Source organism: Miscanthus floridulus, chromosome 7 (genome assembly GCF_019320115.1).
Source record: "Miscanthus floridulus cultivar M001 chromosome 7, ASM1932011v1, whole genome shotgun sequence".
NCBI classification, from domain to species: domain Eukaryota; kingdom Viridiplantae; phylum Streptophyta; class Magnoliopsida; order Poales; family Poaceae; genus Miscanthus; species Miscanthus floridulus.
Window position 1 is genome coordinate 31,499,146 of NC_089586.1, and position 72,089 is coordinate 31,571,234.

The following is a 72,089-nucleotide window of genomic DNA, read 5'->3' on the forward strand; positions in this document are numbered from 1 at the left end:
GATCTCCGCATTCGCACAGAGGAGATTCCTCGAGTCGTCTAACTGCGGCTAGGTGCTTCTCCTTAGCCATGATTGATGGGGGTTAGGGGGTGGAACCCACCACTGGAAGTGCTCACGTGGATGTCTCCCTCTACACCAATCGTCGAAAAGGAGGTACCTAGGGTCAAACTTGTCTGCGCCGTTGATCCACTGAAAGAAAAAGCACCTCTCATGGGCCTACACAACAAGATTCCAACAAAATATTAGTAGCCTACTTACACAAATGAAGAAAAAAAGATAGTGGAAATAATCACTTACATTAAAACTACAGCATGTGTAGAAGCAACGCGCCGCTGTGTCTAGATGTCTCGATTGAAACACGTCGGCCGGAAAACCACAGTCACAGTTAGGGACAGAGAGGTCAAGAAGGACGGGGGCATCTTTGCTAGACGCGTCGGGTATAATTCTCGAGGACGATCCCGTTTTCGCCAAAACTCCTCCCGATACATTTCTTGCATCTAACAAAACGGTTGTAATTTAACAAACAAAAATCAAAACATCACAAATTAATGTCAATGAGAACCATTTGCATTACAACAAATAAAATATAACCTACACTAACTAACTTCACTAACTATACCTATCTAGCTAACTTTACTAATTTCATTGACTAATTTTGAATCCTAACCCTAGCTAACAACAATTCTATGGAAGCAACAAATGCATAAGAGGATTACCTCGACAAACCACAGCGAGAATGGGGAGAGAGGAAGAGGATGGGGAGAGACGGAGGCGACGGCTGCACCGACAACTGGGAGGGGCGGCGGCACAGTGGGGACAGGGAGGGACTGAAAGAGGGAGACAAGGGAGAGAGGGAGCCGGCGAGGGCTGGGCGGCGCGGAGACAGCTGTTGTGCAGCGCGGAGTGAAACAGAGAGGGAGGAAAGGGACTGGGCCACAGGCCTCTATTTCGCTCTGTCATGCCCTGACGGGTGGCGCGTCACAGTCGCGTCCTGATCGATGGCGCGACAAGGCCTGCCACGTCAGCGGCTAGTGGACCGGGACGTTGCCACATACACACCCCTGTCACGTCGTCATACATGACGCGGTAGAGTTGTTTTGCCACGCCCTAGAAATAGATGCGGCCAAAAGTGTTACTTTTGAAGAAAAAAAGTGTTAGAATTATAAATAGTTTTAAAAAAAAGTGTTAAAACTAAAAAAAATCAACGAGGACGAGGGCTCCGGCGATGGCGACAACGGCCCCGTTCGCGTGTCCTTCAAGCCGACTTGATTCGTTTTTTTTTTTCATCTGAAACCGTGTTTTTCTCTCATAAATTCCTCAATATTTTTTCAAATCATCCAAATTTCTTCCGGCGAACAGGTCCAAATTCCTCCCGACGAACAGGTGCAAAGGTTGAGCTCGGTGCAGCCGGCTCCGGGATGCTAGCACAGATACCGCGCTCTGGCGCGTCGCGGCGAGGGAGCACAGGGAGGCAGAGAGGAGCGTGCTTGTGGTGGCGGACAGAGGGAGGTGGCGAGGGCACTCGCTGGCTGGGGTTCTTATAGGCCGGCTGCTAGGGTTCCTGGAGAGGTGCACCGGCGTGCGGGCCGTTTGATGGGACGGCCGGCGTGACGTGGCGGCCATCCAAAGTACGGAGCAGGTCCGAGAAGCTTCGCGAAGGGCTAGGGCTGGCGCTTGGGTGTCGTGGGTCCAGGGCATCCCGCGAAACGGGGCGCGGGTCGCGGGTCGCGGCTCGGCGCTGCGGTTCAGTCCGTGGCTGAGGTCACGCGAGGCATCCGAGGCCGAGCGACGTGGCTTCGGACGGAAGGCAGGGGAAACGCGGACGGAAGGCAGAGGAGCGTCAGTACGGAGAAAGACGAAGACGGAGGCGTTACATTCGAGTGACGGGAGAAAAAACGGAAGGAGTGGTCTCTGCGGCTGACGGCTGGGTCCGGGCCTACGGTGGTTTCCACATCTGGCGCGTGGCAGCGGCTTCGTTTCCTCGCGCGTGCGAGCGGGGAGGGCAGTGACGGTGTTTCCCAGCGCCCGTGGTGTGCACGCGAGGCAGAGAGGAAGAACGGCGGCGGCTCCTTGCGCGTGCAACACACGTGAGGGCAAGGAGGCGTGGTGTCCAGCTGCTCTTGGTGGGCCGATGTCCGGGCTGGCCAGCTGGTGCGTGAGGGTCCATGTGCTAGCGCTAGCTGCTTGTGGTCTCTATTTCCTACACAAGGATTTTTGAAGAAGGGCTACCTCCAAGCACACACAAGATAAGATCCAAATCACTCATGCATCTATACTATATGGTGTACAAGATCATTGTAAATTCAGTTTGAATAAGGGGAAGAGGGATTAGGTTTTCATTTGAAATCAGGGTTAGAAGAGGAAACAATTGACTTAAGTTTGACCTAATATTACATGCAATACAATGACAAGCAATGTTTTAAGAAAAAATTTAAAAAGTTGGGTTTTTCGTTACATGCAAACCATGGATTGTTACAGGAGCGCCCCCCCCCCCCCCCCCCGGTGGGCGTGGGTGGCGGCCTAGGCGAGTGGTGCCCCTCCGGCGGGCGCAGGCGACGGCCTGGGTGAGCGGCGCCCCTCCAGCGGCGCAGGGCGCTCTCCAGCAGTGGCTCTACTCTCCCTCCCTCACCGGCGGCGCGAGGACGAGGCTAGGCCGCACCCAGATCTGCAGCCGATGACGACGAGCAAGCGGATCCGCCGCCGGACCACATCCACCACCGCCGCCGACGACGACTGATCGGATTCGCGCCCGTGGTGGCCGAATCCGCGGCTGGAGGCCGGATCTGCGCCCGTGGTGGCCGGATCTGGCGAGCAACGGGCGGCCTCCTCCAACAAGCGAACGCGACGGCGGTGTGGATCCAGCGAGCAGCGGTGCGGCGCGTGGATGGGCTCCGCAGGCCCGTGGGTGGGCTCACCAGGCTTATCCACGGGTATCCCTTTTTTGTTTTTTTTATTTTATTTACCAAGGCGGACCTCGGAAACGATCCCATTTGCCATGACCTTTTGACCAAGGCGGTTGTGATGTCTGCCTCGATTAATCGTTTATGTCTGCCTTGGTAAAGTTTAGTGTAGCAGTGAACTAGGAATATTTCGTATGCAATACGAGTGGCGTAGAAACGTTCGGGTCCAGCGCTACCACTATGCCTGGAAGGCCAGAGACCCGTCTCCGTTCGGTGATAACGACAGCAAATGAAATAACAGCTTTAGGATATTTAATGAAAAAACGCGCTATCGCATCCCTTTTTGTTTGAACTTATCAGCCATGGTACAGTGTTTTTTTTCACAAAAAAAAACAATAAACAGTACTTTTCAGTCTAGCTTTTCAGCGAAACAAACAGAGCAGCTGGGAAACGGAACCAGCTAAGATCAGCTAACTAGCTGGCAAACGGAACCAGCAAGATCAGCTGTAAACAATTGTTCAGACAGTGCCAAAACGGAACCAGCAAGAATTTCCCTCTAACCTTGCATATTCAAGCGGCTGATTACTCCATTTCTGACTGGTGAGAATTTGTTGTAAAGACAGTGCCAAAACAGGAAAATCAAAAATTCAATGAGATATGCATCTACAGTGTAAAACTTGTGGAAAGAGAGAAACCAACGGATTTTTTTTAATGGATGCTCCACACCTTTAGCCATTGCGATACGAGCAAAAGAAGACGTTCAACAGCGACATTATTCTGTGTTGGGCATCATTCATTGCACTTCGTTGAGTGAGTTCTGTAGGCCGCTACGGCATCCCTGCCATGGCGGCTACAGGCTAGACTATGCCTCATTCTTTTTTCCAATCCTACTTGCAGTCTGCAAGGCAGAGCTCTTACCATCTCTTTAAAAAAACAATTGTTCAGACAGTTTACTCGTTACAGTAGTAGAAAATAGAGACGAATAGTTTCTCATTGTAACCTCCTAACAGAAACATGTAAAAACTACTGGCCACTAATCAGCGTGGCTGATACATTGGTACAGCGCATCCTTGTGGCGGTGTGGGTTGCCCTTGTAAGGCCAAGCCCGTGAAAAAAAAATTGTCACCTATATCTACTTACAGGACCGCATTGCTTTCGCTGACCGGCACATTGGAACGCTCATTGCCCTTGGCAAAGGCGACTGGACTATGGAATATGGATCCCACAATTCAGTGAATGGCTCAAAATTGTGACTTGACTCCAAGCTGTCTGCACTAGTCCCCTCCCAAGTCATCTTGGGCATCCAAAACACTGAAGGGCAAACTAAAAGAACCTCTAGTCAAGGATTATTCCTCATCTCCATTCTCAAAAACTCCAATGCTCTGCTTTGTCTTGTCAAAAACTGCCCTGAAGGATTCACCTTCAACACGAAGTTGTTCACTGAACCGTCTTTTGGTCTCGTTGTTTGTCTTCCCTTTTGTCCCTGTGGAATCATCTTCAGCCAAAGGGTTGGAGACCTGCAAGATACAGTTCTATGCTTACAAGTTTGCTAGAGGTGCTGCTCACTGGACTACACTGTAACAGTGAGAACAATCATAGCTTGTAACATTGGATCATGGCACACAAACGAAGAATATAAATCATTGGTTGAGACCAGAGCACCAAGTCCCAACAGAATCAAACATAGAATATAGTAAGCAAAGTAAAACATAAAGTCATTCCTTAGACTAGACTACACTGCTCCTTTATAATGTCCTATTTCACCATTCCATATTCCCATGATGGCAGAATTCACCTTTTCAAGATGAAATAAAATAGGATGGACAACATAGAAGTGGCTTTTGCAATAACAGATGGTAGGCCAAATGATGTATAACAGCAGAAACTTGAGGTGTTACTGACTAAATGTCAAAAAGTTGGCAGAGTCGATACTTACCAAATTGTACCCAGATCCAGGCCCTATGACTAGTGACGAAGTAAGTTTTCTTTTAGTTGCAGAAATGGAAAACCCACCCTTTTCAAACTGCAAAAGTATATAAGATGAAGGATGAGCACTTGTCAACAGAAACAGTGTAGTTATGACATAAGCTTGGCCATTGAGTTCTATCTCTGAAGTGCCATATTATGCGAGAAATAACTGAACAAATATGTCCAACTAGTAAACTATATATATGTTTTAGCTCAGCAGTTAGAAGCACATTTCAATAAAGATGATAACTACACAACTATTTTGAGAAAATAGCACAAACAAAGTACAAGAGCGCCAACATATAAAGTTCACACTGAAACATAAGCATACCCGATCACCCCAACTGACACTTTTGCGTCCAGTGCTATATGTCTGGGCCAGGCCAGAAAGAGCATGTGTGTTTTCCTCTGTATTTTTAGACTTTTCAGTGTCATCCTCAAAATCTGTTGACCATTTACTCTGTCCTAGCTCTTTTAAGCCATCCAGGTCATCTTCTACTTCTGAGTTCCACTTCTCCTCTGGCTTTGAGAAGCCTGCAGACAATTATTATTTAACTATTTGTAAAACCTCAATGTGATGACAATCTTAACTGAGCACATGGAATATATATATATACTAGCTGTACACAAGAATGCACTAGATGACACTACAAAAGAAGGCCTGTTTCCGTGCAGATTCAAATTCTTGACAGCACATCCACACCCCTTTTTCCAATTAAAATTCCCATAGTATATATAGCTAAATTGACAAAGTGAATATGAGCGTATCAAGAAGTACAAACTTGGTCGATCCCCTAAATCATTATCCTAGTACATCACAAACTCTGGCCTTGAAAAGGTGGTATACATCTAACCAATTAATAAAGTTTTGTGCATTACAGGCCTCCTCGTAATTGAGGTGAATATTAAGCAGACAAGCTACGTCCAGTGACATCCTAGGTCAAGAATGAAAGAAATGTATAAAGGCGTACCTTCATATGGTGGATCCTGTACAGCCTTCTGCGAGTTCTCAGCAATGATGCTAGTTGTGTCATTAGCATCATCAACATCCTCAGTGTCCATATCTACCTATTTGACAGAACAAAAATTGTTAACATGTCAATCTACCTAAAAGCAACTAAAGAATATCATTACCTCTTGTATAGAATGGCCACGAAGGTTATCATCATGGAACAATGACTGAGAAATAAGGATAGTCAATGATGAGAGACATGATAAGCATGCACATGATAGTTGTTCTTAACTGCAACTATAAATAATGGCAAGAAATATACATGTATATCTAGCTGCAGATACAGTGGTGGAGCCTCCTCCCAGTCTGCTGCCATCTTTTTTATCTCATCCAATGTAAATCCGTGCACATTCCTTGCAGCACAGCCCTGTTATTCATAAGGATATCAAACACCTGCTATGATATAGTTAACAATGAGGTAACTGCAATAACGAAAGCAATCTTAAGACTCTTAGTTAATCCAGTAAATAGAAAAGTAGAGATACAAAATAGAAGGAATGGCAATTCTGAAGATGCATGCATTAGCATTACTGTCATGTGAAGAATGATATACAAGATAATCCTTCATAACAGTATCCAATTAGTAAAAGGTTTCAAAACCCAATAGCAGAAAGCTTATTGTTGGTGCCTATATACAAACTTTTGTATGGTTGCTACTGTAAACCAGTAAAATATTCTATGGACTGCCCTAAGCAAAAGTATACAATTTACTGAAGTTGGAACACATAATCTACTTGATTTCACTGAAGAACAGTAACTGAAATTATGAAGATACAACATTCTGGCAAAATTTCTGCCCGCCTCCAATTAAATCTAATTTCCAGACTTGAATGTGCATGATTGATTAGGACCAGTACACACTAGAAGATTTGGTGGATAATATCATGTAGTTATGTCAAAAAAGGGAAATGAGACATGCTAGGTTCATCCAATGCTCCAAGCATGACAAAGTAGGTAGTTACCAAACATCTAAATACATATTTAACAGTGAGCGGACTTATGATTGGCAATACTGCAGCAATTACCGTTGGATCCTTGTATGGTGCCTCCAGCAAGTACACCTCATAGCCTGATTTCTGCAAAAGAGAAAATAGGAATCAGAACACTATCAGGATGATTTCACTATGAAATGAGATGAGACATTAATTAAAAAGAAATCAAATTCTAAATAGCATGCAAGAGTAGCTCCTGAAACGTCAATATCGTCTAACAAAAACAAGATTAATCCACTGAAATATACACTTTGAATAGCTTTCACAAAATAGCACTCAACAAGTTATACTCCAAAATGCAAAAATACACTTCAGACCAACAAAACCAGCAACATTGCTTTCTTCAGCAGTGCGGTAGTTGATTCTGGCCATGTAGAACTATGGTCTACTGCACCAATAAAAGAGAACACGAACGATAGCAAAAACAAGTACTACTCGGCACGTAAGAAAAATGCTAATGGAATGGAAAACAAGCCAGCTACCATACAAAATGATACAGTAAGGGTAACAACCAACAAGTACATGGAGGGAGAAGGATAAAATTACACAAGCATGAGGACACTTAAAAAGAAAAATAACAATTGAAGGGTTGTTCCTTGTAATGAGATAAAAGTATTCCACATGATATAATACCTTTTAGGAAAAGAAAAATATATCATCTCCTTGGAGGTGAATTTTTATTTTCAAGCAAGTGGCGCCTCTTTAATGGGTCAAACCCCAAAAAAGAAGAAATCCATAAGCAAAGTAATCTTGTAGTCAACACATCAGAGACTGAGGATTTACCTTCGCAGTTGCCCAAAATTGAGCAAAATCAGCTACCCGCAGATTGCGGTCATCCACTAAAACGGCCAGGAATACCAGCAGTAAACAAAGTCAGTTACCAGAAACACAGCATCAGCCGTTGGAATTGAAGGTATCTCTTGGTGCACAACCGCTGAATTTTGCTAGGGCAGCTAAAGTGTTACTAAAATTGAAGTTTTAAACAATACAAAATATCATGAAGTACCAACAAAAGTGGGCACTGTCCAAATTTCAAGTTATCCATCCTATCACTTTTGGAAACAAAGCAGCACATAACTGACGACCCAACCAAAAGAGAATAAAAAAATTTCTGATTGCTGAAAAGAAAAGGAATATCTTTCACTGGTACATGAAGGTGTTGACTGCTGATATGTAGCACTGATTGTGTGAAAGAGGGGAAAATAAGCCTGGTAAAGTTTTTCGTTAACCCATGAAATTTGAAGGCAACTATATGTGGCCTCCAGAATATTGGAGAGACAACCATGAGAAGAAAATACCACATATGGGAATTGGGAAGTATGATTGAGGTATAAGCTGCTCTAAATAACTTCATACCAATCACAAATGTAAAATTTCCTTCATCAAGGGTCTTTGAAAATGCCTTCAACATGCTTGACCTGTACGTCTATGAAATACACAGAAAAAATCAGCAATGACAATACGGGTTTAGATAATAGCTGATAAACAGGCAAAAAGAACAGAAACAAAAATTAAGTAGCAAGGACTGAGTTGAAACCAAAAAACAAGTTATTTGTAACTTTATATTCAAAGCCTGCCCAGAGAAGGCCTAAAAAATGGACCTAATTCTATATGTTGATGTTCTGGAGGGGCAGCATATGATTCATTTTTAATTTTTAAAATGTTATCATTAGGCATCGTATATTGAAAGATACCTTAAAATTCCTTTTCCTAGTATCAACAAAGAAGCGTCACCATGAAAAGTTGAATTACTAGGCAATTAGCTTTGCATATTTTTAAAAATGATAGCATTTGAGTGTAATAGCTTTGCTAATGTAGCGAGCTCGAGTTTGCAGGTGCATATGACAAGATAAAAAGAATTACAGAGTTGCTGAAAGTAATATCACCTCCTCCATTTCCGGCTCATAACAATACTCAATCACTTTCTTGGTCAACTGCCTCCTCCCTTTTGATGCACTAGAAGATTTAGAGCCTTCAGTGTCTTCCACTTTCTAAGAGAACATTGGCCAGATTACCCAGATTAAGACAATCATTACACAAACTAAATCAATATTGGAAAGAACAGTAGTCTCCAATCCCTGCTGACCTTCTCAACTTCAATCATGAAATAATCATCCATGGAGTGGATCCTAGGCGCATTTGCACCATTCTCAACTTCAAGATCGCGCAATGCCTTTGCCAGATAACTCTTTCCACTACCTACATGTTACAGTTTTGTACGAATTATAGTTCACAACCATAGTGAAAGACAACCTAACTGAGGCTTTGTGAAATAACTTTATTGAATACAAAAATTGATAATTTGGGACACTATAAAGCCAAAATCATTCAGTTATGCAAACCACATATGCAATATGAACTTTACAAATTGCCAGTTTAAAACAACAGAACAAAGTGTGCTGATTTCATCCTCATCCATAATGTAAAAGGGCTAATGTATGACACTGTTTGGCCTATCACTTCATTCCATGCTATGAAGTAGGAACCGCTATCATAATCATTTAGGAAGTTGAAATTGATAAATATTATTTAATTTGCATGCAATTATTTTTGTCAATAATAAAATGATAAGAAAGTCAACAGTATTTCAAGTAAACCTGGAAGCCCTCTGAGGATGATAACAATATGGTCAGGGCGTGAAACACGAAGGGGCGGCTTGAACAAATCACAAGCATTGATGATTGTGACTTTGGAATTTTCCAGAGAATAATGTGCACTGGTCGGCCTTCCATCTATCAAGCTCTGCTCTGACTGCGGTCGATAAATGAAACCTGGCCCCTGTTAGTGAATAAGCAAACAGTGGTCAACGCTTTTGATGTAAGAATAAGCCATCTGCCATCCTAAACTTCTACAATACATAGGTGCTGAAAGAATAGAGGCACCTGATCGTTGATGTGTCCATCATAACGGTTTGTGTTTGGCATCGGATGAGCTTGAGGCAAGGTACGAGTGGTCGATGGAATAATTTCCGTTGTTGGAGAACCAGAAAGGACAGGAAACAATGACGAATTTGCAGTTGGCCGTGGCAGTGCAGCACGGTAATCCTGGTTAGAGGGGAATGGAGGCTCTGCTGGTGGTGGTACAGCACCTGCCTCAAGATGCCAAGCATGTGAACCATGGGGATTGGCTGCCTCAGGATAGAGAGGCAGTGGAGGGTGCAGCGGCACACCAGGCAATGCCTCTGGGTGGAACTGATGGAAATGGTGATTGGCAACGTCAAAATACTTCCGGTAAGGGGCTTCTTCGATCACAAAACCTTGACCGAAGCCATTATGCCTATCATGAATCGGCATGGGAGGTGGCAACTTTTGGTCAAAATCCGTAAAATCATCTCCTTGCCGGGGATAGAATCTACCTCCTCCGTAACCAAAGCCGCCGTCAGGTGGGCAACCAGGAAGTGGATTGCGCCCATGGTCCCGGATCAGGCCGAGCAGCCGATTGCCCTCCACAGAAGCCCTTCCCGGCGGCGGTGGAGGCACAAAGTCGTACGGATCGAACGGTGGTGCCTCGCCCACGCGCATCCGCTTGTGAGGCCCCTCCCTGCCGGGGAGCTCGTAGGGACGCGGGTCGTGCGGCCCGGGAGGTGGAGGGCCCCACATCGGCGGCGGTGACGGCGGCGGGTGGAAGTCGTATGGGAAGGGGTTCGGCGGGGGAGGGGGCGGCGGCGGCTGGAGGTCGTAGGGGAAGGGACGCGGCGGGAGAGGCGGCGGCGGGCAGAAGGGGAAGTGGCGCGCGCAACAGACAGGGCAGAGGTCTGCGCCGGTGCCGGCGCCCGCGAGGAAGCGCCACGGATGGTCCATGCGGAGCGGTGCTGGTCTGGGGCTTCGGGATCTGGGGTTTGACCGAAGGAGGGGACGGAGCGATGTTTCGAGAAGCTTCTAGAACTTCTCTAGTACAAAAAGGGGCGCACGCCGCGCTTCGGCAGGGAAGGAAGAAAACGGGCAGCCTGGTTATTCTGCGTTTTGGGGAGCGTTATGTTGCGGTTCTAAGGCTGTCTGGAACACAAGATCAGGGAACTCAAATCTAAAATACTTCTCCAACACAGTACTCTTCGCTATATAAAAAACTTATTTTATGTGTAAAAAAAAAGACATAATCTAAATCCAAGCATCATCTCTTCTGAAGATCCATTTACAGAAAAGGGTTATCTTTCGAGTCTTATTGTTGAAAAAGACGAAAAATAAATATTAAACCCTTTGCACGTAGCGCTACCCAAAGGACGAATGGGTCTTGTATTATGGGTCGCGGTTGTTGGACACAGTCTAAGGCCATTTAAATCCAGGTGTAAATTTTTTGGTGTCACATCAGGTGTCACATGGGGTGTTCGGTACTAATAAAAAAACAAATTACAGAATTCATCAGTAATCCGCGAGACAAATTTATTAAGCCTAATTAATCCGTCATTAGCACATGTGTACTGTAGCACAACATGGTCAAATCATAGACTAATTAGGCTTAAAAGATTCATCTCGCAAATTAGTCGCAAACTGTGCAAACTGTCCAAACATTCGATGAAATTGGGAGTAAACTTTAGGGGAACTAAACAAGGCCTAAAACTCTCGTGAAAATAGTAGAGATAAGTTTGGAATATTTATATATTTACCATCATTACGCTTTGAGTGGTATAAAAAATACCATGTCTGTGTCAGTAACACAGTGCGATAAGTTTTATCTCTATGAAATTTTTATCCATTTTTTCATCATCTCAAACTTTAAGAAGTCAAATAAACTTAAGTTGACTAATCTATAAAAAAAATACTAAGATTTATAATATTAAATAATCATTATTAGATTAATCACATTATATATTTCTATACTAATTCTATTTAGAGATACAAATGTTAATACCATTTTCTATAAATCTGGTCAAATTGTTTTTTAGAAGAAGTGTTTTTTGCGAGATGTTTCTAACTGTAGGTGTTCTCGCGGACTATCCGGATGATCGGTCGGACTGTCCGTGAGAACACATTGTGTGTTTTTAGGCTTTCGTAAATGAAATCCTCACCTAGAATTTTTGCATGTTTGTGCTAGCTCGTGGCTGTGGATGTGTTCCTAAGGTGCTTAGGAGTCCATCTAACAAGGTACATGTGCTCATTGTTCAAAAGCGAAAGGTTTATAGTGTTAGGTTCACATGTGAGGTTTAGAAAAGGTGAAAGCTCTAGTTTAGTTTTGGTGAATTGATGAAACTCTAAGTGCTAATTAGTTTATCAAAGTGATTATAAAATAGGTAGCACTACTCTAAGTAGTGAAGCAAATGAAAATCATGACATGATAATGGTGATGCCATGGTGATGATTAAATGCTTAGACTTGAAAAAGGAGGAAGAAAAACAAAAGCTCAAGGCAAAGGTGAAATTAATAGGGACTTTTCGGTTTAGTGATCAAGACACTTAGAGAGTATGATCACATTTAGGATTGATAGCCGTACTATAGAGATGGGTGAAACTCGTATCGAAATATAGTTATCAAAGTGCCACTGGATGCTCTAACTCATTACATATGCATTTAGGATCTAGTGAAGTGCTAACACCCATGAAATTGTTTGTGAAAAATATGCTAACACGTATGCACAAAGGTGATATACATTGTGTTTAGCACTTGGGAGCAAGGGTTTGAAACTTCACCGACGGAGTGTCCGCCCGTAGAGTGCGGACAGTCCGATGGTGCCATCGGCGCCCTGTATAGAAAAGACAAGGTTTCACAGAGTGCACCGGACGCTAGTCACGCAGTGACCGAATGCTAGGGTCATGCGTCCCGGTCAATGGCGCGCAGTGAAGGCCACCATTGGTCTCTTGACCGGACGCAGGCGATCGGACGCAGGCAACTGGACTCTGGCTGAACATTGTTCAGCGTCTGGTCATGATGATGTGGCAGCGCACAGAGAAGTGGGCGAGTGATCGGACACTGGGCGAGTTCGGTCGGACATAACCGGACGCGTCCGGTCGTGAGTGGAACCTTACTGGAAACGACCGGACGCTGGTGTTGGTGCGTCTGGTCACTTCAAGGAGTGCGTCCGGTCACAACTTAAATGTACTGATGACCGTTGAGATTGGGCGATCAGTATTTGAAGCAGGGGACACGTGGCGTGCATCGCGCGACTGAACGCTGGGGTTCTGCGTCCGGTCGATCTGACCGGCGCGTCCAGTCGTCCTGTTTTTTCAATGAACAGAGGAGCCAACGGCTCTATTTGTGGAGGCTCTCTATTTAAGCCCCATGGCCAGCTCAAGCCCATTCTCTTAGTCATTTTGTATTGACATAGCAATCTTGTGAGCTTAGCCAAAGCCCTCCCACTCATCTCCATCATTGATTCATCATCTTTGTGAGATTAGGAGAGAATCCAAGTGCATTGCTTAAGTGATTGCATCTAGAGACACTTGATGTTTGTGTTTCGCTGCGGGATTCACTTGTTACTCTTGGTGGTTGCCGCCACCTAGACGGCTTGGAGCAGCAAGGATCGTCGAGCGGAGGTTGGTGATTGTCTCTTGCTCCGATCGCGTGATTGTGAGGGGTCTTGTGCCTTTCCTAGCGGAGCGCCGAAAGGTAACTCTAATGAATTGCTCCTATCATTGAGTTACCTCACTTGTGGGTAGATTCTTACGATGTCCAATTGTGTGGACGAGGTTCGTACAACACATCTTAACCGCCGAACCACCAAGTGTTGGTCGACACAATGGGGACTAGCATGTCGGCAAGCACGTGAACCTCGAAAGAAAAATTGGTTGTCTCTTGCCCTTTGGTATTCTCCCATTGGTTGAGTTAGTATTCATCTTATGATTGATTCACTCCTCTACGCGGCGGTATAATCACCTTACTTACTCATTTATATTCTCGCAAATTAGTTGTAGCAAGCTCTTTAGTGTAACTAGAATTGAGAGCTTTCTTTGTAGCTTAAGTTCATCTAGTGGAGCTCTTTAGTATAGCAAGTGTGAGAGTTTTTAGTGAGTACTGACTTAGTAAATTGTGTGTCTAGTAATCATAGTATCTAGAATTGTTGGATAGGTGACTTGCAACCCTTATAGAGCTAAAGTAAATTTGTTTTTCGCTAGTTGTTATACTAATTAAATTGCTTTAGTTGGTTTGTAGATTTTTAAATAGACTATTCACCCCCTCTAGCCATATTAGGACCTTTCAAAAGGTATGTCAAGTTCACACATAAATGAGATGATGCACAAAATATATTTTCTAGATAGCATCCTCAAAGAAAGCTAAAAATTTGGTCTCAAGATTTTTTAAGATTTAGAGAATGAGTTATTTATTTAATAAGAATAATGCATCCAAATTTTAGTCAAAATAAAAAAAATCTATTTTGGTTTTCAAACTCATGTTTAGATGATAGAGAATCTCATAAGGAAATCGGCAAAACTTACTTCATAATTTTTGAAATTAAAATAAATTTTCTATGAATTTTACACAAGATCATATATGCATATGGGGCTTCTACTATGTAGTGACCAACTGTTCAGGTGGGCGGACTGTCCCGGTGAGCACCGCATAGTTCAAGAGAACATGTGTTTTGGCGAACTGCTTGCAGAGCGCCGGACTGAAAAACACAGTTTAGCACATGTGAAAAACATGTCAGAGATGATTCCGGGTGCATTTAGATATCCATTTTAATGCGGTTTGTTTCCATAGTCTCCTAGTGATGTGGGAAACTCATTCTAGGTATTAGATTCAACATGCATGGTGTTGTGGAGCTCGAGCTCATCCATGGTTGTGGCGACCATGGATGAACTTGAAGCTTGTGTGGAGGGTGATTGAGAGGAAGATGGAGAGGGAGAGAACTTGGGGCTTGCTGACCACGTCGTGGGGATCTCCGCCTGCAACAGCTCGTCTTGGAACGACCTAGAGAGGGAGATCGACCTTGGGAGCTCCTCCGTGGCTTGAGAATAAAGATGAAGTCTTGAGGTCTTCTCATTCAACTCCGGCGAGCTTGAAAGCGTGGTAGTGACGGGGAAGCTCGTCGGCGGCATCCTACAACGGTGCTCCGTGTGCGTCTCCTCCCTCCTCTTCTTTCTTCTCTTCTTATCTCCTTTCTTTGTTCTTTTTCCTGGTGCGTGTGAGAGAATGAACGAGGGAGAGGCTTGTGTGTGTGACAAGTGGGGATGTGTGTGTGATATCTCACATACGACATGTTACATGTGTTATGATGTCCTACCGGACTATCCGAGGAAATATTAGTTGTCTGGTTTTAGCCAGTCCAAATCAGTTAGCTAAAAGTATTTTTTTTTATAATAAATTAGTATCAGTTAGTCTAAACCAGCCCAGAAATTAATCAGCGAACAGGTCGATTGTAGAGCCCAGAAAGTACAGAAATTGATATGCAAGGTTTTTGAAAATAGAGATTTTTAAATGCAGATTATGCTTAGATGCTTAAGATAATGGATTGGCATGACCGGTTTCGTGACATCCTCCATTCGCAAGAACTTGTTGACCATCGTCCACCTAAGAGCTGCATGCAATTGAGTGAGGGGAAAGAGAGAGAACATTTTTTACTGTATTACAGGCTGATTACATGGATGATTTAGGTATAAAGGATGGCAGATGGTGTTATGCGTGGAGGAAGTGGATCAGATAGAGGGTGATTAGAGGACAGGAAACGGAGAACCGCTTGAGCTAGTAACACAGCTGTGAGAAAGACGCTTGGGATGCATTTGCTTGATTTAGAGGTTAGTGACTTGTGGGTCTTTGAATGATGTGGCTTCGTGAGATGGTAGAGAATTTTTTATTAGAGATCTTCTGTTTAGACATAGGAGATAGAAGATATCCGATCCTTATGCTTCTCATTTCTTAATAATAAGAACAAGAAAGGCGAAGTAAAAAAATGTTTTCAGGAAGAGAAACCAGTAGTCGTATACCAATAGGGACCAATACCGATCGGTGAACCTAATCAAAACCCTCGTTTTGCAATTGCCGTCGCCTACTTCGCTTTCTAGTCCCTTCTTCCATTTTCTCCCGTTTGTATAAATTCTGCTCTGCGCTCCTCCCCTTCCATCGCCAGACCCCGCCCGTTTTCTTCTGAAAACAAAAGGCTCCGGCATCCGCCAAAAAGAGAGAGAGAAAAAAAAAACCACACAAACGCCAAATCCCCTGCGGCGGCGGCGGCGGCGGCGATGGACCCGTCATCGGCGGGCTCCGGCGGCAACTCCCTCCCGTCCGTTGGCCCCGACGGGCAGAAGCGGCGCGTGTGCTACTTCTACGACCCGGATGTGGGCAACTACTACTACGGGCAGGGCCATCCGATGAAGCCGCACCGCATCCGGATGACGCACTCGCTACTGGCGCGCTACGGTCTCCTCAACCAGATGCAGGTGTACCGCCCCAACCCGGCCCGCGACCGCGACCTCTGCCGCTTCCACGCCGACGACTACATCAACTTCCTGCGCTCCGTCACGCCCGAGACGCAGCAGGACCAGATCCGCCTGCTCAAGCGCTTCAACGTCGGCGAGGACTGCCCCGTCTTCGACGGCCTCTACAGCTTCTGCCAGACCTATGCGGGCGCCTCCGTCGGCGGGGCCGTCAAGCTCAACCACGGCCACGACATCGCAATCAACTGGTCCGGTGGTCTCCACCATGCGAAGAAGTGCGAGGCGTCGGGCTTCTGCTACGTCAACGACATCGTGCTCGCCATACTCGAGCTGCTCAAGCATCACGAGGTGATGTTCATGGTTCCTCAACGCTATTCCCTTGGTTTGTTTTGATTGGCTCGATTAATTAAGCGTTTTGGTTGGATACGTTTCCATGTAGTTACGCAATAGTGGATAATTTTTCGAATTTGCTTGCTGGTGTGTCTAATTCTATATTTACTTGGTGATGGGTATGTGTACGATTTGGGGTAGATTAGGTCTAAAAGTAGATATAACAACTTTTTCTCCATTTCCATGGTCACTAGTTTTGATTGATAGCCTCCCTTCTCGTCTATGAATGTTCAATCAAATCACTCCTAGTCATTTTGCTGTGCTAACATGTGATGCTTCAATTAATATTTACAGAGAGTTCTGTATGTCGACATCGATATCCACCATGGGGACGGAGTGGAGGAGGCTTTCTACACAACAGACAGGGTTATGACAGTTTCGTTCCACAAGTTTGGGGATTATTTCCCAGGAACAGGGGATATCCGTGACATTGGGCACTCAAAGGGGAAGTACTACTCCCTGAATGTCCCTCTGGATGATGGGATTGATGATGAAAGCTACCAGTCCCTTTTCAAGCCAATCATGGGCAAAGTTATGGAGGTTTTCCGCCCTGGCGCAGTTGTGCTTCAGTGTGGGGCTGATTCCTTGTCTGGGGATAGGTTGGGCTGCTTCAATCTTTCAATCAGAGGTCATGCGGAATGTGTTAGGTACATGAGGTCTTTCAATGTTCCATTGTTGCTCCTTGGTGGTGGTGGATATACCATAAGAAATGTTGCACGCTGCTGGTGTTATGAGGTATGATGATCTAAGTAAAAGTTGATTTTTTTGAATCCTTATGCCTGTGTACTGCAGTTGCCAACATGGGTTGGTTAAGCTAATATTATTTATTGATGATTCGAAATGCGAGCTAGAAAATGCTAGAACCTGATGTGATTGTATTTTTTAACTTCAGTGTGCACTTGCTGTTAGCAATTTCGTTCACAGAATACCCATGACCTTGGTTTTGACTTTTGAGCTATACATGTAACACATGATTTGGAATGTTAGTATATGTTCTCTTGCTGAAATGCATATGTTAAAGAGTATAGATGTGTATAAGCATATCGAATAACAGAACACCTTGTGTTCCTCAAATTATATTGGGGATTAGCAAAAGTGCTTTGTTAGTCAAGCTTAGAGTAGATTATTGGTAGATACAGAAAACAAATTAACTGACAGGCCACCTTCCTGTTGTACCAAGGATTTTTTCTTAAAAAACTTAGATTGCATATGTTAGAATGGAATATATTTGCACTTCTGATTCATCCATTTCTTCCCTAAAAAAATATATTTTGTGCAGACGGGAGTTGCTCTTGGCCAAGAGCTTGAAGACAAGATGCCTGTCAACGAGTACTATGAATACTTCGGTCCAGATTACACTCTTCATGTTGCACCAAGTAACATGGAAAACAAAAATACACGACACAAACTGGATGATATAAGATCTAAACTTCTGGATAATCTTTCAAAACTTCGACATGCTCCTAGTGTCCAGTTTCAAGAGAGAGTTCCTGACACAGAAGTACCTGAGGTGAGCAACTGAGCATCCTGTTATAACTAGCAAGATAATTGTGTGTCCCCTCATGAGTGCTAGATGTGTGTTTTCAATTTATTTTAAAATTCGTGATAGCTTTATCTCTACCAGATGCAGATTCCTAAAAGCAAATTGGTAGTGATACCTATATCCAGTCATTATATTATTTCTTATATGCTTTAAATATTAGTTAGTAACTGAAATTAGATCCTAACTGCTCAGTACTGATTGGACAGCCTTCAGTAAATGGTAACGTGGTGGGTACCTGTTCCTTGTATAACGTCTAATAGATCTGCTTTTAGAACATTGTTCTTATCTTGTCGACCAACGTTGGAAGGATGGTAGAAGCTTGGCACCCTTTTTCTACTACAGATACAAATGAACTAGTGTCTATTGTTGTTCTTTAACATTGTCTTGATCTATGTGACTTGACCTGTTGATACAGTGGACGTGCTGTGTTTCAATGTTGTGATATACATGCATGTGCTATGCTTCTCAGCTGAGGTGGCATGACAAGATTGTGCACACATTCCAGTTTCCACATTTTTTGTGGATTTCTTCTCATCCATATTTTGTTTGATATTCAGTTCATTTGAATTATTTGTGTACCAGAGACTGTGTTATAGTTAAAAATTAAGAGTGGCTTTTGCCACAGAATATTCTTTTATTTGAAGCACACTTTGATGCTATTTTTCAAGCTTAGTGTCGGGTTCATAAACCCGGGGTCCCTCATGGACCTGCTTCCCAGCAAAAAGCTCGGCCCAGCAGACGACGTTGCGAACGACGCGCAACTCCTGAGCCGGCCCAAATACCTAACGACAGGCCAAGGAGGAACGGCACTCACTTCCGACTCCGGCCCGCCTCTCCGACCGGAAGGCCTGGCCAAGGAGGGACGACGCTCGCTTCCGACTCCTGCCCGCCTCTCCGACCGGAAGGCCTGGCCAAGGAGGAACGGTGCTCGCTTCCGACTCCGGCCCGTCTCTCCGACCGAAAGGCCTAGCTAAAGAGATAACGACGCTCGCTTCCGACTCTGACCTGCTTCACCGACCGGGAGTTCACCGAACCTCTGCTTACAGCTCTTCTCCGACCGGCGCGGTCGGAGCCGACTGGGAAACAACCGAACGAGGATGCCCGCTCGGTAAGGACCCAAAGAATCAGGCGGAGCAAGTAAGGCAGGGCGTTGAAGTCAAACCGTAATACCGAGGACCATACCTTGCACGCTTGCAGAACAGTACCTTGCACGCTTGCAGAACCACTACCGCACGCCGGGCGCGGGAAACAAGGCGCAACCGCACGCAGGTGGCCCTCCACCTTCCCAGGCAAGACTTGGAAGGTCCTAACAATGGGATCTCCGTCGAGGAGAAATCAACGGGCCTCCTGAGTCGATCGGATGGCTCAGGCGAATGCCAAAGAGACAGGTAAGGAGCAAAGGGACGCCCCATGTGGGCCATGCTGACTCCGTCACGAACGACGAACACGGATCCTATTCGGACATATCCGATAAAAACTCCTCAAAGTCTGTCACTCTGGTCATCAAGGTAACTTTACCAAACCCTCTTCATTTTTCTGACGCATGATCATTCATTCATCCATTCTCATACACGCATTAGCACATTCATTCATACAATCATTCATTCATCTCTTTCATCCAAAGTATCGCATATGCAGCTAATGCATCACAACGCCTCGTGTTGCGTCATGAAGCAGTAGTTGCCTCATTCAACATGAACAACGATCGACCGGGGTTCGAAGGCCAGCCCGCGAAGGGCTCGAGGCCGCCTCGCGTCAAACAGAGCCAGGGGAGAAAACGCAGATGAGCCCCAGCGGCCCTCGCCCAATCTGTTCCGAAGCAGACAGGGCCATCTCAACCTTCTCGTTCGATCCTCACCTCGAGCCATGCCCACAGAATCTCAATCGAGGGGAGGCTAGCGGGCCACCTGAGTCGGTCTCCGGAACGACCCGGGCATCTGCCGGGACGCGGGTTAAGGAGTAGTGGAATGCCACATGAGGGCTATGCCAACCCCGTCACAAATGACGGACCCGGATTTCACTCGAACGTACCCGTTAGCGAGCTCACAGAGCGCGTCACTCGAGCCATCGAGGCAAGTGATGTTAGCTCAGCCCTCCGGTTGTGGAAACCGCGGACGGGGTAAACGCACGAAACTAGACCAACCCCTACCAAGCCCAACGGGGCTCGGGGGCTCAGGTCGCCCGACACCGATTCCGGAAATCAACCGACCGCGCAGGTCGCGGTCGGGACAAACACAGGCGAACGCCCCGAACTTCAATCTGCGGCCCCAGGAAAGAGTATCAAGATGCTCAGGCTCCAACCAACTCACCAATTGGACGCAGGCTCGAGGGCTAGCGCACCCACTGTGAAAACAAAAAATTCCCCCGCTGTCAAAACGAAACCCCCCCAAACGATTCTACCTGAATTGTCCGGGGGCTACACCCGTGGGTGCGCTCGCGCGCACCCGCTGTCAGAACAAAAAATCCCCCCGCTGTCAAAACGAAAAACCTCCAGACGATTCTACCCGAATCGCCTGGGGGCTCGGGAGCTACACCCGCGGGTGCGCTCACGCACACCCGCTGTCAAGACACAAAATCCCCCAGGCGATTCTACCCGAATCGCCCGGGGGCTCGGGGGCTCCTGTCGGGTTCGTAAACCCGGGGTCCCTCATGGACCTGCTTCCCAGCAAAAAGCTCGGCCCAGTAGACGACGTTGCGAACGACGCGCAACTCCTGGGTCGGCCCAAATACCTAACGTCAGGCCAAGGAGGAATGGCGCTCGCTTCCGACTCCGGTCCGCCTCTCCGACCGGAAGGCCTGGCCAAGGAGGGACGACGCTCACTTCCGACTCCAGCCCGCCTCTCTGACCGGAAGGCCTGGCCAAGGAGGAACGACGCTCGCTTCCGACTCTGGCCCGTCTCTCCAATTGGAAGGCCTAGCTAAGGAGATGATGACGCTGGCTTCCGACTTCGACCCACTTCTCCGACCGGGAGTTCACCGAACCTCTGCTTACAGCTCTTCTCCGACCGGCGCGGTCGGAGTCGACTGGGAAACAACCGAACGGGGATGCCCGCTCGGTAAGGACCCAAAGAATCAGGCGAAGCAAGTAAGGCAGGGCGCTGAAGTCAAACCGCAATACCGAGGACCGTACCCTGCACGCCTGCAGAATAGTACCGTCAGGTCATGTCAGAAGGGTGTTAGGCCACATCCGATCACAACGTACGGCAAAACGACAAATATTTACTAGTTGATCACTTTTTGCATCGACACTTAGTGTTATGCTCCATGGCCTCAAACAGTCTGAATGTTAGGACTTATCATGCTGAATTGAACATATATCATTTATGCCAACATGAACTAAAACTGGATGATTGATAATTTATTTTAGTTAGTTTTATCGTTCAAGTCTTCAACTATCTACATAAAGTGATTGGCTACAAGTGTTAAGCTATCAGAAATCAGAAATGTAACTTCACAAATGATCTTTATTGTTGGTTGAATTTGCCCTGGTATTGTATTGGAAGTGATAAGTCAAAACCTGATTGTTTTTGGACATGTTTGATGTACAGCCAGATGAAGATCAAGATGATCCAGATGAACGGCATGATCCCGACTCTGATATGGAAGTGGATGATCACAAGGCTGTGGAAGAGTCAGCGAGGTCTCTCTCTCCCTCCCTCCCTCCCTCTCTGATTTACTACTCATTACGTTTTGGGTTTTATTTTTCATCCTGATGTGTGCCCCTTGTCAACTTTTGTAGGAGGAGCATTCTAGGTATAAAAGTTAAGAGAGAATTTGGTGAAAATGAGACCAAAGTGCAGGTATTTTCATTTCCTTTTGCACTTCTGTTTTCTCGACTAATGTGATTATCTGCTGACATTCTTATTGATCTTGTATTGTGCAGGATGGTGGCAGAGTTGCATCTGACCATAGAGGACTGGAACCCATGGCAGAAGACATTGGTTCCTCGAAGCAAGCTCCTGTAAGTGCCTTCTTTTGTATTCACTGATATAATACCACATGGACGAACTCGAAGAGTGCATACTATCAACACTCTGACTCTGTTCAACTAACCAAAGCTTGTCTTTTTCTCTTCATGGTGCTGTGAACTGCAGCAGGTGGATGCTAGTGCGATGGCCGTCGATGAGCCAAGCAATGTTAAGAATGAACCTGAGAGCTCAACTAAATTGCAAGATCAAGCAGCTGCATACCACAAGCCATAACTGCGACATCTGGAGTTGCCGGGTCTCTGCTGGGCAGCTTCCTGCATGCTTTTGACAGTCCAAAAACCGAAGTGAATCTGCAATACATCCCTGCCATTTTAAATTTGACTTGAGCTATACAGTACCTATGTTAATGTGATGGGATTCCATGGCGGTAGTGCAGTTTCCAGGAGTCCACCTGGGATTGCTTGAAGTTGACGAGGTAGACGATAGTCTGACCCATGTATACATGAAGCGAATGAGTTAAGTTGTACAGTCATTAGTTAATGCAAATATGCAGTAAACTTCTGGGTAAATCTTCGCGTGTGGTTAGTGGTTTTGCGTACTGATCGGAAGCAAGGTAGGCGGTTGCTGTGCCACAAATTTAACGAGTTTGGGGAATGCTGACGCAAATACTATGCCATCCGCCTGTTTGTGGAGAGTCTGCTGGGGGTCGGGAGAAAGGCAGGCAGTTGCCTTGCGTGCTGTTTGATCACGGTGCTGCACTGCTGATATTGTGCGGGCACTTCGTTTTCATTTGTTTTCCTACGTAGCTTCTCATGTAGTGCAACTTTAGTCTACAACTACTCTCTCTCTGTCCCTAAACAATTGTCAATTTTGTTTTTCAAGAAACAATTTTAATTAAATATATATAAAAAATATTAATATTTATGGTACAAAATTAATATCATAAGATAGATGTTGAATCTATTTTATAATGAATTTTTTTAGAGATATAAATATTACACATTTTCTGTAAATCTAGTTAAAACGTATAGCACGAAAAAAAAACAAGTTATTTAGAGACGAGCGAGTACATCGCTTTTCCGTCGCCTACACTGGTTAGGTTCTTTCAGTTGAATTTACTGGCGGCTGGCATCCTTTTTTTTTAAGAAAAGAAAAACAAACCAACCAGCTGCTGATTATATTAAAAAATATTTTTTAAAAGAAAAACAAACCAACCAAGAAAGCTGCTGATTATATTAAAAAGAAGATTATCCCAAACTAGATAAAACAACAAAAAATAACAGAGCAACATTACTTCAAACAACCATGAGCTAACAATTTAAAACAATAGAGACTAGACGCGGTTGGATTAAGAACAGCCCGCACAACAATAGAACACCACCAAACCACACCATTGCCTCCTCAGTGAAAGAAAGGCATAAGCGACGTCTCTTTATATAGTAAAAAACTAGTCCTTGTGGCTTTCCTAGAAATTTCCTAGTGACTTTCTGAGAAACTAAGGAGAAGACTAGAGTGGGCTAACTTAGGCCTTCCGCAATGTATGACTTAAGTGATATTTCGAAAGAAGAGAAGTTTTGAGCACCGCTCCTGCCACTGGAGCTATGAAAAGTTGGGAGCAACACATGTAGAGGAAAGTTGCTCAGCCACCCATATCTCTCTCCTACCTGTCCTTGCCTGCGCAAGCTGTCCTTTTTTTCCTGGTTCAGTGGGTCCATGCAATTCCGATGCCTACCATTGCAGTATAATGAGGAGCAATGCCAGTAAAGAGAATGGGACCCAGATTCTTTCAGAGCATCACTGCACCGTTGCGGAAGGCCTTACCTTTTTTACAAACCCCTTGACCCACTGTACAGAACTTGACTCATTGACTTCTTTTTTGGCTCACTAACAAGGATTATACTAACACCAAGATGATGCCCCGTTGCTCCTTTTTTTTAATGAAAATACAGCAGGTGAGCCCCCCGCTGTAGAGATTATATTAAACAAAAACAAAGACTACAAAGAAACCTCAGAAGAGAGGCAAAAAAACACCAAAAAAACAAGCCCAAGACAAAAAACTATACTCAGGCATCTATACACAATAGGTAGTCTGGGCGCTTTTGCTCACTAAATCTGTGTGCCTGAAGACTAGCCTCTTCAAAGAAGGAATTTTTCCAGGAATCAAAAAACGGGTGATCTCTGTCAACGATGAAATTATTTCTTTGCTTCCAAATTTGCCAAGCAACTATGATGAATATCTCCATAAATAAGAGGCTTTGGTATTGGAGCTTAGCAAGATGCATCATTTGGAAGAAATCTTTTGTGAGATCTCAACTAATTCCAAGATATTGCCAACTTGCTTGACTAAAAGGGCAGCTGAAGAACAGACGAAGCGCAGACTCCTCAATGCTGCCCAAATTCATTCATCGACTCCACCTTCAATCCTTTTCTTGTCTTAAAAAAACAAACTATTCGAGCTAAAATGCATCTGATTTCACATCAACTTATTTCGTTTCCATGTTTATCTCATGATGGACCAAGCCTCGCGGAAGCTGAAGAGCCCAAGCCGCCAGGCAGTTGCAACTTGCAACCAGCCTGTTGCTCGCAACTAGCAGCCACTAGCAAATTGGAATCTTTCACGTGCAGCTATGCAGCGCAATTAACAGACAAATTAACAATACTGACCTTGACTGAGTCAGCTCTGGTGACATACTGATTACTGGTTTCATGATCCAAAACCAGACGAACCTGCAGCCTTTTGCTAAAACAAACACAAAAAGACCACCTCCCCAGCAGCCAAGCTCTCCATTACCAGCAAATCAGCAATGGCTCTATCTTGTAGGTCATTCTTGCTCGCCTTCGTCTTCCTTGCATCTTCTGCTAGTTCCATGGCGCTTGCTTTAGAGTCCATTCCAGCTGGTACATCCACAAGCAACATTACTGACCATCTTGCGCTCATGTCATTCAAGTCGCTTGTGAGGAGCGATCCGTCACGGGCCCTGGCTTCATGGGGCAACCAGTCTGTTCCGATGTGCCAGTGGAATGGCGTGGCATGCGGACTGAGGGGAAGCCGCCGTGGCCGTGTGGTAGCGTTGGACCTCGGTGGGCTCAACCTTCTCGGCACCATTACCACGCTGGGCAACCTCACGTACTTGAGGCAGCTCAACCTTTCATGGAATCGCTTTCATGGCATCCTTCCACCAGAACTTGGTAATCTCTATAACCTTGAGACTCTGCACCTTGGCTACAATTCCATCCAAGGACATATTCCGCCTTCACTCTCGAATTGTAGCCGCCTTGTCAACATCTCACTCATCAATAATAACTTGCAAGGGGAGATCCCAAGCGAGTTCAGCTTGCTGTATAATCTCGAATTACTCAGTCTTGACCAAAATAGGCTTACAGGGAGAATCCCTACCAGCATTGGAAGCCTTGTGAATCTGAAAGTGCTGTCTCTAGATTTTAACAGCATGATAGGAGAAATCCCAACAGGTATAGGCAGCCTCGCCAACCTCGTAAGACTTAGCCTAGATTCCAACAAGTTCTCAGGAACCATCCCCAGCTCAGTTGGTAACCTCTCAGCATTGACCTTTCTTAATGTTTACAACAATAGCTTAGAAGGAAGCATACCGCCACTTCAAGGTCTCTCGTCTCTTTCTTATCTTGAGTTGGGGAACAACAAGCTTGAAGGGCGTATCCCTTCATGGTTAGGAAACCTCACTTCATTACAAGTCATAGATTTTCAAGACAATGGTCTTGTGGGCCGAATCCCAGAATCATTAGGAAGTCTTGAGCAGCTTACAATCCTCTCTCTCTCAACCAACAACCTTTCAGGTTCCATACCCCATGCTCTTGGAAACCTCCATGCCCTCACTCAACTTTACATAGATACTAATGAACTAGAAGGCCCTTTGCCTCCTATGTTAAATCTCTCTTCTCTTGAAATTCTGAACATACAATTCAATAATCTGGTCGGGGTTCTTCCACCTAATTCAGGCAATACACTTCCAAACTTACAACAGTGTCTTGTGGCATTTAATCAATTTCACGGCGTGCTGCCGTCATCCTTGTGCAATACTTCCATGCTTCAAATCATTCAAATAGAAGAAAACTTTATATCCGGAACAATTCCACAGTGCTTGGGAAGTCACCAACAGAACCTTGCCTCTGTGAGCCTAGGAGGAAATCAGCTTGAAGCATCCAATCTTGCTGATTGGGGCTTTATGACTAGTTTGACCAACTGTAGCAATATGAGAGATTTGGAACTTGGTGCTAATAAACTACGTGGTGTGCTGCCCAATTCAATTGGTGATATCTCAAGTGACGAAAATGATGCCCAGGGCCAAAGCTCTCGACCCCGGCGAGCGGGTGGCGACGCCCCTCGCGCCGCCACCGGTGCAGCCCTCTGCCCCCACCTCCACCCCCCATGCCAATGCTTCCACCACCTCTGCTTCGTCGCCAAGTCCGGCGACCCCCCATCTGCTTTGGTCTGTGCAGACCGGTGACGACACCTCCACCGCCGCAACAAACAATGCAGTGGTGTCCCTTGCCGGCAGGCCAGGCCTTGCTTTCCAGGAACTCATCCTCCAGAACTGCTTCACCACGGTCGCTCCAGTCTTCTTAGGCGTCCCCTTGTCGGAGCCAGGTACCCTCTGGCTCACCCCGTCCATCTCTTCCTCGCCTCTCGCCCTCAATGTTAACCAGGTTTCAAATATCCTCGCCTTTTGCCTCAGCTCGCCTCCAGTGTGTTTGAAAGCTCGATCTTGCCGCCCTTTCGTTTTTACGGTGACTGTCGCGTCTTGGAATGTCGCTCATTTCGTTGCCCTTCGCAGTCCGCTTCGTTTGGGATCCATGGCGCTTGACGTGCATGTCGATGAGCCCATGGCGGCGGCGGCGGCCGGCCAGGTTGCCGAGGCATTTAATGCCACCCAACCGCCAACTACCAACGCCCAAAAACATAACACGGGCCTGTCCCAATCGGGCGCGTTCAAACGTGTGTCCAGTCGTCGTCCTTACCTTCAGCCTGTTCGCTTGTTGGTTTCAGTCAGCCCAAACCAGCCAGCCAATAGTGTTTTCCTCTCACAATAAACCAGCACCGGCCAGCCCAAACCAACCCAGAAACCAACCAGCGAAGACCGATGTTTCTCTCCCCCCTCTGCTCCCCACTCCTTTGCCTCCCACGTGTGCCCAGGCGGTCGATTTGGTTGACTTTCGTGGCCAAGACAGGAGCTGCTCTGCGCCCACCGACCGGCCCGCGCCGAGTGACTCTGTGCTGCCCGTGTCGGACCCTGCGGGTCCACCGCGCCGCTCCTACCTCGAAGTTACTCGTTCACCTCCCCTCCCCCCTCGCCCTCCCCGCCCAATCGTGTTCACTCCACCTCCAAACGCGTGTTTTCGCTGCTTGGCCACCGACCACTACGTCCGCCGCTGCCGCGATCCTGTCAGGTGTCGCCGCTGTGGTACGTCCGGCCACATGGAGCGACATTGCCGTCATCCTCGTCCTCCCCGTCACCGCGTGCAGTCTGGCTCTAGCTCTCCCCGCGCCGGCTCGGGAACGCGTCGTGTTGTCTCGGGGTCCTCCACGTTGTCCGGCCAGACCATGGCCCCTGCGCCCCCGGCTACTGGCTCGATGGCCGGTCATCCCGCGGATCCGCCTCCTGCGGATGTCACGGCCGTGGATCTGCCTGTTGCGCCTTCCCCCGAGTCGTTGGTAGCCGCGTCGCAGCCAGTGGACTCGGTCCCCTCCGCGTCGCCTCGTGCCTTTTCTGCGACGTCGCCTTCCCAACCGCACGTGGTGGCGGGGACCTCCTTGCCGGCACCTGATGCTGGTGTGCCAGGAACCGAAAGCGCGGCCTCCGCGGCCGTGACCACGTCCTCCGCCCTGCACCTGGTTGAGCCGCCGCGTGGCGCCGCGACATCGCCCTCCGACATCCACGCGATGGTGTGCTCCAGCTCCGTGTCGCTGCCTCCCCCTGGTTTCCAGGGGCGCCCTCTCTTCCTCACTCAGTCGGAGTCGGCCACGACGCTTCTGGATCACCCGCTCAACGAATGGCGCTACCTGCCCGGCTTCGACTCCATCTTCTTTGGGATCATCCGACCTTATCCCTGCGCTCTGCTGCCCCATCTCCCCACCATCATCACCTTGCCGTCTCCGTGCACCGACTGCCCTACGCCGGTTGCCAGCAATAGCGCGCCGCCTGTGCTCGCTCTGCCCTGGCACTCTCCTGAGCAGGAACCGAGTGCCCCGGACCCTGTGCCCCCTGTGTAGGAAACGGTGGCACCGCCAGCGCGGCGTCATGGCCGCCCTCCGTCTTGGCGGTCCTGCACCCCTCCGATAGAGCGTGGCTCGGCTGCTGCTGTTGCTCCTCGCGCTCGTCGGGAGCGCACAGCGACGGCCCCGCCGCCGCGGGCCAATGCACGGATTGCGGCTGCCGACATGGGCTCCTTCATCGACATGACGACCAAGGCTATCGCTCGCAAGGCTCTGCGCGAGTGTCTTGCCCCGTGCTCTGAGGAACTCAAGAAGCAGGTTGTCCAGCGCCGCCTTCTCAAGAAGAAGAACCCCCTCAAGGCCCTCGACCTCACCCGCCTGGCTAAGGCGGCCGAGCTCGATTACCCGGCCAGGCGCGCGGTTGCGGTGGCAGCGGCCACTGGTCGTTATCCATGATCGACTACGCTCCGTCGCCATGTCCGTGCCTCCTCCCGTTCGGTTATCAACATCATTTAGCTATGTCTGTTGCTCGTCGGTTGTTTGTTTCCATGAGTCGTAATTTTCAGAACTTTGTCGTCCTCTCCTGGAATGTTCATGGTCTGGGTATTACTGATAAGTGTGTCGTGGTCTGGAACAATATCACTTTGTCTAATCCATCCGTCATTTGCCTGCAAGAAACTAAATTAGCAGTCGATGATGTTCACTCTTACCGTTCCTTTATTCCTTTTAATTTCGATTGTTTTTATGCCTGTCCGGCTGCTGGTTCGCGTGGAGGCCTTCTTACTGCTTGGCCTTCCTCCTCCTTCAGCTTAATTAGCAGCTCCACTTCATCTTTCACCATAACTACGCTGCTCCAATCCTCTGCCAGTGATGATCATCTCACCATCACCAACGTGTACGGGCCATCTGACCACTCCCTCACTGATCAGTTCCTTACTGACCTGACAGGAGTTGCGTCGTCGATCTCTACCCCATGGCTCCTTATCGGGGACTTCAACCTCACTCGCTCCCCTTCTGACAAAAACAATGCTAATTTCAACTTCTCTCTCGCCTCGCGCTTCAACCAAACGATCGACGCGTTGCAACTCTTTGAGCTGCCTCTCCTAGACCGCCTTTTCACCTAGACTAACAAACGGGCGTCGCCTACTTTAGCTAGACTCGATCGAGCTTTCATTTGCACCGGATTTGGCGAGCTGTACCCATCCACCACGCTCACTTCTGGCCACCGCCCTACCTCTGATCATACTCCCATCATTGCCACCATACAATCTAAAATTCCCAAACCAAGTGCTTTCAGACTTGAACGCTCTTGGCTGCTTGATCCCTCCTACCTCCCCGCTGCTCTCATGGCCTGGCATTTGGTGCCATCCGGTGACAATGAGGCTGCTGTCCTGGTTGCATAGATCAAAGTAGCTCGGCAGGCGTCAAAGGTTTGGCTGTGTAAGCATCACTCCCACCCCACTTATATCATAATTGCTACTTCATTATTCGTCTACTTGATTATTTGGAAGAGTTCAGACCTCTCATTCCAGGTGAACGATGCCTTCGGGACCTCTGTTCTCAGCGCCTAGAGCTGTACTTATGCCAGCGTGCTGCTTACTAGAAGCAAAGAGCAAAGTTCAGGGCTCTGAAGGAGGGAGATGCTAATACAAAGTTTTTCCACGCACGTGCTTCTGGGCGGCGTAGGAAAAATCAAATTGCAACCATCACTGTTGATGGGGTTCAGTTGATCACCCACCAGGATAAGTCTGATGCAATGACAGCTTACTACACTTCCATATTGGGGATCACCAATGCAACGTCCTAGAATTTTGACCTCTCCACCCTATATAACAGTGAAGACCTCCAGATTTTGGATGATCTTATTCTTCCATTCACTGAAGTTGAAGCTCTCTTGGCAGTCAAGTCAATGAATGTTAACAGTGCTCTTGGTCCGGATGGTTTTGGTCCTGCTTGGTACTCTTCTGCATGGTCCTCAATTAAGGATGACATAATGGCATTTCTCTCTAGCTTCTATAATTACACAGCTGACCTCCATCGTATCAATAGAGCGCATATTGTTCTACTGCCTAAGTGCCCAGGTGCCTCTTCACCAAAAGATTTCTGACCAGTATCTCTACAAAACTGCCCAGTCAAGATTATTACCAAAATTCTCACAAGGCTACAGAGACACATCCAGAAACTCATTGATATCGACCAAACTGGTTTTATTAGGGGCCGTTCCATCTCAGAAAACTTTGTGTATGCCACCAAACTAGTTCAGCACTGCCACCGCAACAAAATCCCGACAGTGGTACTCAAGTTAGACTTTGCAAAAGCTTTTGACTCTGTCTCATGGGACAGTACTATAAAAATCCTGGCTGCCAGAGCTTTCCCAGATAGATGGCTACAATGGATGCAAATGTTGTTCTCTTCATCTCACTCAGCTGTTTTGATCAATGGCTGTCCGGGGAATTGGATTACCTGCAAGAGAGGTTTGAGACAGGGGGATGCTCTTTCACCGTATCTGTTCGTGTTGGTAGCTGATGTTCTTCAACGACTCATTAAGCATTCCAACATCAGACACCCTACTGTAGATGGCCCCTGCCCAGTGTTGCAGTACGCCGATGACACCCTCCTACTGGTGCGAGCGGAAATAGTAGACATCCGGAGACTCAAACTTTCTTTGGATAGCTTTGCCATGGCCACTGGTCTCAAGATCAATTACTCCAAGAGCACGCTTGTGCCTATGCACGTACCGCAAGACCGCTTGGAACGGATCGTCCAGCTCCTCCAATGCCAGCAAGCAAGCTTTCCTCAGGTGTACCTTGGCTTACCACTCTCAAATGTCAAGCTTAACCTCGCCGCCTTCGCGCCCTTGATCTCCAAGGTCGACCAGCGGCTCTCTGGGTGGTAGGCTGCGCTGCTCAACCACCAAAGCAGACTTGTTCTCGTCAACTCAGTTCTAGACAGTCTGGCCACCTATATGATGCAGGCTCTCGCGCTGCCCCCGGGAATCATCTCGGCCATTGATAGCAGACGACGAGCTTTCCTTTGGTCCGGCAAAGATAAGACATCCGGTGCAAAATGCCTGGTCAAGTGGGACGATGTTCAGCGGCCTTCCTTGGAAGGAGGCCTCGGGGTAAAGGACCTTGCCACTCAAAATGCTTGCCTCCTTTTGAAGCTTCTCCACCGTCTTCACCATCCTGAACAGTCAGCTTGGGCTGCTTGGGTCAGAGAGCACAAAGACATCCTCAACATGTCCGACCATGGTGATGGCAGTCGCTAGTCGGCCCTCAGATCCTTGCTACCAGCTTATCGATGTATCACCAAGGTGCAGCTGGGCGACGGGCGGACTACATCCTTCTGGCATGACTCTTGGTTTGATGGTTTGCCTCTCGCTACTGTCTTCCCCTGCCTTTTCTCCCACTACACGAAGCCGGATGCCTCTGCCTCCAAGGTCCTCACCAGGCTGTCACCCCAAGCAAGTGAAGAGCTGCATGCCCTCAATGAAATGATCAGCAACATCACTTTAACACAAGCTCCAGACAGCAGATATTCCAAATTTGCCAGCCAGCTAGGAACTCTCCATGCTTCAGCCGTGTATTAGGCATCCAAGACCATGGGCTCCCCGTGCAATTTCTCTAGCTTCGTTTGGAGAAACCGAGCGCCCCCAGGGTACATTTTTTCGGCTGGTTATTGGTAAACAACCGCATACAGTGCCGCTACAACCTCCACCTCAAGCATGTCCTCGACGACGACATTTGCCAACTCTATGGTAATGCAGCAGAGACTGCCGATCACCTCATCTTTCGCTGCCTGGTTCCTTCGACTTTCTAGAATCATGTTGGCTGGACTGGGGTCAACCTTCCGGAGCCAACTCACCTATGGGAGATGCCACGGCCACCACATATCCCGGCTAAGCACTTCCTGATGATGATACTACTGTGTTGCTAGCAGATTTGGAACCATCACCACGACATCGTCTTTCGCCATCAGCAACCCTATCTGAGCCGCCTCCTGTACAACTGCAGGGAAACATGTCGCCTATGGAGCAACCACCTTCGTTCCCAAGACCGTTCCATTGCTGATCACTGGTGTAATTTATTTGTCATGAAATAATGCCCTGTACGATTAAGACCATGTAAACTCTAGGTGCCTAGCACCCTCCATTTACCAGCTTGCCAGAATCTATGGAAAATCATTCAGGTGGGGCTCTCCCCCCTCCGGTGAAGTCTTCAAAAAAAAATTCAATTGGTAATCTATCAACTCAACTGGAGTATCTTGGCATAAGAGACAACCTTATAACAGGAACACTACCGGAAACAATAGGGAACCTCATCGGCTTAGGTGAATTGTACATGCAACATAATGTTCTCGAAGACACTATTCCTGCATCTCTTATCAAACTAAACAAATTGAGCAAATTATATTTATCAAATAATAATTTGTCAGGACCCATCCCTGTAACTCTTGGCAATCTAACACAACTTATTATCCTTGACCTTAGTACCAATGCAATCTCTGGAGCTATACCTTCTAGCCTCAGCAGTTGTCCTTTACAGTCACTGGATCTTTCTCACAACAATCTTTCTGGTCCTACACCTAAAGAGCTATTTTTCATATCAACCTTGACGAGTTTCATGCGTCTTGCCCATAATTCCATATCAGGGACATTGTCACCAGAAGTAGGAAATCTAAAAAACCTTAATGAACTTGATTTCTCTAATAATATGATTTCTGGCGAGATTCCAACCTCCATTGGTGAATGTCAAAGCTTGGAACATCTCAATACATCTGGAAACCTTCTTCAAGGGTCAATTCCTTTGTCACTAGGAAATCTGAAGGGTCTCTTGGTGCTCGACCTTTCCTACAACAATTTATCTGGGACCATCCCAGAAATCCTTGGTAGCTTGACAGGCCTTTCTTCCTTGAACCTCTCATTCAACAGATTCCAATGTCAAGTCCCAACACATGGGGTATTTCTCAATGCATCTGCAATCTTGGTTAGGGGAAATGATGGCTTATGTGGCGGTATCCCTCAATTGAAATTGCTACCCTGCTCAAGCCATACCACCAAGAAGACACATCAGAAATTCGCCATAATAATCTCAGTATGCAGTGGATTTGTTCTTTGCACATTAGTATTTGCACTATACGCAATCAACCAAATGAGACGGAAGACAAAGGCAAATCTACAAAGGCCAGTTTTGAGTGAGCAGTATATAAGGGTCTCTTATGCTAAATTGGTCAATGCAACAAATGGATTTGCACTTGAGAATCTCATTGGAGAAGGGAGCTTTGGCTCGGTTTACAAAGGAAGGATGAGAGACAGTGACGAAGATAAAGCCATCGCTGTTAAGGTTCTAAACCTCATGCAACGTGGTGCATCTCAAAGTTTTGTCGCAGAATGTAAGACATTAAGATGCACTCGACATCGAAACCTTGTTAAGATATTGACGGTCTGCTCAAGTATTGATTTTCAGGGCCGTGACTTCAAGGCCCTAGTGTATGAGTTTTTACCAAATGGAAATTTAGACCAATGGCTGAACCAACATATCATGCAAGATGGTGAAGAAAAAGCACTAGATATAATTGAGAGGCTATGTATTGCTATTGACGTGGCATCATCACTTGATTATCTTCATCAACATGTGGTAGAACCTCCTAAATTATAGGACCCACATGCACTTGTCACTGTCCAATGACCTTTGACATCTATGCATATGTTCCTAGTAACTTAAGAAGTCTATCGAGTGTCCTCGGGGAACCCCGAATCATCTATAATTTCCGAGCAGGATCATGTTACAGAGTCATTGCAGTATAACAACATTTATTCAAATATCTACACCAGAGTAAAAACAGTGGAAGTCTTACAATAACATAATTTACAAAACAGAAGTTTCAAACCTCACAACTAAGTTCGATGATTATTACAAAATGAAATAGTGGACTGGCATTATAATATAATACAAAACACATAATGAAACTGCCCTGCCCAAGGGCCACACATTCACTTCTCATCGTCATCACAAGGAACAACAGTCATGCAGCACGATCCAAAATAGATCTGCTCATGAGGCTCACCTGCAACAAGGGTCAACGAACCCTGAGTACAAAAGTACTCAACAAGACTTAACCAAAATATTAACTGATAAACTTAGGAATGCAGGCTCAGGGATTCAAGGTATGGCTTTAATAATAATCAAAGTTATTTTGCGTAAAAGCTCTTTAGCAAAATTCTTTAATTCGACATTTAAAACTTCATAAAATCATATACAAAGATGACACGATCCGTGTTGAGATCATGAAACTTCATATCCAACACCTTCACAAGCCTTATTCGAGTTCCAGTTATTAATTACTACGATGATGAACAGTGAGTTGAGTCTCCATAACCGAGGAGCAACGATGATTCGAACCGATTAAGAACCCAGCTGGGAATTCCAGACCACACGACATATGCAGATCCCCGACCTACGTATACCAACCTACCCTCGGATCCTCTAAACAAGAACGGGTCTATGCCACCCGAGAACACAGTACTCCACCAATCCAGCCCATGGCCACGTGGGTGCACGCTATTCCCGCCATCTCTCCACTCCCAGTGCGCGAGTAGCCATTCCTGTAATAGAATAGCCGAGTAAAGGCTTACCGGAGTATGTGGTTAGTACTACAAAGTCTCACCTCATGCAATTCAACAACGGACGGACCTTAATCGACACAGGCGGAAAGAACCCGCTCACAAGACCTCCATGTCTTGTGGCTCACACACACTGAGTCCGCCCGATCTAGATTTATTACTCCACATTCCCATATCACATGATAACATAAGTAACCAAGGTTCCATTAAAAACTTGCAGGTGGCAGGTAATCACCCGACTTTCATCGTTCTACGCATAGCTAAGCAAAACTAGGCATATACGAATTTAAAACTGGTAATATGGTAAATATGGAATAACAAGGTGGGTAATGTACCAATTTGGCTTGTACTTGACTCCTAATCACTTAATGCAGTAAAAAGAAGCAAAAGCGAAATCAATTTGTAAAATACAAGGTAGGGTTGTATGCATCCGGGGCTTGCCTTCGTTGATGGAAAAGTCCGGTTCCTGCGACGCTTCACAAGTATTCGATCCGACCTCAATAGACGGATTAACCTCCTCAACAACTTGATTAACTACCACGTGTTCACCTTCGTTCACTACACGTAATAACAATGCCATGTTTAACATGATGCGGAATACGAAACATGATGCTCGATGATGGATGCAAAAGTTAACAATTTAAATACAACTTTCCTTCGCGGTACAGTTGCAAGTCAAACAAACTAAATCTTTTTTGTAACACATACATCAATTGCCAAGGACATTATCAACAAATGACCCAAGGTCATCACTCAATCCAAAATTTCAAACATCAGGGGCTTGCCTTCGTTGACGAAAAAGTCTAGTTCCTGCGACGCTTCACAAGTATTCGATCCGACCTCAACAGACGGATTAACCTCCTCAACAACTTGATTAACTACCACATGTTCACCTTCGTTCACTACATGTAATAACAATGCCATGTTTAACATGATGCGGAATACGAAACATGATGCTCGATGATGGATGCAAAAGTTAACAATTTGAATACAACTTTCCTTCGCGGTATAGTTGCAAGTCAAACAAACTAAATCTTTTTCATAACACATACATCAATTGCCAAGGATCATTATCAACAAATGACCCAAGGTCATCACTCAATCCAGAATTTCAAACAAAACATAAATCATTAAAGGTTACTATTTGCTTTTATGAATTAATTATTTAATTTAAAATTATGAAATAAATCAACTTATTCTGATTGAGCTCAAAATTTTAGTAAATGTTCATTACATGATAAGTAAGTGGCAAAACAAATTTCATAATTTTTGGACAATTAAATAAGCCTAGAAAAATCATGGAAATCCATTTATTAATAAATTGAGCAATTTTTATCACATTCAAAAAGTGCTGAAAAACAATATTTCATATTTTTCTTAAATAATATGCATCACAGAGGAGTCACACAAAAATTTTCATAATTTTTGGAGCTCTAAATAAATCTACACAAAAATAACAAAATAGACACTATTCATTCAAATCTGAAAAATAGAAATTCATTTTGAACTACGCAGTCACTGACATCCCGACCCCACCTGTCATCCCTAATCTCGCACGTTTGACCACACCGGCGACTGCGCTGACCGACGATATCTCGTCGACGGCAAGACCAACAGCGACGACCAAGGTACCAAAACACTACCCTCGACTAGGCGCATCGATCTAGGGCACAAGCTAGACTAGCTATGGACTGGACCGAGCACTACGCCGGCCATGGCGGCCACGACGGCGTGGCTATGCTATGCTGGCGATGTGAGACCTCTAAAGCTTAAACAGATGGCCCAGGAAGCATCAGCAGCTCACCCCAAACGCGACTGAGTAGAGCACAAGGCTGGAGGAGCAACGGAGAGGTGGGTCGACGTTTCGAGCAAGCACGGCGGAGCAGATCGTCGTCGGTGGCGATGCTCCGGTGGCTATGGTGGTCAAAATGAGAAATCAATGGGTCATAGAGTACCACAACATCGTGGCGAAGCTGAAGCAAGACTCAGCAGGGGTAGAGGCGCACCATGGAGCTCTGGCCACGACAAAGTGCTCGCAACGGGGACACTGCTGGCCGCGAGGAAGAAGAGCGCGCACAGCAGTTTCCTGGTGAAATCAAACTAAATTGGTGGGTTGGCTAGGTGCGCAAGGATAAGGCGGAGCTATTGAACGCTGCGCTGCGACGGCACAGGCGCTGGTTCGACGGTGGGAGCTCGCCGGAGATGAGCAAGGCGACTGGAAAACAGAGGAGGAGAAAACGGCAATGACGACGACGACTCAGGTTATAAACGATGGCCAGGAAGCACAAGGAAGCCACGGCGAAGCCATTTCCCTCGCCAGCGCGACGCCCAAACGGCCACGCGCGTGACTGGAAGCAAGCCGAAGGATCGCCGGCAATGTAGCTTAGGCGGTGAACACTGTTCACAGAAATTACCAAATTGCCATTCGCCAAAATTCACAAATTACTCTCAAATTTTCATAACAACTCAAAAATCTCCAAAAACAAAAGTTGTTCAAAATCAAAAGTTCTACAACTTTGCTTTTATAACCAACTCCTAATTCGGTCTAGATTTGAATTGAACTTTTGAATTCGAATAGGGAAATTTAACGAATTACGCCTTTTCGAATTACTCCAAATTTTTCTAAACAACTTGAAAAACTCCAAAAACAAACTTTGTATAACTTGTCAAGCTCTACACTTTTGCTTTAAGGCTCAACCCCAAAATGTGCTTTGATTTTGAAATGGATTTTCAGGGTAGGGTTTAAATACTGAAAATCAGGGTTTTCTAGAAAATTCAAATCCAAACCAAATTTTGACTTGATTCAAACAATTCAATTCAACACTCATAGCACAAATATAAACTTGTTTTAGTGAATGCATATCAAAGTTTGCAATATGACCAAATGCCTTGCAATGCATATGATGACATGTCATGTTTTTAATATTTAAACACCCGGGGTGTTACAATCCTCCCCCCTAAAAGAAATCTTACCCCGAGATTCAAAGCCATAGAGTAAGTAATGGAAAAGGAAATGTGTCAATCCAAAAACATCCAAAACTTGTCCATAAAACAGCTGAGGTTCCTTTACAAAACACAATTTGTAGCAATCGAGCTCAACTAACAGTACTCTATTCTATATTGATGCTAGAAACTCTAGAAACTTTTCTAACAAGTAATCTTCTGATTCCCAAGTAGCTTCCTCTTCTGAATGTTGATTCCATTGTATTTTATAGAACTTGATTGTCCATCTTCGAGTAACACGATCTTTCTGATCCAACACTCGGATAGGATATTCGGAATAAGTTAAATCCGGTTCAAGTTCCACTCCTTTAACTTCAACATTCTGTTTAGGCACTCGGAGACACTTCTTCAATTGAGAAACATGGAACACATCATGCACAGCTGCGAGATGTTCAGGTAATTTCAAGCGATATGCCACCTTTCCATACCTTTCCAAAATTTGATATGGTCTAATATATCGAGGTGCCAACTTTCCTTTAACACCAAAACGGGTAACTCCCTTCATTGGTGATACTTTCAGATATACAAAATCTCCTTTGTTAAATACCAATGGTCTTCGTCTTCTATCTGCATAACTCTTTTGGCGGGATTGAGCTATCTTCAAATTACTCTGTATTTGCCTAACCTTTTCTTCTGTTTCTTTCACAAGGTCAACTCCAAAGAATCTTTTTTCTCTAGGCTCATACCAACTCAACGATGTTCTGCATCTACGACCATAGAGTGCTTCAAATGGAGCCATTCTAATGCTTTCCTAATAACTATTGTTGTATGAGAACTCGGCCAAAGGTAAGCACTCATCCCACTTATTGGAATAGTTAAGGACACAACACCTTAACATATCTTCAAGTACTTGATTGACTCTTTCAGTCTGTCCATCAGTCTGCGGATGATAAGCTGTACTATATAGAAGTTTGGTACCCAATGAAGAATGCAATTGTTTCCAAAAGTTAGAGACAAACTGTGTACCCCTATCTGACATAATAGTCTTGGGTACTCCATGGAGACTCATAATTCTTGCTAAATACATCTTGGCATATTGGATCGTAGGATATATTGTCTTGACAGAAAGAAAATGTGCTGACTTAGTGAGTCGATCTACAATAACCCATACGGAGTCAAATCCCTTTGATGTCTTGGGTAGACCAACAATAAAGTCCATACTTATGTCCTCCTACTTCCAAGATGGAATAAGTAATGGTTGTAATTCACCATCAGACCTCAAATGTATAGCTTTCACCTTTTAACAAGTATCACACTTTGGTATATATCTAGCAATCTCTATTTTCATTTTAGTCCACCAGAATCTTTGCTTCAAGTCATGGTACATCTTGTTGCTTCCCAGATGGATAGATAACCTAGTAGCATGTGCCTCCTCTAGAATTGACTGCCGCAACTCAGGAACTTTTGGTACCACCAGGCGATCCTTGAACCATAACACATCTTCATCATCTATGCTAAAGCATTCCACTTTTCCATTCTTGACTCTTTCCTTGATATGGGCTATACCCTTGTTTTTCTTCTGAGCAGCAATAATTTGATCTTGAATAGTGGCTTTAACAATTATGTTGGTCAAACTTCCTTGTTGAATTACTTCTACATTCAACTTCTCCATTTCTTGACATAAATTCAAACCCATTGTTCTCACTGTCAGACAATTGTAATAACTTTTGCGACTGAGGGCATCTGCAACCACATTTGCTTTACCCGGGTGATAATATACTTCCAAATCATAATCCTTAATCAGTTCTAACCATCTTCTTTGTCGCATGTTCAACTCTGACTGAGTAAAGATATACTTTAAGCTCTTGTGGTCTGTATACATATGGCACGGATACCAAGCAGGTAATGCCGCCAAATCTTTAGAGCATGAACCACAGCTGCTAACTCCAGGTCATGAGTCGGATAGTGTTCTTCATGCTGCTTAAGTTGCCTGGATGCATAGGCAATGACTCGGCCTTCTTGCATCAACACACATCCAATACCAATACCTGAAGCATCACAATAAACATCAAACGGCTTTTCGATATCTGGTTGGGCTAGCATTGGTGCAGTAGTCAACAGTCTTTTCAAAGTCTGGAAAGCCTTTTCACAATCAGATGACCAGACAAACTTAACTTGGTTCTTCAACAATTTAGTTATGGACTTTGATACTTTAGAGAAATCTAGAATAAACCGACGGTAATACCCTGCCAAACCCAGAAAACTCCAAACTTGATGAACTGTGGTTGGCGGTTTCCAATCAAGCACATCCTTCACTTTGCTGGGATCAACTGCAATTCCTTCGGCTGACAAGACATGTCCAAGAAATTGCACTTCCTTAAGCCAAAAATCACACTTGCTGAACTTGGCATATAGTTGATGTTCTCTCAAGCGGGTCAGAACAATTCTGAGATGTTCCGCATGTTCTTTCTGATTCTTGGAATATACTAAAATGTCATCAATAAACACCACTACAAACTTGTCTAGCTCAGGCATGAATACTGAGTTCATTAGATACATGAAATGAGCTGGAGAATTTGTCAAACCAAAAGACATTACCAAGTATTCATATAATCCATATCTTATGGTAAATGCCGTTTTGGGAATATCTTCAGGCTTTATCTTGATTTGGTGATATCCTGATCTCAAATCTATCTTAAAGAAAACTTTGGCTCTGGCCAATTGATCAAAAAGCAAATCTATCCGAGGTAATAGATACTTATTCTTGATGGTCACTTCATTCAACGGACGATAGTCAACACATAACCTCAGGGTCTCATCTTTCTTTTTCACAAAAATTGCTGGACATCCCCAAGGTGAGGAACTAGGTTGGATAAACCCCTTCTCAATCAATTCTTGTAACTGAATCTTCAACTCGGCCAATTCCTTAGGTGGCATCCTATAGGCTCTTCGAGAAATTAGAGTTGTTCTAGGTTGTAACTCTATTTTAAACTATATATCCCTATCAGGTGGTAGACCGGGTAAATCTTTAGGAAACACGTTCGGAAATTCACACATTACCGGAATATCTCTAATCTCTTTAACAGCAGTTGCACAAACCTTGCCCACTGATCTTCTTAGGGTTGGAAGTTGGATGAGAAGTTGAGAATTACTATCAGACAAACTTACCCTTAATGTCCTATTCAAAACATCTATAACAGCCTTATGCTAATACATCCAATTTATTCCTAAGATTACATCTATATCCTGATCCTTAAGGATAATCATGGTAGTGGGAAAAATATGCCCACCCAGGTTTACAGGTACCTGGTATACCATTTCCTTAGTACACAGACGTCCCCCGGGCGACTGTATAAAGAAACTTTCCTTTGTTGCCCCAATTGAAATTTCATACTTCACGACAAATGTTCTATTGATGAATGAATGCGATGCGCCAGAATAAAAAAGTATAACTGTAGGGTGATTGGCAACAGGAAACATACCCATCATCACTGGTTCCCCTTCCGAAATTTCTCCAGCTTGAATATAGAACACCCGTCCTGTCTTCCTCTCATCTTTGCCCTTCTGAGCATTCTGATTAGGGTTCTTGTTTGGTGCCTGACCTTGTTGTTGATTGGCAGGGGCTTTGTGATAATTTTAATTAGCCTGCCTAGGATATGGACATTCCCTAGAGAAATGACCATTCCTTCCACAATTGTAACACAGATAGTTGTGACCTTGAGATGTTGGAGCATTGCCACCAGGAGCATTGGTTGACTATGAATTCAGATAGGTTATAGCAGGACGGGCATTTGACTATTGCCTAGCTTGAGACTATGGTGGATAGTAAGGAGGACGATTATGATATATTGGATGATAAATCACCCTCTGCCTTTTCTGATTTCCCCCAAAAGATCTAGACGGCATACTCTTTTTCTTTTTGAGCTCCTTATGCTGCCGATACTTTGACTCTGAAGCAATTGCAATATTTACGGCCTCATGATAAGTGACATTGGTGCAAGTTGTCATCATTGTTTGCAGCTTGGTATTCAAACCTCTCATAAACCACCTCTTCTTCTTTGCATCAGTATTGACATGTTCTGATGCATATTGTGACAAGTGATTAAATCTTTCCACATACTGCATCACGGTTGGATCTCCTTGCTTCAAAGCAAGGAATTCATCTAGCTTCATAGCCATCACTCCTTTAGGGATATAATGGGCTCTAAAGGCAGTACGAAACTCAGCCCAAGTTATTGGAATGCCAGCTAGTTGCATAGCCACTAAGTTTGCCCACCAAGCACTTACTGCTCCTCTAAGTTGCTGGGCGGCAAACGTAGGTTTCTGATACTCCGTACATGGAATAAGATCAAATTTCTGCTCCATGGTTCGAAGCTAGTTATCAGCCTCCAATAGTTCATCTGCCTTGGTGAACACCGGTGGTCTCGTGTATGTAAAATCAACATATGTAGCCTCCTGTCTGTTATGGTGGCAACCACGATTTCCGTGCATCTGATTCTGATTACTCTGAGCTATCTCATGAAGCAAACGAGAATTTTCAGTCGTCACATTGACAAGTGCGGTTATAGCATCTGCCAGATTTTTTGGAACTGGTGGTGGATCTAGAATACCATCCTCATCTTGTGAAGTTCTAGGAATATACGAACCCCGCGTACGACGCATCTGGTTATAACAAACCAAACTTTATTCACAAGCCTTTATTGAATTCCACAAAAGCTTACTCCAGATACATTACATAGGGTTTACTAATATAAACACCAGAACCTGTAAGTACCAAAATGAAACTATATAACTTAACTATAACTAACTATTATACAACTCTACTCCTTTTCGTGATTACTTCAAACTTCAGGCTCGATATCCATTCTGGAATTATTACCGCCTTCCTCATCACTTTCATTGATCATTACTAATTCTTTAGGATCTTCTTCTTCTTTCGATTCGTTATCATCGGCAAGGATGACACCAGGGTCCATTGCATCAGCTTGGGGCTCATGATTTGGATTTAGTAGATTGCTTAGCCTATGAACTTCCTCATATAGATAGGTATTATGTTCTTCTAAATCTTCTACATAGAATTCTAGCTCATGAGTTCTAGCTCTAGCTACATTTTCCCTATGCCAAGCTTCATTCCTTTCCTCCACCGTACGAACTAACATGCTTTCGTAGTTCCTATGCGCGGTGGTGAGACGCCTCAATTGATCCTATAATTCTCCTACCTGTATAGCATCCAAAGCTCTATCTCTAGTAGCTTGTGCTAATTCTATAGAAATCCTCTGTATCTCTGTCTAGGGATCAGGCCTAGAACTGCTACTGCTAGCACCATCATTTCTAGGGGCAAGTTGGTGACAAGGAACTCCTTTGGGTCCAGTGGACTTACGGGGCGTCATCTTGGCATGAGCCATACTGTAGGAAGCCAATTTAATCCAAGTAAGACCATTTGATCAAAGTCTAAAGAGTGGCTAAGATGGATTACATTACTCAAACTAGACTCACTACTCAACTCCAGACTAAGAGGTGAAGGAAGTAATGAGTGAATTAATCATGATGCATGAATCGTTCTTACGAAGAAAAACATCAAAGTTTATAATGCACATAAACAACATTTATTTTTATATAGGGCATAGTAAGATTACTACTCCACCACACAAAACCCTTTTAATCAAATACAGAATGGTGAGAAACAAATAAGATAAGTCAGAAGTAATTTGGACCAAATTATCAAGTTAAATTTAGTCATCCCAAACTATTTTGAAGTTTTTGTAAAACAATACAACAAAAACCTTGTAACGATCGCTCTGATACCATTCTATGGCAGAACCTCCTAAATTATAGGACCCACATGCACTTGTCACTATCCAACGACCTTTGACATCTATGCATATGTTCCTGGTAACTTAAGAAGTTTGTCGGGTGTCCTCGGGGAACCCCGAATCATCCACGATTTCCGAGCAGGATCACGTTACAGAGTCATTGCAGTATAACAACATTTATTCAAATATCTACACCAGAGTAAAAACAGCGAAAGTCTTACAATAATATAATTTACAAAACAGAAGTTTCAAACCTCACAACTAAGTTCGATGATTATTACAAAATGAAATAGTGGAGTGGCATTATAATATAATACAAAACACACAATGAAACTGCCCTGCCCAAGGGCCACACATTCACTTCTCATCGTCATCACAAGGAACAACCGTCATGCAGCATGATCCGAAACAGATCTGCTCATGAGGCTCACCTGCAACAAGGGTCAACGAACCCTAAGTATAAAAGTACTCAACAAAACTTAACTGAAATATTAACTGATAAACTTAGGAATGCAGGCTCAAAGATTCAAGGTATGGCTTTAACAATAATCAAAGTTATTTTGCGTAAAAGCTCTTTAGCAAAATTCTTTAATTCGACATTTAAAACTTCATAAAATCATATACAAAGATAACACGATCCGTGTTGAGATCATGAAACTTCATATCCAACACCTTCACAAGCCTTATTCGAGTTCCAGTTATTAATTACTACGATGATGAACAGTGAGTTGAGTCTCCATAACTGAGGAGCAACGACGATTCGAACCGATTAAGAACCCAACTAGGAATTCCAGACCACACGACATATGCAGATCCCCGACCTACATATACCAACCTACCCTCGGATCCTCTAAACAAGAACGGGTCCGCGCCACCCGAGAACATAGTACTCCACCAATCCAGCCCATGGCCACGTGGGTACACGCTATTCCACCATCTCTCCACTCCCAGTGTGCGAGTAGCCATTCCCGTAATAGAATAGCTGAGTAAAGGCTTACCGGAGTATGTGGTTAGTACTACAAAGTCTCACCTCATGCAATTCAACAACGGACGGACCTTAATCGACACAGGCAGAAAGAACCCGCTCACAAGACCTCCATGTCTTGTGGCTCACACACACCGAGTCCGCCCGGTCTAGATTTATTACTCCACATTCCCATATCACATGATAACATAAGTAACCAAGGTTCCATTAAAAACTTGCAGGTGGCAAGTAATCACCCGACTTTCATCGTTCTACGCATAGCTAAGCAAAACTAGGCATATACGAATTTAAAACTGGTAATATGGTAAATATGGAATAACAAGGTGGGTAATATACCAATTTGGCTTGTACTTGACTCCTAATCACTTAATGCAGTAAAAAGAAGCAAAAGTGAAATCAACTTGTAAAATACAAGGTAGGGTTGTATGCATCCGGGGCTTGCCTTCGTTGACGAAAAAGTCCGGTTCCTGCGACGCTTCACAAGTATTCGATCCGACCTCAACAGACGGATTAACCTCCTCAACAACTTGATTAACTACCACGTGTTCACATTCGTTGACTACACGTAATAACAATGCCATGTTTAACATGATGCGGAATACGAAACATGATGCTCGATGATGGATGCAAAAGTTAGCAATTTGAATACAACTTTCCTTCGCGGTACAGTTGCAAGTCAAACAAACTAAATCTTTTTCGTAACACATACATCAATTGCCAAGGATCATTATCAATAAATGACCCAAGGTCATCACTCAATCCAAAATTTCAAACAAAACATAAATCATTAAAGGTTACTATTTGCTTTTATGAATTAATTATTTAATTTAAAATTATGAAATAAATCAACTTATTCTGATTGAGCTCAAAATTTTAGTAAATGTTCATTATATGATAAGTAAGTGGCAAAACAAATTTCATAATTTTTGGACAATTAAATAAGCCTAGAAAAATCATGGAAATCCATTTATTAATAAATTGAGCAATTTTTATCACATTCAAAAATGCTGAAAAACAATATTTCATATTTTTCTTAAATAATATGCATCACAGAGGAGTCACACAAAAATTTTCATAATTTTTGGAGCTCTAAATAAATCTACACAAAAATAACAAAAACAGACACTATTCATTCAAATCTGAAAAATAGAAATTCATTTTGAACTACGCAGTCACTGACATCCCGATCCCACCTGTCATCCCTAACCTCGCGCGTTTGACCACACCGGCGACTGCACTGACCGGCGATATCTCGTCGACGGCGAGACCAACGGCGACGACCAAGGTACCAAAACACTACCCTCGACTAGGCGCATCGATCTAGGGCACAAGCTGAACTAGCTATGGACTGGACCGAGCACTACGCCGGCCATGACGGCTACGACGGCGCGGCTATGCTATGCTGGCGACGTGAGACCTGTAAAGCTTAAACAGATGGCCCAGGAAGCATCAGCAGCTCACCCCAAACACGACTGAGTAGAGCACAAGGCCGGAGGAGCAACGGAGAGGTGGGTCGACGTTCCGAGCAAGCACGGCGGAGCAGATTGTCGTCGGTGGCGATGCTCCGGTGGCTGTGGTGGTCAAAATGAGAAATCAATGGGTCATAGAGTACCACAGCATCGTGGCGAAGCTGAAGCAAGACTCAGTAGGGGCAGAGGCGCACCGTGGAGCTCTGGCCACGACGAAGTGCACGCGACGGGGATGCTGCCGGCCGCGAGGAAGAAGAGCGCGCACAGCAGTTTACCGGCGAAATCAAACTAAATTGGTGGGTTGGCTGGGCGCACAAGGATAAGGCGGAGCTATTGAACGCTACGCTGCGACGGCACAGGCGCTGGTTCGACGGTGGGAGCTCGCCGGAGATGAGCAAGGCGACTGGAAAACAGAGGAGGAGAAAACGACAATGACGACGGCGACTCAGGTTATAAAGGATGGCCAAGAAGCGCAAGGAAGCCACGGCGAAGCCATTTCCCTCGCCAGCGCGACGCCCGGACGGCCACGCGCGCGACTGGAATCAAGCCGAAGGATCGCCGGCAATGTAGCTTATGCGGTGAACACTGTTCATAAAATTACCAAATTGCCATTCGCCAAAATTCACAAATTACTCTCAAATTTTCATAACAACTCAAAAATCTCCAAAAACAAAAGTTGTTCAAAATCAAAAGTTCTACAACTTTGCTTTTATAACCAACTCCTAATTCGGTCTAGATTTTGAAATGAACTTTTGAATTCGAATAGGGAAATTTAACGAATTACGCCTTTTCGAATTACTCCAAATTTTTCTAAACAACTTGAAAAACTCCAAAAACAAACTTTGTATAACTTGTCAAGCTCTACACTTTTGCTTTAAGGCTCAACCCCAAAATGTGCTTCGATTTTAAAATGGATTTTCAGGGTAGGGTTTAAATACTGAAAATCAGGGTTTTCTGGAAAATTCAAATCCAAACCAAATTTTGACTTGATTCAAACAATTCAATTCAACACTCATAGCACAAATGTAAACTTGTTTTAGTGAATGCATATCAAAGTTTGCAATATGACCAAATGCCTTGCAATGCATATGATGACATGTCATGTTTTTAATATTTGAACACCCGGGGTGTTACACAACATAAGCCGATGCCAATTATTCATTGTGATCTTAAGCCAAACAATGTCCTCCTTGACAGTGACATGGTTGCTCATGTTGGTGATTTTGGGCTTGCGAGGTTTCTGCATGAAGACTCAAAGAAATCAAGAGAAATCAATGAGAGGATCAATTGGTTATGCTGCTCCAGGTGTGCTTCTGTATTTCTGTTAGCTGTCTACTAATATATTCTGCGATGTTGGTTTCAATCAAAATTTAAGGATTTGTTGCTGTTTCGCTTGCTTAGATATGAGATAAGTATGGCTCAATATAAATATTTTTTTTCAAGAATGTGAAAGAACTGAAATCTGTGAAATTTGAACAAACTACAATACATACCTAAACGTAGTGCAAATTAACTTTATACAAAAATATTTTATGAACACAAAATTCTTCAGAAACAACTTTCTGAAACAAGAACTCCTGTTGGTTGGTTTCAGAGTATGGACTGGGCAACGAAGTGTCGACCTCTGGTGATGTCTACAGCTATGGCATATTGTTGCTGGAAATGTTCACAGGAAAAAGACCAACAGCCGGTGAATTTGGAGAAGCCATGGGAATCCGTGATTATGTTCAAACGGCACTGCCAGACAGAGTGAGCATTATCATGGATCAACAGCTACTAATAGAGACAAAAGGTGGCCAAGCAGGCACCTCAAACTCTAGCAGTATTAGAGATATGAGAATTGCCTGTACCGTTTCAGTTTTGCAAATCGGGATTCGGTGTTCAGAGGAGAGGCCAATGGATCGCCCACCAATTGGAGATGTTCTGAAAGAGCTGCAAACAATTAGAGACAAGTTTCACATGCATCTGTCTGGCGAAAGAGCAACACCAATCTGCTGAAGGGTTTTGAAGGACCTTCTAGGGCATGCCATCTCTTGGTGCTATCAGTCTGCCAGGTTAACTGTGCATTTTGCAATATGATATATGTGCAAGTAGTACTGCCAAGGCAACAAAAAGCAGTCGAGGACACTCGAGCTTCACAAGTGTAGCTACGAGCCTACAATTCTTTGATAATCTACTGTATTCAATATTATATATAAGGGATCATCCTGTTGACCCGTTCCACGTAGAATTGCAGTTATGTGAGGAAAATTCGTTCCTACTAATAAAAAAATCTTGTAAATTGCAACTGTTGCGCGTGTAACAAGTGGTGGTCATCGATACGTCTGACAAGGAAGGTGGAGAGGAGTTTACCTCCGGCGCGGCTGAGTTCAGGAAGAGGGTAACGCAGGGGCGCGGAGATGCCGCATTGCAAAGCAACCTGGGGCTGGACTGGGTTTACGAAGCATGACACACAGAAGTTAACGCAGCAACTCTTGCTCCACAGTCGACAGCAAACATCGCCGCGCAGCTCAGAGCACGGGGAAAATTCGTTTAAAAAAAATAAAATAAAAAGAGCACAGTGAAATTCACGGTTCATAAACCCGGGGTCCCTCAGGGACCGGCTTCAACGCCAGAGCTCGGCCCAGGAAAACAACATGTAGTTCATGGGCTGGCCTAAGAGTCTAAAACACAACGGACCGGAAGGATAGTCTGGTCGCCGACCGGAAGGTCTACCCGAAAGAACAGACACCCGCTCGTCAACTTCTTTGGCCCACCTCTCCGACTGGAGCACCGGAGCACTCGCTTCAGACACCAGCCGCCTCCGGGCGGTCTCTCCGATCGGAAAGGCCTGGCCCAAAACGCTGCTTCCTACTCCGACCCCGCGTCTCCGACCGAGGACCCCGTAGGAAGTCTGCTTACCGCTCTTCTCCGACTGGCGCACCCAGGGCCGACTGGGGCCATCCGACCGGGGACGTCCGCTCGGAAGGGACCAGGGGCGAACGGAGAAGGCAGCGCACAAAGTCAAACCACGATACCAGGACCATACCCAGTACATCTGTGGGAACAGTACTCCACAACCGCCCTGACGCAAACAGTATTGTAGGCGCCGTTGGACTCCCATACGGCAAAAAGCCCCCCACATGCCTCAGGGCATCAATAGTGCGCGTCAGGATTCACCATACCTGGTACACATGGTAGGGCTCCTCACATACCAATAGTATTTTGTAGGTACCGACATCTACCCTTCCTGAAGAAGACAACGCAAACACCCCTGTGCACCTGACATTCTACAATGACATCAACAGTATTGTAGGCGCCACCATTATCACTGTCCTTATCGGCGTGGGCAACAAGACTTAGTAACATCCGTACTCTCTCCCTCTCACCTGTAAAGCCATCCCCTTCATCTATAAAAGGGCATGTGCTCCCTCCAACGAAGGAGGTCGACTTCTTCAAGTTGAGATTTACTAGATCGATAGCTCACAACCCCTCAAGCACACGCTTGAACACCTAGCTCATAGCGGAGTTCCGGTCGCCCTCGGCTCTTTTGGTCGGACCCGACCGGGCCTCTCGTACACCCCACCTTTCTCCTTCTTGTTTGTAACCTCACTACAGACTTCGAGCACCTGGGCTCAAGAATAAAGTCACCGACTGACCCAAACTAGACGCGGGGCATGTTGCCTGAACCAGTATAAATCATGTGTTATTGAGTGCTAGGCCACCTCCGATCACAACGTACAACAAAACTACAAATATTCACTAGTTGGTCACTTTCTGTACCGACAGTTGGCGCCGTCCGTGGGGAAGACGCTGTATGTTCAACACTTTTTGGACATCGGATGACCTATTTTTCCGCCACCCTCACCGTGGCGGGCACGGGCGATACGATTCGCTTCGGCTCGCTGGAGTATCCCGCACTCTCGCCTGCGGGGATGCGGGTTCCACTTGTTTTCGAGCCATCCCAGGCCTTCCTCTTCGAAAGCCTAGACTTCGTCGCCGATCGGCTCGGCGTACTCCACCTCCACGAGGAAACTCGCGATCCGGCACCCGTCAGAGAGACGTCCTCCATCGACTTCGGGACGCGTGACCTCAACGATGCGACATCTGCGCCTTTTTTCCGAGCAAACTCTCTGCTCAAACCTCGCTGTGAGTAATATACATGACGTTCTTTGCTTACTACATTCTATCTTCCGCCAAATACCCGGAGGGCTGCCGTTGTCCCCGTCGCGGCCACCGCATGACCAGTTCCCCTACGGCCTCGTGTCTCCTATGGACGCGTACGCCCGGGGGCTCCAAAAGATTATGGCGTCGCCTCCTCTCATGTCTAAGTTCGTGGGGATGGCGAGCTACGCTCCCACCTGTTTCCTCGACATCATGGACGACGACATCGGGAGCGACGGCTCCAGCATCGGCGACGTGGCACCCAGCCACCGTCCATCTCAGGAGTGCGCTATGACAGACGCTCCGGAACGGCCGCCAGGGGCAATAGAGTCCTCACGGACTCATGCCCCTCCGGGCCCTCATGCGGAGACCCCCGAGCTCACACGTGAGCACAAGGAGGAACTACGACGACAGTGGCCGCATCAGCCACCGACCGCGCCAGCGCGCTCGGCGCACTACATTGCATCCCGTGCGCATGCACCGGTGAACGGCGCTCGGGGGCGCGCCCATCAAGTCCAGCGCAACACCCCGGATAGGGGAACCAATCCCCCGCAGTTCGCTCAGGCCAGTCAGAACATTGCCGCCGCGGCAATGCTCCTGCGTGGCCTGTCCGAGCCGAACGACCCTCGCGAACGGGCAATCCACTAGAACCTCCGGGCACTGGTGGAGACTGCCGCCGTTCAGCAAGCGGAGTGCTCCGTATCGCGATGTCGACTCATGACCTCACTCCCCGTCCAGGGAACAAGGACGCCGCAGATGGGGCGCTACCCCCTATCACCGCAACAACCGCTAAGCGCAGCACACGAGGCCGCAACAGCACCCCATCTTAACCTGACGACCGCTCTGCACCAACCGCCTATCTATGCGCAGCTCGGACCTCACCAAGGCACATGCAGCGGCGACCGGAGTCCCAGCACTGACGGCCCGGGACCACCAACCTTTGCCCAACACCCCCAGCAAGCGCCGTTCTCAGCACGCTTCAACAGAGGCCATGGCAAAGGTAAGGCCAAGCGCCAGGATCAAGACAAGGGCCCCTCCACGCAGAAGAGAAAAAAAGAACAGAAAGGATCGCCGCCGACCGGCCAACTCCACGTTGGTCGCCGCGGCAGACTACGCGGGCACTCAGCCCTAGCAAGACCCTTCGGGCCACTTTTATGAGCTCATGGAGAGCCCATGCACCAACCACGACTATCCCGTCAACCACCTCTACAAAGACTGCCAGCTCCTCAAGCGTCTACTGAGGTAGACTGGCAGGCCAAGGAAAGAAAAAGGCGAAGAGGCAGCAAACGAAGAAAGGGGCGTAGCGGGCAAGGATCCAGACGATTGAAGGATGAAGTGATCCGACCGAACGCCTACCGACTGAAAGACAACAACGACGACGTTCTCTCCAAACGCTTGGAACAGCTATGTCATTTTTTCCTTTCCCTAAGTTTTAGTTTTACCATTGTTTACTTAGCGAACGCTCCTATAAGAACACCCTGACCCAAACACTTTTCGGCTCGGGGCGCTCGGGGGCTCCACTAGGGGGCTCTACTACCCCTCTGTTTTGTTTTTACTTTGAGTACTCTTTTTCACATGGAGAAAACTCTTTCCTACCCAAACAGAAGGGCAGTTCGTTCTTTTGATTTGCCTTACGTAGCTTTGCTTTAAAACATTCCGACTGATTGCACCCCGCCTTTTCCTACGGTTACGAGCGACCAAGCCTCACGGGCCACGCCCTGGGCTCACAACGTTGCAGCCTACGGGACAAACGAGCAGGTATGAGAAAGAAAGAAATAAAAAACAAAATTATGCTAAGGGAAAACTAAGGAACGGAAGGGAACAAGCTTCCCCAAACGGAGCAACTCCATCACAAAGACAAAAACCAATTATAGTCATTAAAACACACACGAACATTTTTACACAGGGGCTCCCCCACGAACTTAAACTTTTTACGTTTACTAACTAATTATATTCTGCAAGCTATTTAACCGGCCCGACGGCATCTACTGGCGGCGCGACCGACAAAGGCACATGTTGCTCACTCCCCGGCGGCACGACGTTTGGCTCGATCGGAGCCGAGGCAACGTCCCCCCCCCCCCGAACCAGGCTCCATGCTATCTATAGGCTTGGAAGCGTCCTCCCCACGCATGCTTCGGGCCATGTCCTCACGGCGAACATCCATCACCCACTCGGTGGAGACTTGCTCTGACACCGACCGCGCGTATGGCAGCAAGCTCTCCCCGATCGATTGGATGCCCCCCCATGCTCAGGCCTTCAGCATACCCACTACAGATAGTGGAGAAGTCCAGATTCGGGTGGTACATCGCCACTGAGGTCAACACCCCCGACGCTCCATAAAACAGCCCACTCCTGACAAGGTCCTTGACTGCGTTCGGGACCTCCGCCAGCTGGACCACGGGCGCGCTGGTACTTGGCGCCGACCCAAAGACTTCCGAGACAATGAGCCGGACAATGCTGCAGGTCTGGTCAAGATCCCCTTTGAGAGCACGTTGCTCTTCACAGGACTTGGCCAGCTCCTTGGCATTTCGGCTGAAGTTCGCCTTGGTCATCTTCAGGTCTCGCTCCAGCGCCTTCACCTTTTCACCCAGCTCTGGAAGAAGGGCGACAAGCTCAGAAACAGGCCAAGGGAAAAATCAACACCATGAGAAAACAAAAAGGTACGCACCAATGCGAGAGGCCTCAAGGGTGGAGAGATCCTCTGCCTGCCGAGCCACCTGCTCACGTAGCCAAGCACTCGCGTCCTCCATCCCCATCACCCGGCCCCAAAGCATGAGCACCTCCTGGTCCGTCTCCGACCGGGCCCTCCGCTCCACCTCCAGGGCTTTCTGTGCCGACTCTAGGGCGGGCCACTCCAGCTCAAGGGCCGCCAAGGCCTCTTCAAGCGCCGCCTCGGTGTTCGCCAGGGACGCCCACAGCCCCACCTCGGTCTCCTCCTAGCAGACCTTTGCTGCCTCGAGCCCTTGCTCGATAGCAGTCGCCCTCTCTGCCGCGTGCTTCCCCTCCACTCGCGTCGTGGCCACCTCAGCCGCCTAGACCTAGGACTCACGACAAGCAGACTCCACCCGACGCTCAAGCTCAGCCATCCGGGCGTGTTCCGCCTGGAGGAAGTAAGACTTGCGGGATGACACCTTCCTTATTTCTTGCAAAAAATAAGCATGCTAAAAACAACCGATGAAAGATTCAAAGGGCAAGGACAAGTACCAGAAAGTCACCTCCGCAGCGAGCTGCAGGTCGACCTCAACATGCTGCCGAGCGAACTGGGCCTGTTTCTGGGCGTTTTCGAGCTTCACGGACAGCTTGGTGAGTTCGGACACCATGACATGCCCTTGCCCCCCCAAAAATGTCCTAGAGTTGACGCTCCCGGGAATCCCAGAGGATGAACCGCGCCCTCGATGTGTCCTCAGGACAGGTCCACTCTAGGTCACCCACCGGTAAACCACTGGAGGGCCCAGCCTCCGAGTGGACCACCGCCAGCTCCCACGGCGACACCGCCAGCTCCTACGGCGACACCGGTGGCCCTGCCACGATATCTGCCTCGTCGTTAGACGGGATCTCCACCACCTCATTCGCACAGGACACCGCCGGGCGTCCCAACTCCATCTCGACCGCACCTCCCTCCGGCGCCTTCGGCTCCGACGGCAAGGATAGGCCGTGCATCCCTCCACCCGGCGAGGTAGGGAGCTCGCCCTCCCTCATCTCTTCCACCGCGATCGGCGGAGGGGGGGGGGGCTATGGTAGAATCGCCTAATATAATGCCTTAAAGGAGTGCTTGTCTTCCATTAGATACTAAGCACTCAAGGGAGAACACTAAATTACTCGGTTCTATCGTGCACACCCCAGGGGAGAACCCGAAAATCCACATTTTCGCCATCAGGATCACAAATGAGATAATAAAGCTTACATCATTCTAAACCATTTCTTACATCACTTTTAATACAACATCAGAGTATAATATTTATTAATATAACAGCGGATTGAAATCATATTATCAGAGTTATGAATAATTTAAAATTGATAGCGGAATATAAACAAGTGATCAGAATTACAGCGGAAATAGACATCTATTCATAGCATGATGAAGTACTGATATATACACTACGACAACAGATTATGATACTTTCATTTATAAAAACCTTTGGTGAGAGTTGTAAATAAAAACTACGATCGTAGTGTAAAGGAATCCTCGTTGTGCCCACTAGGAGGAATCCACACACAAGAGTCAGCTTTAGCATCCACCTGTCACCTGCAACAGGGGGAATAAAACCCTAAGTACTCAATTGTACTCAGCAAGACTTACCCGACAGGAGGAAAGAAAAGACTCTAAGGATATACAAAGCTATCTGGCTTGTGGGTTTATTGCATTTGCAGGAAGCATTACTAAGCGTGCGTCCTTATGTTCAATTTTTATTAATAGCCGCATTGGTTTATTAACTAACCATTCTATGTAAGCACCTGTGCTACTTTCAAGCAGGTGGTAAGCAATTGGATTTCCTTTGTTCATCTTCCATCTTTCAGTTCTTACTACGATGCTAAACCGTAGACAAGCCGTACTGGGTCACCCGGCGATTCGTGAATCAATACCCCTAGTTGGGTACCCTGAAAACACATGCCCCGCTTGTACCCTAGGCATAAGCAGGACCAACCCATCACTCTCTTGTCCCGGGTGTCCAGGTCCCCATCCAAACTGGGACTCCAAGCCCCCGCCCTTGAGTCCTGGACTCAGTGCGGTGCAAGGACCTCCTCCACAAAAAAGAAACCCTAACAGTCGGTCCGGAAAGAGCCGGATCCGCAACAAGAGAGCAACAAGTCTTCCAAGCGCCCATACACAAGTATGTGCTCGGGATAATAAGTGTATGACTTGCCTAGAATCTTATGCAACGATCGGTCCTTAACCGACCACACAGGGAAAGCAGTGTAACCAAGCTATGCCCCGTGTCCATGGCGACACAACTTCTTACACCCACCAATACCCAAACCATATCCCTGCCCGGTCACCATTTTTCCTTTCCACCATTTTATATATTCCAAGTGATACTCATATAGTAACATATTTCCTATATCTCGCGAGTGACAGGCAATCACTCGACTTCTACCGGAGTTCTGTAGCATAGCATTCTACATGATCCTGTCATACTAGTAAGACTCATAGGATAAAGATATATTTATGCAAGTGGGTTTCATTCAACTCCTTAAAACTTAATGCACAAATATAATTTAAATTACAGAAAAGTAGGGGTTATGCATCGGGGCTTGCCTGGGTAAGATATGTTTAAAAGTTAGTATCAGGATCCTCAGATCATCCACATCATCTGAATAGAAAGCCCATTGCAACATATCCTAGAGAGAATACCATTACATCATCTTCGGATTCCTAATCATCCTTCGAGCGATCCATTGATCCATCATCATAGCTATATGATATGCATGCGATGCAATGCAAAGATGTAATTAATCAACTACAATCATGACTCGTATAAATACGCTTTACGCCTCTCGAGTTAACGGGCTAGTTCTAACAATGACTGTACTTAGGCTACATATACACGTTGTCTGATAACGCGTTATTTCCCAATAATTATTTTAGTTATATAAACCAACGGTGTTTCTTTATTCCATTCCATTCCATCAATTTAATCTTTATTCGCAATTGGATATCATTATCTATTTAGCAAACTAATTATTTCGGAGCTACAAAATTTACAGTGAGTACCTAATATTGCTAAGAGCCTTCTGTATAAATTTCAGATTCCACAGCATTACCATTTTATCACGGAAATTCTTATAAGTTTATATTTTGCAATATCAAGTGCCTTAAATTAATTATATAGCTTCCAAGAATATTATCCAACTATATGAACAAATTATACTAATAGGTAGATCATGATTTTAGGAGACTAACAAAACTAGTTTCACCATTTTTGGACAGCTACATAAATTTATTTTGATTTTACAGATTTATTCCTGAACTAATTTAGCTAATGGTTTGCGAAATTAAAGGCCAGTGGCCATCAACCGGCCCTGCGACCAGCTCGGTCCGGTCCAGCGCAAAGGCAGCCTAGGCAGGGCATAGCTATGGCCCAAGCACAGCATGCACACGCGGCCTAGACCGGCCCAAGTAGACGGGCACGTGGCGGCGCAAAGCACAGTGCGCGCTCACGGCCCAGCGCAGGCTGATCGGACCGGCCCAAGCGGGCGCACGGCCGACTGCCTAGGTCGTGGCCCAAAGGCGCAGCCAGAACTACCTATCCAGTAGGCCCATGCGCGGTGCAGGCGTGGCCTAGGTGCGGCAGCAGGCGGCCCAGCGCGGCATGGCCCCGACACGACGTGCGTTTTTGCAGAAAAGGCCCTCGGTTTTTAGCTAATCAACCTGCGATCAAGTTCACTATTTAAACGAGTCAGGTACTTCGCAATAAGGACCCTATATAAAACTACGTCTTGGATTTATACCCCTTTTCTTCATCCTTGACAGCAGAACACGGCACAGGAGCATCGGCCGGCGGCCAATCCCGGCCAGAAAGGACATGGCGACGTCTAAAGCCCGACGGAGAGCTGCACGGGCGCCCGCGTGGGAAGGTACGTGACTCCGACCGACTTGCCTGGCCACAGCACGGACCGAAGTGGTCTAGCCACGAGCGCTGGTGGCCGACTGGTGCGCTCGGCGGCAGTGGATGTCGGTGGGGCGCTGCGGGTCGCAGATGTCACGACGACGTTCCCGAGCGGCGTGTAGGCCACGGCGAGGTGGTGGTGCGGAGCACGCAGGGCTCGGGCACACTGGCGCACGCGATAGCCGGGCAGCGGGAGCGGCTATGGAGGATGGGTGCCCTGCTTGCCGCGGCAGCGAGGAAGGCGTTGTGATTCGGCGCATGTAGATGGAGGCAAAGGAGCGGCGCTGGAGGGGAGCGTCGTGGAGCAGTAAACCTAGCGTGGGTCGGTTGCTCACAAGGGGCAGCGCCATGGCGCTGTGGGTCCAGCGTAGCCATGGAGCTCGCACACGCGCTCGTGAGGGCCGGCGATGGACGGTAGCGAGGCGGGGTGCTGCGGCCGTCCTAGAAGAGAAATGGCGTGGGGCACGTGGGCCTAGGCACGCGCTCACACGAGAAATAGGGGAGGTGCTGGCGACGGGCAAGCAAAGGGAGAAAATGGCGCTGCTGAGCAGCAGGCTCAGCACGGGGAGTGCCGACGGGGCGCTGGGGCTGTTGTGGGTGAGAAGCGCGTGCGCAGCTATGGGCAGCAAAGAGAGGAGGGAGGAGGCAGCGCTAGAAGAGTGAGGAAGGAAGAGCGGATCTGAGGCGTTGGTGATTTCTGTGGGCAGTGGCCCGAGAGACAGTGGAGCGGAGAAAACAAGGAGGCATGGTGAGTAAGCCAAAGCAATTGGGACGCTGTCAATCAGGTGCTTGGCTCGGTACCAAGGCAGTCCAGACAAGCGAGGACTGATTTGGACAAGCCACGGTGAGGCAGAGAACCATGTACACTGCAAGCATAGGCAAGGCCGTATTAATACGAGGAGAAGACATGGCAAGCAGTGAGAGCGAAAACAAACAAAACCGTAGCAGCGAGGACAAGAACAAGTCAACGAGGAAGCAAACGTCCAGTACTATCCTAGAACGGAGCAAACCTCAGTGCACAGCTCAGCCTAAAGGGAGGGACAGGCTGAGCTAGGCAAGGAGATGAGTGCGGGTTCGGCCAACTCCATCGACGCAGGGACAGCGCAGCAAAATTGACACGAGTTGACTCAGAAACAGGACCATGTGCTTCTGACTTCGACACTTTTATATATATATCGGCGTCGGACATTCATAAATATTCCTATGTATGTTGTAGTTTAACTTGAGCGCTTAATTCGAGTCCCCAAACTAAGTCACACAAGATTCGCTTATCGCTTCACGTATGTTTTAAATTAAAACCCGAGAAAACTTGATTTGAAAATTTTTCGTAGGCCTAAATCGTAGTGACAAACGAACTCATAACACCAGAGGTGTTACAACCAACCCCCCTTAAAAAGAATCTCATCTTGAGATTCGAAGCAAGAACCAGCGGAGGGAAACACGATTACATTACGTAGATCAGGGATTACATGAAAGGTTACATGACTTCGAATACTAAACCACATGGGGATCTACGGATACATGGTTAAGAGCAACCTAATACAACTGAGACTTAATCCAGAAGTCAGGATAGACGAGGACAATGGAGAATCAACAAGAAGATGATTATCCAAAACATGGCGTAGCACCAACAGATCCAGAAATAGTCGACTGAGAAATAAAACATCGTGAACCCTAATTTGACTACCAAAAGGGAACTTGAACTTCTTCGATGACCCAGATCCCTTCTTTTTCTTAGATCACACCTTCACCTCAAACTGACGAACCTAGCTGCACACGTCGACTGGATTTCGTAGCTCTACTCCAAATGCGAGGGGAATGGGGATGAAGAAGAAGAGCAAGGACCAAGGGGATTTTATAGAGGCGAATGGGGGTGGGGCGCAACACACCGAAAGCAGATGCGGCAGGGATGGGATACACAGATGGGACATGCTGTGGAGATAAGATCAGAGACATGGTGCGCTTCCTGCGCGAATGGCAGGGGGAAAAATAAAGGAGTGAAAAGGGGAGGTCCACTCGACGAGGCTAGCGTGCGGGCGGACGTGTCACCACAAGAAGAAAGAAAGGAGAGGGAAGGGGAAATGGGGGGTCCGGTATGGGGAACGACGGTGCGGGGTAGAGAGCCGACTGGGCGCCAGGAAAAGGAAAATGCACAGTGCACAAGGACGGTGAGCACGACACGATGCCGTGGGCATGTGAAAATGGGGCGATAATGGACCCGACACCGATGGTGTTCGTAGGGCACGCAGTGAAATGACCCAACATGCGTAGCGTGGTCAACTAAACATAGGGATTGGGACATGACATCCACGCAGACTTTCACAATCACTCCTGACTACCCGAGGCTAACCTTCCTTACTACTCTTCCTTTTCTTCCCTTTACTCAACCACATCCGTCTTTCATGCAGATTGAGACCATGTCATACTTTCTTCCTCCAAAACCACCTCTTGTTTACCTTGAGAGAACACTATGTCATCAACCTGTTGTGGATTTCCCATTTGAACACCTGAACATTTCCAAGGAGAAAATTTTTAAAATAAAACAGTACGGCGGTGTAACTTGTTAAAGGTAGTTGGTCAACAACCTCAATACCAGCGCGTGCCGAGCAGCATCACATGTGGTAGCTGTTCCACAGGGAGCCCTCGGTTTTGTCGTGGCACCATAAGCTTTTAACCAGGCAACTATTACCAACTTACACGCCATGAAGGCGGTGGGGTCATAGACCATAGAATAAGGGGAGTAGTGCAAGGGAAAATTCAAACAACAACGGTTCCCTTCACAACAAGGGACAAGGAATTCAAATCCAACGACGGAGTTGTTTTAAAGAGATTCAAGTGTTCTATTGGGACATCCATAATTAGTCGATACAGTGTCCTATATTATCCAATCACGGCTGATCTATTGGTATCTGAATGGCAACTTCTCTTGTAACCCGCTTAATATCACCCTAGAAAATTCTAAGCACGTCTAACGAACTGAGGATAGATGAACGCAATAAACATAGCGAACCAAATAAAATACATGTTCCAACGGTCTTATATGGGTACATCATACAGGCATTCAGGCTCCCATTCACGATACAACATTTGCCTATGGTCAGACGATCTCAACAACTACGGACGATGAACAATAGGCAAGAGTACAATACCAGGGGACAGCGACAATAAGCACTACTACTATGGATACAACATCCCAAGGCAACTAATCTATATCCTCTCATGGCAAAGGCTGAGTGAGAGGAACCAAGGACTCTTCTGATACTTCTGAGGGTGGAGGGGCTAGCAGTGCTGCAACACCAATTCTTCTTCCTTCTGGCAAGTGGATAGGGATCCCTTCCAAGATCGAGGCACCCTGCCTTTCAGCAGTCAACATCCTCCACTCGGCCCTAGTGACAAGATAGGCCACCCACAGCTGATGAACAAGCCGATCTTCGGCCTCCTTTAGAGCTTCCTCCATGGCAGCCTCTCGGCTCTCAGCAGCTGCAGCGCTGGCATGCGTCTCGGCGAGCTGCACCTGGAGCATCCAGTTGAAAATCTTGGCTTCCTCAATGCGCCAAAGGCATGCCCCTAGTTCCAAGGCTTGACGATCATACTGCTCATCTAGAGCGAGCAGGTATGTGGTTAAGTGCACCATGGTGGGACTGTCTTCATGCGCATCCCACCCTTGCAAAGCCTCCATGCGAGCCTTCCATGCCAGCCAATTCTTGTCCAAAGGAGGAAAGAACCGCATGGGGGTTTGGGCAATGGGCTCCTCATAGATCTAGCAGAGGTACTGCAAGGCTTTGTGGGCCACAACCTAGTAGGTGTCAATGAAGCGAAACCCAGTTACGGTCACACTCCAGGCTTCAGTGATGTCGGGGAACTCTTCACTCTTCCTGATGTAGATGGTAACCTCACACCGCTCGGTGCCATGCTCCTCATACTCATGGCCCTCATACTCTGGACGATCTCTGACTCTGAGCTTTTGCACAGTGGCATGCAGGATTCTGGGAAAACCATCAACGTTCAGGCAATAGGTACTAACCCAGGCTTCTGCCATTTCTGGCGGCGGTTGTAAGGAAGGATGAGCGAAAAGCTGGCTCCAGGAAAAGCTAAGCGAGCTAAAGTGCACCGAGTGGTGATACCAATGGCTAAGCTAGGCTCTACTTATAAAGGCAGAGCATTCAGTGGTCCTAGCGCGGTTCACCAGGGTTCCCGCGCGAGATCACTACGACGAATCGACCAAATTCTGCACGTTCGAGGTGAGCGACGTGCGACTCCATTACTGACTAGTACGACTATAGGGCAAGGGTCCAACAAGAGCGCAGAAAAGGGATACGGGAAGACGTGGGTCACAACTGGCGTGAACCACGGCGAACGCGAAACACGAAGCCATAGTGTAGACCTAACTCTAGAAACATAAACGAGCCAGTCAAGCACAATACGACACACGTGACACCTATGGAGGGCGTGTCTACAAGCAATACAAGTGCTACAATGCACAAACAGCATATGCATAAATGCACGTCCTATACGTCCTTTCACTGTGGCCAACATATAGGGCAATCGTTCTCAGATTTTTGGCACATCGTTCTCTCCCTGTAACTAGTCGATACTATCAGACTATGCTCGAGTCAGTGTACCTATAGAAACTTAATTAATCCTATCTAAGTCAGCAAAGTACCATCTATCCTGGATACATAACCATAGTAATAGGGCTACTTTATATAACTTCGCATGCAAATGTCCTAACTTTTTGAAAGGGATTTGTTGTCAAATTTTAAATTAGAAAAGGTTTTCGAAGCCTCATTGAAAGGATCAAGATGCCCAAGAGGGGGGGGGTGAATTGGGCTAATTCTAAATTCTCTTGCAATAATCAAATCCTATGGATAGCCCAATTAACCCCTTGTGCCTAGAAAAGTATTTATATCAAACTAATGCACAACAACCTCACAACCTAAGTTCCAAACTTACTCTAGCAAGCAATTCTATGGATGTAAAACAAGTATTGAATTGCTCAAGGTAAATGCTCAAAGTAAGTGCTCAAAGTAGATAGAGAGAGAAAGGAATGCGGCGATGTTTTGCCGAGGTATCGGAGAGTCGCCACTCCCCACTAGTCCTCGTTGGAGCACCCGCGCAAGGGTGTAGCTCCCCCTTGATCCATGCAAGGATCAAGTGCTCTCTACGGGTTGATTCTTCGACACTCCGTCGCGGCGAATCACCCAAAGCCGCTCACAACTTGAGTTGGGTCACCCACAAGCTCCGCCGGGTGAACACCAAACTCCCGATCACCACCAAGCCGTCTAGGTGATGGCGATCACCAAGAGTAACAAGCACGAACTCTCACTTGACCACGCGAAGCCTAATGAGAAGATGGATGCATACTTTGCTACTCTTGATTTGCTAGTGAGGCTACTCTCTTGGATTCTCAAATCACAAACACCTCACTAGGACCTTGCTCTTCTTGGCACACACAAACGTGTTTCTCAGCTGTTGAAATGAACAAAAGTTGCTCCACTCACGAGTGGAGCCTCTATTTATAAGGCAGCCTGAAAAACGAACCGTTATGAGCTTCTGCGGGATGACCGGACGCTCCGATCGTACTGACCGAATGCTCCAGTCAGTTCAACCCACGAACAGTTTTCAAATGATGACCGGACGCTGTCAAGGTCCGGTCAGTACCGACCGAATGCGTCTGGTCGCTCTTGGATGCTTACTGTAAACGACCGGACGCTAGATACTCAGGGCCCGGTCACCACTGACCGGACACGTCCGGTCACTCTTTCCCAAGTCTGGACCCTTACTGGAGTCGACCGGACGCTAGCCCTCAGCGTCCGGTCACACGACCTTCCAGCGTTCGGTCACTCCAGACTTGTTCTTCACGGTCAAATGAACTGATCGAACCCTGCGGCCAGCGTCCGGTCGCACCGGAGCCAGCGTCCGGTCAGTGTTTGACCCTCCATTCACTTCCAACATTCGAACATATGTGAATGAAGTTTGCTCCATAGGATCTTAGGCATTCATAGGAGCTACCTAGAGCTAGTTTAAACAAGTGTGCACCACACCTAACTCACTAGACTCAACTAGGTCAAGCTACCCGTTCATACCCCCCTTCATAGTACGGCCAAAGGAAAAACAAAGTCCTAAACTACTCTAAGTGTCTCTCCAACTCCAATCGACACTTAGAACTAGTTATCCTTAACCTTGTCGTCCATCCTTTTGAAAACCGAAGCGATTTCCATCGTAGGGGCATGACAACCTCGATTGCCCAATCGATCTACATTACCATGACCTAACTTAATTGCCTCTGCAAAACACACGTTAGTCATAGTAATCTTGTATTGACATTAATCACTGAAATCCAACTAGGGGCCTAGATGCTTTCAATCTCCCCCTTTTTGGTGATTGATGACAATACTACCTCGAGTATGTTGTGGAGTGAGGTTTTTGATGGGCTTGGTTCATATAAGCTTTTGTCAATAAGAACAAAAGAGTTAGTCAAGCTTATATGACCCAAGCCAACACAATGTACTCAAAGGATATGAATTAAGCATGAGTACAAATAACAAAGCTCATTTGCTTCGAAGTATAAACGCGGAAGCAAAAGGCAAATGAGCATTACACAAGTGATATGACATATAGATAATGCAAAGTAGAAATCACACATGTCAAATATCACAATCACGTAGATAGCACTATCACATATATATAATAGTATGCATGAAAGTAAACACACGAATGCATAAGTAATAGTGTATCACACAAATAAAACTCCAAATATATATAATAAGCTAATACTAGATAACTAGCTCCCCCTAAAACTCGCTCCCCCTCAGTCTACATACTCAAACCCTCTCCCTCTTTGGTGTCAAACACCAAAACCTAAGGGTCGGTCGGCGGGGCTGCAGCGGACGAGTCGGGCGCTGAAGTACGTGGAGCAAGATGGAACTGGGCGCCATCATCATTGGACCCTGAGCTCTGAACTAACTGACGCTCTGTAGTAGGAAGTGTCGCTGAAGCAGTCTGGGTCTGAGCTGGGGCTGGTGCTGCTTGTGAAGCTGCAAGTATGTCTGTCGTAGGATCTGACGAGGCGACAGACGAGGGGAGCCTCTGAGTAGTCATGATAGCTGGAGCTGCTACAGATGGACCGGCAGTATGCATGTGAGGCGGAGTAGGCATGCCGGTCAACTCACTGAAAGATGCTCCAAGACTCCTGGAGACTGACGTGTCAGGTACGAATAGCGAGGAAGACTGCTCTGGTGAGAAACCCGTGTGATAAGGAGTGAACTGTGGGGCTACACCAGGTGAGGCTAACCACTGGGACACCTGTATAGGAGGCGAAGTAAACTGAGCTGGAGGCTGTCCCTGACTCTGGAGCCCGATGGGCTATACTGCTGGAGTCGTCGAAGTGGTAGGAGGCTGTGCAAGCTGGGGCGAAGTCTGTAGCAGTGGGATCCCAATGGCTATCACCACATGCTGCATGAATCCCATGAGCTGTTGCTGCATAAGTAACTGCTGGTGCTGAAGGAGCTGCTGCTGCCGCTGAAACTCGTCCTAATGAGCCTAAAACTGTGCGAAGTTGGTAGCTGTCTCCTGTGCCTGTCGTGTCTAATCCTGCTGCATTCGCTCAAGAATAGCTATGAGAGCGGGGTCTGTCTGCGGAGCAGGTGGTGCAGAACTGGAGCTACCGGCCTCTACATCATGTCTGCGTGGAGGCATCTGAAGTATAGGCTGGTAGTCGTCGTCAGAGCTGTCACTATACTCGCTCACCTCCTGTTGTGCCTCTAGCTCCTCCTCCTCAGTGGCTGCAATCCCTCTGATGATCTCATCCTGCTGAGCTGCGGACTCTAGCACGTCGGGACGATGGCTAGGCTGTCTGGGTGCCTGAGGAGTGGTGTGTCTGATCCTCTATGACAGGTTGTAGGCTAGGAACTCTGTAGTGGCACCTGTATACTCATCCATCATGCCAGGGGGCTTATCAAGCACAACTCTGTGGATGAGGAACGTGATCCAGTGAGCATAGGGAAGCTGCCTGCGACCCTTGAACCCCTCAGCTATAGTATCCTCCATCTCTGAAAGAAGGAGGTCCCAGATGTCAAATACTGTCATCTGCATGATGGCATTGAGAAGCCAGAGCTGTAAGCGAGTCAGGCCCTCCCTGTATCCCAACCTAGGAAGCAGTGTCCTCCTGATGATGGCCTCTAGTATCCTCGCTGTAGGAGTCAAGTCACTGGGGTTCCTGCTCGACCCCTCTCCAAAAGGCTCCTTGAAGCAATGCCGCACTAAATCTATAGGGGGCACCTGCCCTCCATGAGGACGCCTGGGAGGCTCCTGATGTCCATAGCAAACCTCATGCATCTTTACAGGCTGCTCCTGTAGTCTTAGTATCTCCCTGGCTCTGCCACTAGTCACTCTGTAGTCTTTGCCTTTGAAAGCAAAGTGAATGAATCTGTGATGAGGATCGATGTAGAGCGAGGCATAAAACTGATGGACCCAAGAAGGTACATATATGCCCGTCCGTCCAATCAAATCTGTCAGTCCTGGCAAATATGACAAGTATTGCCGAATGCTCTCTCCGGCTGCTGCCACAATGGACTCTATCTGACAGACCCTCTGTGATCTGAACACTGCCCCACTGTTAAGATATGCATTATAGAAATCCTCCTGTAGTGGCGTGTAGAACCCCTCAGCTGCTCTCTCATCCCTCCTCGGAGGAAACCAGACCTCAAACTCAACAAACCGTAGCTGCTGAACCTGCCTGGCTATAGCGGCCCTCAAGTCGAGGTGAACCACTGGAGGCGGACCCTGTGGTCTGGGCAGAGGGCGTGAACCCCTGCGCTGTGTAACTGGCCTCGGTGGAACTGCAGCACTGGTACAACTCGAGTGGCGTAGCTGAGGTGCCAGCTCGGTCTCCTGACCCTCCTGAGTCTCCTGAGCTAGCTGAGGCTCTACTGGTGGGGGCTGCTGCTGTGCTGATGGACCCACCTCAATGGCAACCCGTCATCCTGCAAGCGTGGCAGTCCCAGCTAGACTACCGTGACGACGCTCAACATCCTCGATCGCAGCTCTGACTACGGGTGAAACTGGCTGATCTGCAATGACAACTCCGCTGCGGGTACCACCTCTCTCGGCACGCTCTGTGGCCTCTGCAATAGCTGCTGCTCTCGCTGTCTCTACGTCGGGGTACTTCCGCTTCTTGGATGTTACCTGCTTGGTTGACTTGCCTTTAGATCCGGCTGGCTGGCGAGGCGGGGGCCTTCGATCATCATCACCTGGGCCACCACCAACATTCTTGGTGCGAGCCATCTGAACTGACAAGATGGTGAACTGTCGCTGATAAAGATCAACTGTCAAACTGCCGCTTTCGAGGCTTGGCCTCGATCCTTACTCGCGAGCTTGGCTCCGAGTTGACTGCCAACTGCCAGATGAAACACAACAGAATCGACTCACTGACGATCCGCGAACCGAGAATAGATAAGATGTCACACGGGGGATCCTCAGAACTGGGCTAGGGTTAGGGTAAATGTCCAATCAAGGGGATGGTAGGGCTAGGGCACTTCGGCGTGAAGATGGACAGCCTTGGCGACGGTGGAGCGGCGAGCTGGGGCGCGAGGAGGCTGGAGCACGGCGTGGTGCTGAGCAGGCGCGGTGGTGCGCGGGACGGCGGCGCGTGGCTGCGACGGGCCAGTGGAGGCGCGCGAGGACGGGTCTCGTAGCTCGGCTGCGGGCTCGGCTAGAGCGCGGCTGGCGAGCGGGGGCCGAGCGCGGTGGCGTGGCGACTTCATGTTTGCGGAGACTTCATGTTTGATTCCAACTTCATCACAATAAGCTTCTATGTTTGTGTTGTCAAATTCTTTGCCATTGTCACTTCTTATCTTCTTGAGCTTCACTTCAAATTCATTTTGAGCTCTCTTGGCAAACTTCTTGAAACAAGATGCAACTTCGGATTTGTCATGAAGGAAAAACACCCATGTATATCTTGAATAGTCATCCACAATCACAAGGCAATAGAGATTTTCTCCCAAACTCTTGTATGTTGTTGGTCCGAATAAATCCATCTGTAGGAGTTCTAGCACTCTTGTGGTTGACATGAAAGCTTTGGTTGGATGAGTGTTTGCAACTTGCTTGCCGGCTTGACATGCACTACAAAGCTTGTCCTTCTCAAACTTCACATCCTTCAACCCTCTCACCAAATCATTCTTCATAAGCTTCTTGAGTGAGCTCATCCCAACATGAGCAAGTCTTCTATGACATAGCCACCCAAGTGTTGTTTTGGTGAATAGGCAAGTCTTCAAGTTTGCATCTTCAGAGGTGAAGTCAACTAGATATAAGTTGTTGTATCTAAATCCATTGAATATCACTTGATTGTCATCTACTTTGGATACAACAACCTCCTTCTTGGTGAATAAGCATTGAAAGCCAAGATCACACAATTGCCCAACGGATAGCAAGTTGAAGCTCAATGAAGCAACATAGAGCACATTGGAGATGGAATGATCATTTGAGATTGCCACTTTGCCTAATCCTTTGACCTTGCCCTTTGAATTATCTCCAAATGTTATTTTCTCTTGTCCATCTACCTCTTCATCTAGTGAGGTGAACATACGAGGATCACCGGTCATATGTTGAGTGCAACCACTATCAATAACCCAATGACTTCCACCGGTCTTGTAGTTCACCTACACACAGGAGATTCAAGCTTTAGGGATCCAAGCTTGTTGAGGGCCCTTCACCTTCTCAACAAGTGACTTAGCCACCCAAATTTTCTTAGGCCTACTCTTGTTGGGGGGACCTAAGAACATGACTTTCATCTTTCCACTCAAATCTTTTCTAAGCATGTAGTGAGCATTGAAAGCAAAGGGTCTAGCATGCTTGGGCAAGGGTTGTGGTGGTGGAGTTTGACACTCATGAGCAAAGTGGCCTTCTTGTCCACACTCAAAACATCTCTTTGGCTTTGGCTTTGGCTTTGATTGTTGGTGTTGAGCTTGAGCCTTCTTCTTCTCTACACTTGCCATATATCCAATGCCACTTCTATCCATCTTCATGACGGTATTCATGAGTAGCTCACTTTGGAGATGCTTGCCTCTAGCAAACTTGCTCAATCCCACCTTGAGATGCTCTTTCTCCATCTTGAGCTTCTTGTTCTCTTCCTTGAGAATATCATTGTTCTTCTCCTCCTTGAGTTTCTTGTTTTCTTCTTTTAGCTTCTCATTCTCAAGGATCACCTCTTTGTCATGATCAAGAGTTTCTAGCATGATGGTGTTGTGACTTTTCATCTCTTCAAGATCTTTCATGAGCTTCTCATTGTCACTCTTGAGCTTGACATACTCATCATAGTCATTGCACTCAACCACTTGCTTGCCTTTGCTACTAGATCCATGCTCAATGCTTTCATCAATTAAATCGTCACATGAGGTAGCTATATCAATCTTAACAACATGGTTAGTAGCATCATGTGGCTCATTTGGTAAGAATTCTTGTGCAATAATAAGGGTATCATAATCGATCTTTAGAGTTGTATATTCATCTTTTAGCTTGTTGTGACTAGTGATAAGCTCATTGTGCACCCACTCAAGTTTATCATTTTTATCTTTAAGCTCTTTCTTAGAAGATTTTAGCTCCTTGAGTTTGGATGATATAGAATCATTTATTTCTTTGAGCTCATCATTAGCCTTTTCTAATGTATCACACTTAGCTAAGAGTGAATCATTTTTAGCATCAAGTTTTTCATTTGTAGCTCTACTCTTTCTAATGATCTTAGTATATTTTCTTAATATTTTGACAAGATCATCATATGTAGGTGAGTCATCATCATCACTATCGCTATCATCATCACTAGCATGTTCATCATCACTACTATCATCACTCTTAGTTACCTTGCGTTCACCTTTGGCCATAAGGCATAGGTGTGTAGAGGATGATAGCGATGATGGCGGTGAAGATGCAAGATCAATAGCAATGGCGGCCACCTTTTCATCGTCACTATCATCATCGGATGATCCACTTGATGAATCAATGTCTGTGAGCCAATCACCGACAATATAGGCCTTGCCACTCTTCTTCTTCTTGTAGAACTCCCTCTTTTTGCCATCTCTCTTCTTGTATGGCTTGTTCTTCTTCTTTTCATCTTCATCGCTTGAATCATCTTTCTTGCCCTTGTTCTTGAACTTGTCTTTCTTGGGCTTTGTGCATTGATGAGCTAGGTGGCCAAGTTCACCACAATTGTAGCAATCCATCTCGGAGATTGGCTTTCTTCTTGAGCTAGTGAAGAACTTCTTCTTCTTGCCAACAAACTTGATGCCACTCTTGTTTAGCCTTTTTAGCATCTTGGTGGTCTTCTTCACCATGAGGGCAAGGCTTTCTTCATCATCTTCATCACTTGAGCTCTCATACTCAAGTCTTGCTTTGCCCTTGTCTTGGCTAGCTTTGAATGCTAAGTCCTTCTCTTTCTTCTTTGTAGAGGATGAGCCATCTTGTGGTGTGATGTGCATGTACATCTCATGAGCATTGATCTTTCCCAAGATTTGTGTCGGTGTAGCGGCGGAAAGATCACCTTGATGTAGCACGGTCACAATGTGCCCATATTTGTCAATGGGGAGGACACTTAAGATTTTTCTCACAACGTCGGATGGTGACATTTGAGTGAGTCCAAGCCCATTGACTTCCTCTACAAGAACATTTAATCGAGAATACATCTCATTAGCACTTTCTTTGGGAAACATCTCAAAAGAATTTAGCTTTTTAATCACAAGATGATAGCGTTCCTCATGCTCACTCTTGGTTCCCTCATAGAGCGCACAAACGTCCGACCATAGTGCATGGGCGTCTTTGTGGTTCCTTACACGATTGAACACATCTTTGCAAAGGCCTCTAAAGATGGTGTTGCGAGCCTTTGCATTCCATTTTTCATAATTCACTTCATCACCTTGAAGTTGTGCGGCATTCCTAGGTGCGGGGAACCCTTGAGAGGCGGCTCTTAGAATTCCAACATCTAGAGCTTCTAAGTATGCCTCCATGCGGATTTTCCAATATGGAAAATCATCTCCCTCAAAGATAGGAGGAGGTCCATCCCCGTGAGACATCTTGCTCTAAGCGATTAAGCTTAAAAACGTGAGCACGAGGCTCCGATACCAATTGAAAGGATCAAGATGCCCAAGAGGGGGGGGGGGTGAATTGGGCTAATTCTAAATTCTCTTGCAATAATCAAATCCTACGGATAGCCCAATTAACCCCTTGTGCCTAGAAAAGTGTTTATATCAAACTAATGCACAACAACCTCACAACCTAAGTTCCAAACTTACTCTAGCAAGCAATTCTATGGATGTAAAACAAGTATTGAATTGCTCAAGGTAAATGCTCAAAGTAAGTGCTCAAAGTAGATAGAGAGAGAAAGGAACGCGGCGATGTTTTGCCGAGGTATTGGAGAGTCGCCACTCCCCACTAGTCCTCGTTGGAGCACCCGCGCAAGGGTGTAGCTCCCCCTTGATCCGCGCAAGGATCAAGTGCTCTCTACAGGTTGATTCTTCGACACTCCGTCGTGGCGAATCACCCAAAGCCGCTCACAACTTGAGTTGGGTCACCCACAAGCTCCGCCGGGTGAACACCAAACTCCCGATCACCACCAAGCCGTCTAGGTGATGGCGATCACCAAGAGTAACAAGCACGAACTCTCACTTGACCATGCGAAGCCTAATGAGAAGATGGATGCACACTTTGCTACTCTTGATTTGCTAGTGAGGCTACTCTCTTGGATTCTCAAATCACAAACACCTCACTAGGACCTTGCCCTTCTTGGCACTCACAAACGTGTTTCTCAGCTGTTGAAATGAACAAAAGTTGCTCCACTCACGAGTGGAGCCTCTATTTATAAGGCAGCCTGAAAAATGAACCGTTATGAGCTTCTGCGGGATGACCGGACGCTCTGATCGTACTGACCGGACGCTCCGGTCAGTTCAACCCGCGAACAGTTTTCAAATGATGACCGGACGCTGTCAGGGTCCGGTCAGTACCGACCGAACGTGTCCGGTCACTCTTGGATGCTTACTGTAAACGACCGGACGCTAGATACTCAGGGTCCGGTCACCACTGACCGGACGCGTCCGGTTACTCTTTCCCAAGTCTGGACCCTTACTGGAGTCAACCGGACGCTAGCCCTCAGCGTCCGGTCACATGACCTTCCAGCGTCCGGTCACTCTAGACTTATTCTTCACAGTCAAATGAACTGACCGGACCCTGCGGCCAGCGTCCGGTCGCACCGGAGCCAGCGTCCGGTCAGTGTTTGACCCTCCATTCACTTCCAACATTCGAACATATGTGAATGAAGTTTGCTCCATAGGATCTTAGGCATTCATAGGAGCTACCTAGAGCTAGTTTAAACAAGTGTGCACCACACCTAACTCACTAGACTCAACTAGGTCAAGCTACCTGTTCATACCCCCCTTCATAGTACGGCCAAAGGAAAAACAAAGTCCTAAACTACTCTAAGTGTCTCTCCAACTCCAATCGACACTTAGAACTAGTTATCCTTAACCTTGTCGTCCATCCTTTGAAAATCGAAGCGATTTCCATCGTAGGGGCATGACAACCTCGATTGCCCAATCGATCTCCATTACCATGACCTAACTTAATTGCCTCTGCAAAACACACGTTAGTCATAGTAATCTTGTATTGACATTAATCACCGAAATCCAACTAGGGGCCTAGATGCTTTCACTCATTTCCTCATTTGCGCTCTGATACCAACTGTGCCAGAACCACCTAATCTAATGCCTCACATGAGTGCTTGTCTTCCATTAGACACTAAGCACTCAAGGGAGAACATTAAATTACTCGGTTCCATCGGGCACACCCCAGGGGAGAACCCGAAAATCCACATTTTCACCATTAGGATTAAAAATGAGATAATAAAGCTTACATCATTCTGAACCATTTCTTACATCACTTTTAATACAATATCAGAGTATAATATTTATTAATATAACAGCGGATTGAAATCATATTATCAGAGTTATGAACAATTTAAAATTGATAGTGGAATATAAACAAGTGATCAGAATTACAGCGGAAATAGACATCTATTCATAGCATGATGAAGTATTGATATATACACTACGACAATAGATTATGATACTTTCATTTGTAAAAACCTCTGGTGAGAGTTGTAAATAAAAACTACGATCGTAGCATAAAGGAATCCTCGCTGAGCCCACCAGGAGGAATCCACACACAAGAGTCAGCTTTAGCATCCACCTGTCACCTGCAACAGGGGGAATAAAACCCTGAGTACTCAATTGTACTTA

The 72,089-nt window shown here is 46.5% G+C and overlaps 2 protein-coding genes and 1 pseudogene across 2 annotated transcripts; 2 read left to right on the forward strand and 1 right to left on the reverse strand.

Annotated features, from left to right (window-relative positions):
• Positions 1-3,769: 3,769 nt before the first annotated feature.
• LOC136466807 (uncharacterized) lies at positions 3,770-10,868 on the reverse strand. The gene is made up of 13 exons (XM_066465324.1): positions 9,755-10,868; positions 9,470-9,650; positions 8,959-9,071; positions 8,759-8,863; positions 8,229-8,298; positions 7,656-7,711; positions 6,906-6,956; positions 6,143-6,247; positions 6,003-6,047; positions 5,840-5,936; positions 5,200-5,402; positions 4,837-4,923; positions 3,770-4,417 (listed from the first exon to the last, which is right to left on the reverse strand). The coding sequence occupies exons 1-13, from the start codon at positions 10,670-10,672 to the stop codon at positions 4,247-4,249; spliced, it is 2,202 nt and encodes a 733-aa protein (XP_066321421.1). The 5' UTR covers positions 10,673-10,868; the 3' UTR covers positions 3,770-4,246.
• A 4,887-nt stretch (positions 10,869-15,755) lies between these two features.
• LOC136466814 (probable histone deacetylase 19) lies at positions 15,756-22,622 on the forward strand. Its single transcript, XM_066465333.1, has 7 exons — positions 15,756-16,524; positions 16,861-17,301; positions 17,846-18,076; positions 21,658-21,749; positions 21,849-21,909; positions 21,993-22,070; positions 22,204-22,622. Exons 1-7 carry the CDS (start codon positions 15,982-15,984, stop codon positions 22,309-22,311), a joined length of 1,554 nt encoding a protein of 517 aa, XP_066321430.1. The 5' UTR covers positions 15,756-15,981; the 3' UTR covers positions 22,312-22,622.
• Positions 22,623-24,818: 2,196 nt separating this feature from the next.
• Positions 24,819-48,266, forward strand: LOC136466812 (receptor kinase-like protein Xa21; annotated as a pseudogene).
• The last annotated feature ends 23,823 nt before the right edge of the window (positions 48,267-72,089 follow it).

Excerpts from the sequence above, each read along its gene's own strand:
- LOC136466807 (XM_066465324.1), bottom strand. The coding sequence starts at position 10,672 with ATGGACCATCCGTGGCGCTTCCTCGCGGGCGCCGGCACCGGCGCAGAC. Across the intron at positions 9,072-9,469 it reads CATCCTCAGAGGGCTTCCAG|GTAGTGGAAAGAGTTATCTG; the intron begins GTTTACTTGAAA and ends TGTAACATGTAG. Across the intron at positions 8,299-8,758 it reads ATGAGCCGGAAATGGAGGAG|ACGTACAGGTCAAGCATGTT; the intron begins GTGATATTACTT and ends TGTATTTCATAG.
- LOC136466814 (XM_066465333.1), top strand. The coding sequence starts at position 15,982 with ATGGACCCGTCATCGGCGGGCTCCGGCGGCAACTCCCTCCCGTCCGTT. Across the intron at positions 18,077-21,657 it reads CTGACACAGAAGTACCTGAG|CCAGATGAAGATCAAGATGA; the intron begins GTGAGCAACTGA and ends TTTGATGTACAG. Across the intron at positions 22,071-22,203 it reads GTTCCTCGAAGCAAGCTCCT|CAGGTGGATGCTAGTGCGAT; the intron begins GTAAGTGCCTTC and ends TGTGAACTGCAG.